Source organism: Aristolochia californica, unplaced genomic scaffold (genome assembly GCF_029961685.1).
Source record: "Aristolochia californica isolate CCGP_79_NKW_82.1479 unplaced genomic scaffold, dmAriCali1.0.hap1 SCAF_16, whole genome shotgun sequence".
Taxonomy (NCBI): Eukaryota; Viridiplantae; Streptophyta; class Magnoliopsida; order Piperales; family Aristolochiaceae; genus Aristolochia; species Aristolochia californica.
In genome coordinates, this window is record NW_027181837.1 from 18,359,232 (window position 1) to 18,428,344 (window position 69,113).

Genomic DNA, 69,113 nt, shown 5'->3' on the forward strand with positions numbered 1-69,113 from the left:
TACATTAAGGCTCTTGTGGCCACATGCCCATGTTTTCCTTTATAGGAGGCTGCAAAGGCCGATCTGTTGCTTGTCTCCTCCTTCCCTCGTCAAATTCAATCTTCTACTCGAGAAGTGGTGAAACCGCTACATGGAACTATGTTAAAAGGAAATCAGCATGTCTGTTAAAAGGAGCCACCCACGAGTAGGAGTGGAATGGGTGGTAAATAAAGCACAAGGTGGTATGGTTAGTAAATAAAGGGAACTTCTATAGAGATGACATAGAGTTTTAATAATACAAGCTGAAGTATGTACTCTTATGTCTTTTTTGTTTCTGAAGGATGTAGCCCTAAGAGCATTATAGTCTTTGTAAACACCTTGTCAAAACTATAAATAGAGCTTCAAGGCATGGGGAAGAGCATTAAGCTCAATCCTCTTAACCACAAATTTGTACTCTCTCTTGTCTCCTCTTTCTCTATATTGGTTTCTCCTCCTAGCCTCTTTATGAGATAGAGCTTTTTCCCTCTCCTTCCTCTTCTCTCTTCTCTTAATCCCTCGTTATTATTATGTGAAGAAAGCCCTAGAAATCAACATGGTATCAAAACAAATTATGTAGGGCGTTAATTGAAGGCTGCTCAAAATTCCTTCCTTGGTGAAGATTCAACTCATTGAAGAGAAGAAACCATGGATGGTCAAGCATTGGTATCTTCATCCTAAAGATAAGTTTATTCTTCCTCTTAAAATTTTAATTTGGTTGATATGTTTTTCTATTAAGGAAGATCAACAATTTCTTTTTTCCAAAGCACCTCTTTTTTCAAGCAATTCAAAGCACTTATTCTTCCCCTTAAAAGCTTATTTTTTGTTTTCTCCATCCTATGCAAGGAGATTTGTTGACGGGAAGCTCTCTCTTGTTTTTTTCTTTTAGTTCAGCCACTTTTCGCAATTAAGAACTTTTTTCCAACGGGGCAACTTCTTTTTATCTCTCTGGAAACTTGTCTCTTTTTATGATTGGATTCCTTCTTGAGTTAAGATGTTTCACATTGAGTTCCTTGCACTCCTTAAGGGAAATTTCCTAAATTAAAAGCCAAATTTCATGGGCTACTATTTGAGGCCCAATGTTATTATTTTTAGAAAAAATAAAAGGAAAAATAGGGGAAAAAAGAAAAACTTCCCATCACTCAATTACCTTTATTAAATTTCTATGCTCAATATAGCAAGTAAACATTCCTTTTTAAAAAAATTCCATATTTGGTCTCTTAGTTTTTTTTTTCTTATGAGATCATTGATGAAGTCCTCAGTAGTCCTCCAAAAAAATGTCATAAATCTTTTGAAGAATGTTAGGAGTAGATTATAATTTAAAACATGTGTTCCAAATTGCTTTGGCTATTTCCTGGTACTCCATATTGTTTGCCACATTTTCTTCCATATTATTTATCAACCAATTGATAACTAGTGCATCTTTCCTTAACCATTTGTGGTAAGATGACTCATCTTCATGGAAAGGAGGCTGGATTATGTGCCCAACAAGGTCTCAAGTAATCAACAAAGGTTTCACACATTGGGACCAAAATAAATAATTACTTAATCCCTTTAGTGGAATTGTGGTAATCCTCAAAGGACCACCCTTGCTGAAATCAGCAAATGTAGAGGAAGAGGATGTATTTGAGAATTCAAACACGATGACTTCAACAAATTTTTTCCCCATAAACCAACGCCTTCAACTAAACTTTTGAAGGAAGAGGACAAGAGTAACAAAACAACAAACACTTGATGTTATAGAACGTGAAACTATGCACTAACAAGGGATTGAATTCACGCTAACATCCAAGGAGAGAAACTGACAAATGGAGCATACATGCATGGTTTTCTTCATGATTTTTTTTCTCCTTCTAGGTTCTGAGACAAAACATTAATCAGCCAATAACAATTGTTAATTGGCTAAGAAAAAAAAATGAATTAATCCCTAGTATGAAAGTAATCCTAAACACAACAGAACAATAGATTACTTTCTATACAACTCTTCAAACCCTAACTTAGGGTTTCAATGAATTAAGCGATCAACAACTCTTTCAAAAAAACATAAGTGAAGGAGGCCTTTAAGAGGAGTTTTTGAAATCCTAAGGACAAATTTTTGGCATTGAAATCAAATCAAAACCATGAGAAACCAATTCAACACATGTGCATGATATTTCAGCCCTAGGAACTTGGAAAAAAATGTGTTTTTTTAAGGGAGACTAGAGATGATTATGGACGAATTTATAAACTTCAAAAATAGGAATTGGATGCCTAGTAATGTAAGACATAAGGTGGAACTTAGCTGGTTAAAGAGAGACCATGCTGAATTGACTTCAGCCCTTTCTTTTCCTCAAAGAGTGGTCGAACCTTCTTGTTTGCTTGAAGGCTGATTTGAGGCTTCTTTTCTCTAAACTTGCATAACTTGAACTACTTTAATTTAAACCTTAGAACCACTACTCTAATACCATGTTAGATTCTATGGTTTAATCCATAGGTATCTTAGTTTGAGGAGAAGAAAAAGGTAGAAGAAGGAAAAAGGAAGACGAGAGAGTAGCTAGAGCACGAGTTTGAGAGAATGAGGTAGGGTTTCGGGGAGCTCGTGTATGAGCCTCCTCCCCCTCTCTTTCTTATTTATGTAAGTGGGACTGGAATGGCCTGGTACATAAGAAAACAAAAGAACACTCAAACTTTCAACTAATTATAACTTATGCCACTCGCCCTCATAATGGCATAAAATACCACTTGAAATTCTTCAACAAGTTTCTAATGCCTTATTTGTTCCTTAGTTTCAACTGAGTCTTATGTCCTTTTACCCACTTATAGAAAAAACTACTTTTTTTTTTTTACTTTTTCCCCTCTCGTTGTGTTTTTTAGGTCAACAAGACGAAACAAGTGATTGGTGGCTGCCCCAAGAGAGGTCTCTACTTTCTTGATCCCTCAATTCTAACAATTGTAGCAACAACTAATAATGAGTAATACAATGGCATAACTGGCTAGGTCATCCATCATTGTCAAGTTTAAAAACATTAGTTCAATCAATTAAATCCATTTCCCAATTACCTTGTGAGTTTTGTGAGCTTAGGAAACATCACAAATCTGTTTTTTGATCCGGACAAAACAATGTGTCTTCTGGTTCTTTCTCATTGGTTCATTATGATTATTGTCGAGTTACTTTGTTATATTTGATGAAAGTCCGATTAGAAGTTTTTTTTGTATCTATGACACTTTCTATGCTAGGGCTGAAATTCATTTTCAAAAGAAAATTTAGGTCGTTAGGTTTGATAATACTAAAAAATATTTCTCTTATCAATTTCAAACTCTGTGTCAACAAAAGAGCATTATTCATCAATCATCATGTGCCTACACACCACAAAAGAATGGTGTTTATGAAAGGAAGAATAGACACCTCATTGATGTTTTTGAACACTTATGTTGTCCATGAACATCCCCCAGTATTATTGGTCATATGGTGTACATATAACTAGTTTTCTAATTAATTGTATGTCTGACAATGTGTTACATGATCATACACTAATATCTTAATTCTTCTTTGATGCATCTCCTTTGTGCACACTTTGAGTCCTCACCAAAATAATTCGAGGCCAATAAGTGTATCTTCCTAGGCTATTAAAAAAATCAAAAGGGGTATGTGTGTTACTCCCACAGTATGAGGAAAATATTTGTTTACATCAATGTAACATTCTTTGAAGATCAACCATATTTTTTCAATTGGTTCCACTCCTAGATTTCAATCTTTTGTACGGAAGCCCAAAACAGTTTTTTATTGGACCCAAACTTTCTACAAGGAGAGCAACCATCTCCCTTAGGACTTGTGATCTCTGGCTCTCCCATTGCTGACCATTCACCTATGGAGTCTCATGATGTTATTGAGGTACATTCTCCTCCACTTTCCAGTGTTGTGTATGGACCTCCTTATGACACTAGACCTATTGCTTTTTGCAAAGAACCTCGTTCAAGCAAGACTCACCTTATTGCAAAATTTCTATCCACACACCAATTGTCTTCGAGTTATATTTCTTTTTGAATTGCAATATCATCTTCCATTTTACACTTATTGAATTAGGTGACAATATTGATGTTGGCAAATTCCAAAGTTGGAAATATGATCTATCTCAGAGTTACAAGACCAGATATCTCTTATTATGTAAGTATCATCAGTCAAGTTATGCATCAACCTCGATAGTCTCATTGGACGGCATTAGAGAGAATTCTCTAGTATTTGACAAAAAAATCTAGGCATCAAGGATTGTTATATAAATGCCATGGACATACTGATATTGAAGGTTTTACAATGAGAGAAACCAACTTTTTATTACAATACAACTATAGGAGGAAATCTAGCCACCTAGAGAAGCAAAAAAAAAAACAAGTGTTGTAGTAAGATCAAATGTTGAGGCATAATACAAAGCTTTGACACATGGAGTAAGTGAGTTATTATGGCTTAAATGATTAATGATAGAACTAGGTTTTCCAATAACTAAGCCCATGCAACTCCATCGTGACTATCGGGTGGCCATTCACATTGCAACCAACCCACTCTTCCATGAAAGAACAAAGCACATTCAAATAAATTATCTTTTTCTTCGGGAAAAATTGCATGTCAATGTCATTATATATGTAGTACATTCCTTCCAAAAATCAATTGGAAGATATTTTTAAAAAGGCTATTTTAGTAGGACTTCTCTCTATCAATTTCTCCAAGCTGGAAATATTTGATGTTTTTTCACCAACTTGAGGAGTGTTGAAGATGTATTAGTGGCATACTTTTTAATCAGGTAGATGAGTGTTACAACTTGTAATTAGGAAGTACGATAATTTCTTTTTATTTACCTCACATGCTAGGATTTTTTAACTCTCATCAATAAGTAAGAACTAAGGGGGAGGATATGCCCATTCCAATAAGCTCCCCTAATTGAGCACACCCTACTCTCTCCCTCACAACTCGTGGTCTCTCTCCTAGTTTCTTTTCTTCTTCTCTTCTTTTCTTTTCTCTTCATTCTTCTCTCTTACTCTAGAATCTTTTAGATATGAAGCTAATAGTTTCTTCAACATCGTAAGCAATGTTCATTCTCTACAATATTTTTCTTTGGTTGTTTCTTATTGTTTGTCCTTTTCCATAATAAAACATTTCCCCTTTTGTCTAAAGGTACTATGTTGGCCAGCTCTCTCTACTAGTTTTTGGCTTCTCAATGACTCCTAACTCCCATTGAAGTCCTCTAGGTTCAGTCTGGTACATCAATCTAACAATCCATGTCAAACTTTAAATCTGAGTGAAAGGTAGAAGTTATTGTTGTCTTATTGTCTCCTCAATGTCTCTTTGTTCTTGGCGGTTGTCATTGGTTCTTAAGAGCTTTGTCATTGCTTTAACCATTGGATTCCATGGGAAAGTTGTTCTATTTTGTCTTAGAACATTGAATTCTTATTCTTATTTGTTCATTAGTTGATGTAGTTTATGGGTTCGAGCTATATCTCCTCAAAAGTTGTTTTTTTCCTTGTCATATAGTACAAACTTACAAATATTCTATTGAGTCCAATTTCTGATATAGTCTTCTTGATCAGAGATCATTCCATAATGTCAGTAAAGGGTGGAAGATGGTTCTTTCATTTCAAGATACATGCTTCATGTGGGAGGTACTTTATTGTTGTAGTAGTTTTGAGTTGTATTAATTTTTAAGTGGATGTTCCTTCAAGTTAAGAAATTAACTCAGAGCTAATTCCAACACTCCTTATTTTTTGCACATACTTATCTACTACCACATCCAGTGGCCATCCTATAAGCAAGAAAACGATCAGATCTTATTCTCTCTACATCAGTAGCATCTGATATAAAGAGTGGAACATTAAAGAATCCAAACCATATATGAAAATTGCATAAAATTTTGTATGGTTTGAAGTAAGCTCTTAGCGCTCATGATTTAGTGAATTATTAGAACAAAATGGGTAGAAACGTGTTTACCTTGTGACATGAACAAGATTTGACTATTATGTAAACCTATGTGAATGATATTGTTTCACCTCCTTCTATGAGTAATTTTCTATGTGAATGAAGTTGATAAGCGAACTTTCTTTCTTCCTTGGACGTAAGGTAATTCAAACTGAAAATAGAACCTTTTTGATTTAGTCCATACATACAAGGTTTAAAGAAATACAATTTGAAACCTATAGTTAGCACACCCATTTGAGTGCATCTTTAAATGTTGACTAGGATGATTCTTGTAGACCCATAAAATCAGAAATCATATAGAAATACATTAGGGTCTCTACCTTTCTTGCAACTGGTGCGTTATGCTTATAGTTTTTCCTATGTGCTAGATTATGATTCGATCCTAAAGAATCACAATGAGAGTAGTTGTAAAAAGATTTTTTTTTGTTGTTAGTATTTTGGTATTAAGAACTCAACATTCAACCTTATCCTATCTATTAAGACAATTCAAGTGCCATTAACTTAAGGAAGAGCCTAACTCACTAATCTCGAACCAAATGCATTAAAATTGGATAATACATTACTCAAAATTTGGTTCAAATTAGGCTAATCAAAATTTTTTTTTCTTACAAAAAACCATGAGCAAATATTTCCAAATGCCTTTAGGAGTTCATTGATTCTCTAACTTGGAGGTGATTTAGGCATGAACAACTTTTTTTAGACTAGCTAGCTCAGGGTTAGTGATGATTAATGGTATCCCCATTAGAAATTATGTTTAGCCTACGATGTTGATTTTTAGGGTCAACACATAAAAGATCTCAAGGGAAGGAGAGAAGAGAGGAACTCTAGCTCTTGGGAGAGAGGAGAGAAGATGAAAATAGAGATAAAGGTGTAGGGACGAATTTGAGCCAAGATGAATGGGTTTGAATATTCTACCCTATGTCTTGAGGCTGTATATATTAATTGTGGGATGATGTTTACAATGGCTACAATGCCCTTAGGGCTACATGCTTCCAAAGGAAAAAGACATAAGAGGATAAACACCAGCTTGCATAATTAAAATTCTTTGTTATCTCTGTGAAATTTCTCCTTATTTACTAGTCTTGCCACTTCTACACATGTAGGTGTTTTTTAACACTCCCCCTCAAGATGGTGTTTGTAACTTCACTTTGCAAATAATCTTAGTAAAAAAACTTTTGTGCTTGAGAAGAAATTCTAATCTGTTGTGACTTAGTACTAAAATTTGATTTCATTGCTTTAATTCATGTTGTTCTTATTCATATCTTGCTTGTAGTCTTCATCTCGTTCTCCTCCTTACTTTGGATATACTAGTTACATGAAATTTGCTTCCCAAGACATGCAATTTTTCATTGTAGATTATATTTTTTCTTAAATGATAGCAACACTCATATTTCAATTTAGAAGGAGGCACAACCATTACAACACTTAATTTCCAATTTGAATTTTTATACATGAAGAAAATAAGAAGAGGACATATTTCAAATCAATAGAGTAATGATTTTGACCCGACTTGATTCAACTTATAGAATTCTTCATGGTAAATTGTGTCACCTACTTCATCCTTCAGACTTAGCCTTCTACTCTATCCTTTAAGGGGGGCTTGGTTAGTCAACTTGAAGTCTGAGATGAAGATCAACCGCATTACGCCCTTCATCAGTTGAAGTCGTTAGTGGAGCACAAATGACATTTCATTTGGATGTTGGGGATGAAGCAATCCTTCATCTCCACGTTATAAAAAAATTCAAGTGGTTTCCGACCCTTTTTGCCATTCATCCAAATGAAGGACGCGCGGGGGTTCGAACCCGCGACATTTGTTTTTCCCCTCTCTCTCCTCGCACTCCCCTGTCTCGTGCATCCTCATTTTCATTTTTTCCTCCCTCTCTCCCGCACCCCCTCTCTAGTCTCCTTGCGCCCTCGAAGTCTCTGCTCCCTCTCTTCTCTCGAACTCTCCTCTCCGGCCTCTGTCTCTACTCCCTCTCGTCTCCGGCCTCCGTCTCTCGGTTTTCTCTCGGACTCGCCCTCTCTCTCTCACCCCCCCTCTCGTCTCTGTGCCTCCCTCTCTTCTCTCAGACTCGCTCTCCGTTTTTCTCTCTCGCTTCTCCCTCTCTCTTATCCCTCTCGACCTCCCTTTCTTCTCTCTCTTCTCCCTCTCTTCTCCCTTTCAACCTCCCACTCCCTTCTCTCTCTCTCGCTATTCTCCTTTCCCCCATAAAACCTTCCGATTTCGTTTGATTTCCCTATTTCAATTTTGATTTTCTTCAATTTCCCCATTTCGATTTCGATTTCGATTTCGATTTTCCCATTTCAATTTCGATTTCGATTTCGATTTCCCCATTTACTCTATTGTATTAGTGATTTAATAGTGGTAATTAAATTATTGTTAACTCAAGCACTTGGTTTAATTAACTCATTTTTATAATTAATAAAATCAATGGTTTTATATTTAATGGAAAAATATTTTTAATTAATAATATGTAAAAATATATAGTGTGTTAAAGTTAGTATTTGATAGATTTTTCCTGTTTAATCATGACTTTTTTATGTTAAAGAACACCTTATATTATCAATAAATTAATAACTTAAATGTATTATATTCGTTTATGTTATTTTTAACGTTATTTTTTTTATGATTAATCATGTGCACAGTTAATTGACTCACGTAATTACAGTATTAATGTACAATAAACAATAATCTTTAACTAATATAATATATAATTAAATTAATTAGTACATTAATATATTTTAGTTATACATTAACTTAGTTATTGGTGTAGTAATAATGTTTATTTTACCTAATTTGATGTTTAAGTATTGTATTTTAATTAAGTATACTTTACAAGTTACTAATTCTCTTAGTTTCTGTGTTTTCCTCATTTGGGGGCACTAACTCTGGAAATTGTTTTCCAGTGGACATAAACTTGTCCACACTAACACCCGTGTTGAAGATGAAGATAATGTAGATGCATGAGATGAAGATGAAGATCAATTTTTCAGTTTGTTGACTAACCCCCCTAAGTTGGAAGGTAATGACAGTAATCCCAACTTAAAACAAAAATTAGTTATAATAAATCTAAAAATAAATACTCAGAGAGTCTTTCACAAAAGCCGAGTCTGTCCATTAAATTCATAAAACTGATCAAACTCGGAATTTCAGGATCCGAATCAGTTCGGATTCCGAGTCGGAAAACTACGATACTTATCATTTCTGCGACAGGTTTATCGTAATTTTGGCTGCAACATGATTTCCGGTCCCCGACTTTAAAAAAAGCGTGAACCAAGAGACGACCAGCACAGTGGCGTCGTAGCTATTTACTACCGCGGTCATTCCTTCTTTCTACCAACTAGTTACGACGACGACGAAGATGACGACTGCGAACACGAATTTGATTGCAAAAACCCATCAAGTATCATTACATATGGTAGAGACGGTCAACTTTTTTTTCTCCCTCCATCTCGTGCTTCCCTCTCGGACAGCTGCTGCTTCTGTTCTTCACAGTTCAGATTTTTCGTGTTAGAATCTTTGTTTGCAGACTATGAGAGCATCAACCAGAGGAATCAGACACTGGCTGGCCCTTGCAGTCATTCTGGTTTCTTTCTTGGGGGCAGCAAAATCCAAATGTAACAGAGGCTGCGAGCTGGCCCTTGCTTCTTTCTACGTTGTTCAAGGCCAGACCTTGGACAACATCTCCAGACTCTTCTCCATCTCCAGCGATGTAATCTATTCGTACAATACCAAAAAGCTCCCTAGCAAAGATATTTTAGCTTCGGATATCCGTATTAATATCCCCTTTCCTTCTTGCGAGTGCATCAACGGGGATTTCTTGGGCCATACTTTCCGCTATAATACTAAGTCTGGCGACACTTATTATAAGATCGCCTCCCAACTTTATTCCAATCTCACCACTGCTGATTGGCTTCAGCAGGTCAACACCTACAATCCGATCAATATTCCGTTAGATCGGGAGGTTAACGTGACAATTAATTGTTCATGCGGCAAGGCCTCCGTGTCCAGTGATTATGGGATGTTTGTGACGTATCCGCTGAGGTCTGGGGAGAATTTGTCGTCTGTTACTGCAGAATTGGAGTTCACGGACACGGGATTTGTGGAGAGGTATAACCAAGATGTGAATTTCACCGGCGGGCAAGGGTTGGTTTTTGTTCCTGCAAAAGGTAAATTCTTGAATTTGATCTTTGACTTCAATAATTGAGAGAATAAGCAATATTGAAGTTTTTTATTTTTCAAAGATTACTCATATGATGGTTCTGGAAGCACGATATTAGTCATAACAGCCACCACCAAAAAGCAAATCATTTTTGGGAAATAAAACAGACCTTGCCAATAGAATATTAAGCTCTAAAAACGTTAGACCTATCTAATTCTATCATGAGTTACTTTTAATATTGGAGGAATGATTTGAAACATATATTTGTGCTTTGAAGTTTGAACTGATCACGAACATGATGATCCTACAATTTTATGAGCGATTGTTGTTCTCAATGTGGTGCCTTTGATATGGTTTTCTTCGTTTTAGAAGAATGTCTGACAAGCTCTTAAGGAGCATATACCAGGAAGAGACTTTAATCTTCCACTCTCTTTTTTATTCTCTCATGCTGTCTGCAATGTGTACAGCATCTATGTGCACAAAAAATGCATGCAAAAAATTTGAGCGTTCTTTTTGTTTTTTACTTTTTTTGTGGTTAAATTATTTTTCTCCTTGAAGTTGATGGATTCAACTTTATTTATAGGTTGAGAGGTCAAGTGGATTCCCATCTTTTCATTTGAGATAATTTTCAGAAAACAGCCTTACTAGATACCAAATTTGTGAATATGGTATCTTAGCTGCCATATTACTTAATATGTCCTACAATTTAGGATTGTAGAGAAATGTGGATCCAATGTTACAAATATATATATATATATATTTTAACCAAAAAATCTAGTGACTTATATTACTAATTAAAAAAGTGTGTTATCTTACATGTTGTAAGTCGTATTTAAAGGTGGAGAGATAAATATAATATTTGAAAAAGAAAGGGCTGAAGGTGTTCACCTCTTGTCTTTAAGTGGAAGGAAAGGTGCTTTTTCTTCTTAGTTCTTATTGAACCAGGAGAGAAGGAGAGTGGAGGTACCTCTCCCTGCACATCTTTCCTCTCTGTTTCTGCTGGTAGGAAGGTGTGGGGGCCTATGCACATTCTGCGATGAAAAAAGTGCTCTTGGGTGGGCCATCTCTGTATTTATCATAAATGCGTCGAGGGGTAAATATGCCTTTGGTTAATGTGGTTTCTTGCCTGATATTTAAGCTGTTGTATGTAGCAACACTGTTATGGGAACTGTTCATGAATTATTCATCTCCATTCACAGAAAACTGAAGCTTCATGATATGTCCTTTTCCTCTTGTTGTTTGCAGATCTAACTGGAAGCTACAGGCCTCTAAAATCAAGGTAAATTTTAATTTGTTTGTTATGTTTTCTAGTTTATATCCTGTCTTTTTTTTGTGAAGAGGTCTGCCAGTTATCTAATGACATGGTTGACTTATTTCTTTTGCAGAACAGGTCCGTCAGTTATAATCTTGTCATTTGTCAACATGTCAAAATGGGATAACTTATTTGAGTTCCATTAAATTTATGAGGCTTTGTGGCTCTCATATTGGTATTCAAGCAGGAATTTCACGTGGAGCTGTAGCTGCAGTTTCAATTGCAGGGGCAATTGTTTTACTGTTTTTGCTGATTTTCTTATATCTCAAGGTGTTTAAAAAGAGTAAGGTGAAGCGTGCACCGTTATTTCCTTCTCAAGCTGAAAATAATTCAGTCCTACAACATAGGCATGGTAATCATTCTTGGACATATAACTGCTTCTCTCACCTCTCTCTCTCTCTCTCTTTCTCTTGCTTGTTTGTTTCATGCTTACATCCAATGCCTTCTAATTAGTGTGAACCTTAAGAGACATACTAATAAACTGCTAGAAGTATCAGGTACAAGTTTCTTACATGTTACAGTTTCACTCTCAGAAGCCTTTTGCTGTTATTTTTTGGTTTGTAGGGTTTCGCTTTTCCTCTGCAGCAAATTCCCAGTTTTCCACATGTGTCCCTAGTTTATGTTGAGAGACAAATGGAGAGTGATGCCCACTTCTCTGGGACTGTGGGATGGGTTAGGTCCGTGCTGGACTCCATTCTTAAAGGGATGGCCAAAGTATAACTTTGATTTCAGTTCTTAGGGGAGCTGCTTGCTGCAGACCTAGATTTCTCTGCTTGAGGAGGATCCCTCTAGTATTTTTCTGCAGCCTATGGAGTAGCTAATTCCATTAAAGAATTTCAAGAAGGGTGAGAGCTCTTTGAGGCCTTTTTTATTGTCTTCTTGATTGGTAGCGGTGACTCTGTGGGCATCATTAATTGGACAACTAGAAAATCATTTCGCCCAGGGTTTTGCACAAATTCTATGATAATTGAGGGTATTTGCTCCACACTTGCTATCACCTGGATGCAGCAACAAGGGATGCCAATGACATGGCTGACTTGTAGCTTAAAGTGGAGCTTCTTGGCAACACCTTGTCGTTGGGAACTTACTTCCCTTTGACTTGCCTTCTCCTTATCGGTTATGTATTTTTTGTATTATGTTTTATCATTCTTGTATAGTATCACCCCTGGTGGACCCATTCTACATCTCTCTTGCTCTCTGTTCACTCTAATACTTCTCACATTTAAAGGGACATATTTAAGCACTTGGAGCATGTTCTTCTAAATTATGTTATAAACAACTGTTAGACTTCAAATTATGATAATACTCTCTTTTATCAATATACGCACCTTCATAAAATAAAAAAACAACTGTTAGACTTCAAAACTATTTGTTTAGATTACTAAGTCTTTGATGTAATTTTCTCTGTATAATACAATTCTCAGCACTATTTCAAAAAAAAAAAAAAAAACTGATAGAAGTTGTAGGTGGCGAAAGTGTTTTTGGCTCTTGAATATAACTTTTATTTTTTTTTCTGATATTAGTCTCTCATCTATATGTCTTGTACATATGAACATTTAAGTCACCTTGTTTTACATGTGTTCTAATAAGCAACTTATTGAAACATCTAAAAAAAAAAGAAAGAAAGTGAAAGTTATATCTACAGCTAAAATTTAGTCACTGAAGGAAAAAATAATTACAGTTGAAGAATAATTTACTTTGGAGGTACCTAATATGGTTTATTGGAGGGCTTGTAGTTAAGTCAAGTGTCCTTTGCTTCTTTAATTTGGCTTGATATCACATGCCAGAACTATATACAGTTAGCGTGTTCTTTATGTCTCTTCATCTTATTTTACCTTTCAGATTTATAACTTTTGCTGTCCTTTGGCTGTTGTTTTATACTTTTAGCTTTATTTGTCAGAGTTCTGATTATCAATTACTATACAAATTATATGTTAAACTTTGGCTTAAGTCCATCCTAAATGACTAGCCAAAGTTAATAGGTCTTTTCCTAGTACAAGATCTTGTAGAAACTGAGTTTAAGAAGAAAATAGTAGAGAGAAAGAAAGGAAAACTGTGTGAGAGAGAAGTGATGCAAGAGGCTGGAGTGATTAGAGTTCAGGTTTAAACCATATTTCCCCTTTTGTATTAAGTGATTGTTTTACAAAGTTCCCAAAATCCCCCTCCGCAGCATATTACATGAAAAAAGCCCCATTTAATGAGAAATAAAATATAAAACTAAATGCCTAATGTTGGAAAACATTTTTAGGACTGAGGATGACAAATTCCTATGAATACCCATAAGTGAAAAGACCAAATACCATTTTGCATTATTTAATTCTCCTCCTCAAGCTGGAGCATAAATGTTTAACAATCCCAGCTTGTTTTAAATGAAGTAAACTCTCTTTTACCAAGTGTTTAGTAAAGAAATCACAAGTTGGTTTGTAAAATGGATGTGGAGTTGCAATCTTTCCACTCCTAACAACATTTCTTATAAAGTAACAATCCACTTCAAAGTACTTAATTCTTTCGTGAAAGATTGGATTACTAGAAATAAAAGCTTCATTGTCATATAGCATAACCATGGGTTCCTTCGCAACAAATCCAAACTCGACCTTTAATGATGTTGGAAAACAGTATCAGGGGTAGTTTTGTCATTTTACATGGTCACTATTTTATGGTAAGGACACTTTCTTACTCAACATATGTCGATGTGTCTATGGTTCTATGTAATTATGTTGTGTATGTTAGGAGTTATGAGTCTTTAAGTGTATGGAGGGTATTTATGTCTTTGTACCATTTTTACTTAACTTAAATAAGAGATTTGGGGTCGTGCACGAACTCCAATGAGAGCTCTCCCATTGCTCTCTTTTCAGAAACTTTTCTCTCCTTCTCCTTTCTTCTTTCTTCTCTCAATTTCTTTCAATTCATCATTTTCCTATGACTTTACTCACATCAACTCACAAGTTGTGTGTACCATTTCCTGTTTTATACCTCAACACCAGACCTAGGTGCAATAGTTTGTTTCTTGCTACTACTTTTAACTAAATTTTCTCCAATGAAGCTATAGACAATCGCTTGTGGATCTTCTATCCAGTTTGAACTCAACATAGTCTACACTAGAGAAACCTTTAACATCAAGATGACCATGTGATTTGTAGTACAAGCCTTCACTTGGAAAGCCCTTTAACATTTTCAAAATTCTATAGATAGTGTCATATGATGTCTTGCTACGGGATTTTCCATAAATTGGCTACTCTCTAAGAAATATTTAGCCTCATTAGTGTGGCTTAGATCAATTTTCCAATGAAGTCTTCTATATTGAGGCTTGTCATTCAGTGCCAGACTCTGATCATCATGAATAATGTTATTGCTCTCCATTGGTGACTCTATAGGTTTCGCTCCAAGCAACCCTGTCTTTTAAGCAAGTTAAGGATGTACTTTGTGATATTTCCATCCCAAACAACCTTTAGCCATCTGTATCCCAAGAAAGTACGTCAAATGGCCGAGATCCTTGGTCTGAAAGTGTTTTTTTGTAAGTGTTTCTTTTACCTCATCTATTCCCTATAAATCACTACTTGATCAAACAATGTCATCAACATGCACTAATACTATGACAATTCTAAATTTCCATTTTCAAACAAACCTAGAATGGTCATAATGACTCTCAGAAACCTAAAGTACATCACTACTTTGCTACTTTGTTAAAATCTTCAAACTAAGTTTGTGGGCTTTGTTTGAATCCATTTATGGCTTTCTTCTATTGACACCTTCCCCTGAGCAATGTACCTTAGAGGTTGCTCCATATATGTCTTTTCTGGAAAATCACCATGTAGGAACTCTTCACATTTAATTGAAAAGGTGGCCTACCTTTGTTAGTTATAAAAGAGATTAGAATGCATACTGAATTAAGTCTTGCAATTGACTAAAGAGTGTTAAGGAAGTTTACACCATACATTTGAGTGTACCCTTTGCTACTAATTGACCTTCTACCTTTCAATCATTTCGTTTGGTATATTTGATAAATAGTCCTATAAACATCCACGGTTGTTGCTACATTAACAGGGGACATGACTGTCGTATTTGCCTAGATATCAGTGCATGCTTTTCTTCATCTATAACTAGTTCCCATTTTGAGAGGTTCAAGACTTCTAGCACATTGGGAGTAGAGACACACCAAGGAGGTGGGAAATGATCTATAATAAGGAGATAGGTAATCAAAATTTGAGTACAAGAGCATACCCCTTCCTTAAGACAATGGACAGGTCAATGTCTTAAGCAGATCTCTAGTTGAGGAGGATGATGGAGGAATCGAGTTGGGGGCCTTGATCAATTTGGTGGTATTGATCATCTTGTATTTCTTCATTCACTTGTGGTGTTGTTTTGGGTCTTCTTTGATACATCTACATGGGTTTTTTCTCACAACCAGACTTTTCACTAGTTGACACCGGAAATGGCATACGCTGACATTGATTTTCACTGTCCAAAGCATGTGGGGGTTCACAAGACGAGAAAATAAGGCAAAGTGTAACGTTGACAAAGACAAATAATTTCTTGTATCCGTTGTGTCTTTGTGAGTATCGTATAGACACTTATTTCATTGAGCAAAGGGATAACTTGTTAATGGAAAGAGCAAGGACATGAACAAAACAAACACACCCAAAAACTTGATTAGGAAGTAAAAGCAACTCAGATTTAGGTTTAATGGCTCCCAAGTGAACTTGACCATTTCAAATCGAGGACAACATGCGGTGTATCAAGTAGCAAGTAGTTAATACCGGATCTCCCCAAAAACTCTTTGGAATCTTTTTTTCAAAAGGTACGTGCAGTGTAAAGAAGGTGGCGGTTATCTCTTTTTGCTACTGCATTGTTTTTGTTTCACATCCTCCACTAGTTGTCTTCGTTGTATGGAGATCCTAAAAATATAAAAAAGTAGGATAGAAGGTTGCTAAGCAGTTTAAATGCTTTGTAATTTGACCGAATAAAGAAAACTAACTAGAAGTTCAGGAATATAATATATAGGTGACCCATTTTTTTTTTTTTTTAAAAAAACAGTTGACAAAGACAAAGTAGCATGGCCTTCACCACCGATATTGGTAGAGGAACCATCGGCAGGATAACAAAGCTTTTTGAAGTTGAATGACTCAAAGAGGAAAACTGAGATGAGTTACCTGTCATATATGTAAAGGCCCTGAAATTAGTGAGACACTTATATGTGGGAGAAGCATGAAATGCAGTTGCATCTGATTGTGCCATAGTAGAATTGGTACTTGACTGTATCAATTTAATCGCTTCCTTGAGACTGATGGTAGTCTCAATTTCAGTGGCCCACTTGACTCATGTGATGATTGATTTGTTCACGTTATTCTACAGTGATCATATTCCAGTCATTACAACCACGACCTCTGCCCCCACCTTTTTGGCGTCTACCTCTACCACCTCCTCTAAAAGTGTCAGTTTTACCTTATGATGGAGTTAGGCAGGGGCTGAGACATACACTGTTTGGTATTCTGATCCATATTTGGAGCAATTGCATTTTCTGCTCTCATAACTATGGCATGAACCTCGGGGAAAGAGGACAAATCTATGAGCGTCAGGGAGAATGTGCAAATCAGTACTAGACAACATCTGAGTCCTAATGGATTCATTTTTTTGGCCCTAAAATAGTGAAGAAACTTGACATCGATATCTTCCTTTTGTTTTCTCAATTTATCCTCATCCACAATGAAGGGATGACAGATACTAATCTCCTATAGGACTTCCCTCATCTCACTAAAATACTTAATGTTGCTCTTCTCCTCTCTTTGTAAGAAAAAGAGTAGGCATGCTAGTCATAGACTGTCGAGTGGTTGTTTTAATGGGAAAAAATGGACTTCAGTGTCACAGTGCATCAAATGACCACGGATATGGTGTTCCATGTTATTGACTTACAACATCACAACAATAGCATTATCTTTTTTCCAACCCTTTGGAAAAGATGGAGATCTTCAAAATGAGATGATCTTCTGTCTTGGGTTGGCTGGAGCTGGTGGTGTTTTCAAAGACGTCAGTGGAGACCCTCTTCTATCCTATGCTGGGCCGGTGGGTATTGCTGACTCAAATACTGTTGAAGTCAGATTCGGCCTCCAAATCTTCAAAGAGCGTCTCCATGACAAGCTGCTTATCGAAGGAGACTCAAAGACTGTCATCAGCTAGTGTTCAAAAGATAGCTCCCCCCCTTGGCGCCACTGGCCAACCATTGATTGTATTGCTGACATTGTGTCATCCATTCATTGTAATTGGAACCTCATTCCTAGATCAGCCAATTCTTTGGCTGATAAATTGGCAAAATTCGGAACCTCCCAGCAATCTCTCATTGTTTGGGAAGGCTTCCCCCCTTGTAACCTGCTCTTTTGAGCTCCCTCTTAATAAAATTCAGCATCATTTCAAAAAAATAAAATATGAGATGGTCTTTCTCCCTACCTTCCACATACATTTTCATTGCTCTAGACCAAAACAGATAATTCTTACCATCTAGTTTGTTGGTAGTAACATGGACCTGGGTTGATCCTTGTCCTCTTTGGCTTAGCCCATGGAGTATGAGTCAAATCTCATTTTTACTGGAAGAAGCCACCTTTAAGCTTAAAATCCAGACTACCGAGCAAACAGTCCATACAATCAATACACAGCCAATAAAAAGTGCAAAAACAGCACCCAGTACCCACCACAGAATGCCAGATGAACCAGTGACTAATCTGTCACATTTTGTTCACCATAAATCATGCATAAAAAAACTTGCAATTCTGGGCCTGTAAGCATGGATACACCACACCCTGTGTCACGCAGTTAGATTTTGGCTAAGTCCGTCTAGCCAAGCGGAATATCTACCCCGTGCGGCCTAGTTCTTCCCAAGAACTAGTCAGCCTCCTTGTGCCTCGGATCTTCTTCCCAACCTCCCACACTCGATGTTGCCAAACAAAGGGACAATGGAAAGACCAAAGAGATGGAAGAGAAAAGCTCAACTCTATTGAAGGCTAAAACTCTCTATACACTTGGAGAGCAATGAATGCAAAGAATGCTCAAGAATCAGAATGTTTTCCAAAGGGAGAGGCCCCTCCTATTTATAGCCTCCTCCCTTGCCTTTAGAAGGTTCTAGAAATTGCTAGAAACCTGGTTGTTGTCCCTGACCTCTAGAAAGTTCTAGAGGTGCCCAGAAAACCCCTTAGTTCCAGAGATTTCCCTCTTCTGGTACGTTCTGGCGTCTTCTGGCGCCTTCAGGAGTCTTCTGGAGTCTCCTGGCGCCTGGCCGGGCGCGCCCCTCCTGGAGTCCTGCATGCGCCCCGCCTGGAGTCTTGCCGCGCGCCCCGCCTGGAGTCCTGTGTGCGCCCCGCCTGGAGCCTTGCCGCGCGCCCCGCCTGGAGTCTTTCTGTGCGCCCCGCTTGGAGTCTTGCCGCGCGCGTGCGCTTGGAGTCCTCGCTGCGCGTGTGCGCTTGGAGTCCTCGCTGCGCGCGTGCACTTGGAGTCCTTGCCGCACGTAACCCCATTTCGACCCGCCTCTGCGCGTCTGTTGGTGCGCTGCCTTGCATGCGACTGGCTCAGTCTTGTGTGCTAGGCTTGCTGACGTTGCTTCCCAAACTTGAATGGCTGCCATACGCGCTTCCCCTGCCGTATGCGCATTGCCTTCTCTTGTGCTGGAGCTGTGTGGTGGGCATGTGGGAGTGCCATCTGGACCCCGCTGGCTGCCCCTCGTCACATACTCCCATCGCCATAATGCAGACGTCCTCGTCTGCGCGCTATCAACATGCACCACTCCCTCATGGTTGGCTTGCAGCTTTGACACATCCGTCCAAATGTGACCTTCTTGCTGCCTCTGCCAGCAGTTCCTGAAACTGGCGTCTATCTGCTGTCTCTCCTAGCAGTTCCGGAACTGGCACCCCTCTACTGCTTCCTCTAGCTGTACCGGAATTGGCACCTTACTGCTGTCTCTCCCAGCAGCACCGAAACTGGCGCCTCCCTGCTGCCTCTCCCGACAGCACTGGATTTGGCACCTTTCTGCTGCCTTCACTAGCAGCACCGGAACTGGCACCTCACTGCTGCCTCTCCCAGCAGTACCGGAACAGGCGCCTCCCTGCTGTCTCTCCCAGCAGTACCGAAACTGGCGCCTCTCTGCCTTTCTCAGCATGACATCCCGAACTTGTTCCAGACTCCCGTCGCCTCTTTGGGTATCTCCTGGGTCATCTCCTCTTTTACCTCACGAAAGGCAGCTAAGTAGGTGGGGCAGTCCTGCTTAAACCCGCGCTTGAGTTGGAGGGCGCTGATTGATCCTTCATTGGTCTTAAAACCATTGATCACACAAGCCCCTCCCTCATCAAGGATGCCTACTACGCCTAGTGATGGTAAAATGAAGGCCTTACAAGTTGTGAGGAAATCCATGCCGAGAATGACTGTGAAGTCATCCATGGGTATAAGGGTGAAGTCCAACTTCCCAACCCATTCTCCAACACTGGTAGAAACGGCTTTGGCTACACCCGATACCTCTCTTGCAGCGGAATTCACGGCCTTCATCCGGCTGCTATCTCTTGTAGCCTTGAGCTTCAAGCGTCTCGCTTCCTTCTCCGAAACGAAGTTGTGAGTTGCTCCCGTGTCTACCATGGCCTTGACCTGGAATCCATTGATAAGGACATCCAAGTAGAGAAGATTACGGTTTGGCCTTACCTCATTGGCACTCGTCTTTGCCTCCTTCGACCGGACAACATTGAGCAACGATAGAGCCCCCATCCGTGGCTCCTCTTCTTCGCTCTCAGATTGGGCAGCATCTAGCATTCCCTTCTTGGGACAATCTCTTGCCATGTGCTCCCCCTCACAAACAAAGCATTTTAGAGGGTGTTTGAAGGGCTTACCTCTATCATCTTTCTTCTTGCTGTTGGTGTGGCGAGTGTTGGTGGGTTCGGTCCAATCCTTTTCTTTCTCTGGCCTCGTCTTCTTCTTTCCGTTGAAGAAGTTGTCCTTGTTTGGCCGAGCAGCATTGTCCTCTGACTTTCGCTCATACTCGGTCAACCTTTCAGCCGTGGCTCTGGCTGAAGCCAAGGACTTTACCTCCCTTCTACGAAGTTCGGTCTTTGCCCAAGGCTTTAGCCCAGCCAGAAATGAAAAGAGTCTATCCTCGTCGGACATACGAGGAATGCACAACATGAGTGAAGTGAAGGCCTGGACATATTCTCGAATCGTACCTTTTTGTCTGAGGGCACGCAGCTCCTTTCGAGTTTGATAGTCCACATCCTCCGCAAAGAAACGGTGTCGGAGTTCTCTCTTGAAGTCCTCCCATGTCTCTACCGGGGCTTCACCTCCTTGCTCAACCGAAGCCCTCCTTCTCCACCATAACACAGCATCATCCGCAAGGAACATCGATGCAGTGCTAACTTTGGCTTCTTCACTGGTCAAGTTAGAGGCAATGAAATACTACTCTACTTGCCAAAGGAAATTGTCTATTACCTTTGGGTCTCGTTTTCCAGTGAAGGGTCTTGGCTCCGGGATCCTGATCTTGACACCTCCTTGCGAACCTCCTCCATTCGCAAGGTCTCTTTCGCATAGAGTGAGTCTCGCCCGAACTTTTCCCGCAATGGTCTTGACCTCTTCGTCTACTCTCCTGATTTCGGCTCGCATCACGGCCATAGCACTGTGCACGTCGTCCTCAAATCCTTGGAACCAATCCGGGACAAGTAACCGTGCATGTGCAATGTCGTTCACGAACTCCTCCAGTCTTGAAAACTGATTCTCCATGCTAACAAGCCTGGACTCGAAATCACCAAAACGTAAATCGTTTTCAGAGAGTGATTCCTTACCTCTTGCTGCTACATCGCCGTTTGTGGATGCCATGGTTGGAAGTGCTGCTCTGATACCAGTTGTCACGCGGTTAGATTTTGGCTAAGTTCGTCTAGCCAAGTGGAATATCTACCCCGTGCGGCCTAGTTCTTCCCAAGAACTAGTCAGCCTCCTTGTGCCTCGGATCTTCTTCCCAACCTCCCACACTTGATGTTGCCAAACAAAGGGACAATGGAAAGACCAAAGAGATGGAAGAGAAAAGCTCAACTCTATTGAAGGCTAAAACTCTCTATACACTTGGAGAGCAATGAATGCAAAGAATGCTCAAGAATCAGAATGCTTTCCAAAGGGAGAGGCTCCTCCTATTTATAGCCTCCTCCCTTGCCTTTAGAAGGTTCTAGAAATTGCTAGAAACCTGGTTGTTGTCCCTGACCTCTAGAAAGTTCTAGAGGTGCCCAGAAAACCCCTTAGTTCCAGAGATTTCCCTCTTCTGGTACGTTCTGGCGTCTTCTGGCGCCTTCAAGAGTCTTCTGGAGTCTCCTGGCGCCTGGCCGGGCGCGCCCCTCCTGGAGTCCTGCATGCGCCCCGCCTGGAGTCCTGCGCGTGCCCCGCTTGGAGTCTTGCCGCGCGCCCCGCCTGGAGTCTTTCTGTGCGCCCTGCTTGGAGTCTTGCCGCGCGCGTGCGCTTGGAGTCCTTGCCGCACGTAACCCCATTTCGACCCACCTCTGCGCGTCTATTGGTGCGCTGCCTTGCATGCGACTGGCTCAGTTTTGTGTGCTAGGCTTGCTGACGTTGCTTCCCAAACTTGAATGGCTGCCATACGCGCTTCCCCTGCCGTATGCGCATTGCCTTCTCTTGTGCTGGAGCTGTGTGGTGGGCATGTGGGAGTGCCATCTGGACCCCGCTGGCTGCCCCTCGTCACACCCTGACACTAATAGGCCAGATCAGAATAAACAACCACTGAATTTATCAAATTCACAAATACCTAGTCTGTACAAACATGTATATTGCCTGAAGTCAACTCAATCATGGATCTGGGATAAAACAGCACTAAAACACAATTATAGCAGCAAAGAACTCCATAACAGCACCTTCACTCACTTGCAAAACGATAGAATTGCCCTGATTTCACCCCAAAAAAAACTTTTGAAGACCTGTAGGGTCTGTGCAGACAAATACTGGTTTGTCAAGCCCTAACTTTTTTGAAAAGAATGCGAATTGCAATAAAGGAGAAAGAAGAGATCACAAGAGAGAGAGGCCACAAGACAAAGGCCATTAACAAAACGGCCAAAAAACAAAAAGAAAAAACCAAAAACCTAAAGCAAAGACTCACAACTGTCTTAAACAGCACAAAGGCCATTAACTAACTGGTTAAGGCACAAAGAGAAATGAAGACACTAACCTGGAGTTTTGGTCAGAACAAAAAATTCAATTATTATCCTTTCCAAGTTGTTGGAGGTTCATGTAGAGCATAATATTTCTACCATATGTGACTGTTTTACTGTAATACTATGTAGAAATTTGGGTCAAAGGACAAAATAGAAGAGAGAAAGAAGGAAAAGCTCGACCGCTAAGTGATGCAATAATCCCTTTTTGGTGTGATAGTTTTAGGGAGTGTTTGGCATGGCTCTTTGGAGCCAAAAAGCTGCTCTTGCACTCAAAGAGCTACTTCCAGAGTTTAAAATGCATTGTGAACTTTCTCTTTCAAAGAGCTCATCTTGCAAAGAGGAGAAAATCACTTCTTTGGTGAAGATACAAAATGAAGCTTCTCCAAAGAGAAATATTTTCTTTTGGAAAAAGGAGATAATAGATATTTATTTTGACAAATATACCCTTAATAATGTTAAAAAATTTATACCTATACATGATATAAATGTAGCAAGAGGTCTCCCTTTTAACATTGGCTCATACATTCTATGTGGGACCCACCAAACAAATAATACACAAAATAGGCTACCTATTTTAGTTTACACATGTGAAAGTAGACCCACTAATCCTAGACCCATAATCTAGCCTTTAAATTGGTTATACATTCTATTATATTTACTTTATTATTAAACTTAATTTGAAAATAAGGGTATTTTAGTATTTTATCTTAAAAATAGGTCTTGATCTATTATATTTATTTTATTATAAACTTAAGGTAGTAAGGATATTGTTAGTAATTTGCCTTTAAAAGTTATTTCTTATATCATTATATCTAATATAATGCATAACTTCTTATGTAAAGCACTCTTTGGAAATAGTTGTAGCCATACACTACTTCCTCTTATAGAGATATCATAGACAAGAATTTTTTTCATAAAAACCTTCTCAAGAAGGCCTCTATAGAAATGGTTGGCCAAAAGCAGCCTTAAAAAGTTCCCAAAACGCCTCTCTACCTCATATTACATGAAATTGCCATCTATCATGTGAAATAAAATATAAATTAAGTACCTAAAGTTACAGAAGATCTTCTAAGATTAAGGGGGATAATTTCCTACTTGTACTCGTTAGTGAAAAGACTGAAATATCCTTTTACATTATTCAACATATCTTTCTAATCCCAAATCTCTGTTTTATCATTCTAAAACTCCCCCTTGTCTTAAAAGAGAAACAGTCGCCTCCATATGTAGGCCATCTTTATGATTCATACATGTTGTCCATTTTGAGTTGAGACTCATGAATGAGTACTTGCTCGAATACCATGTTAAAGTTAGGTTTAGGTTCACCATGAACAAAATTGAGAGGCTTTTGTTCAAGTAATAAACACAAAATCTTTCTAATTCTGAATCTATGTGGGCTTATTATAACATCATATTTAGGTGCTGCTATTAATTAAAAAATACTGTGTTGTTAGATGTTGATGGCTAATATATAATTCTTTTTAAGTAGTGTAAAGAATTTAAAAATACATTGATGTTGGAATTTTTATGGATAATAGTTATTAATCGTTTTTATTATGTGATGGCTATGAGCAAATATTATCTTATTTAAAAGCTTTTCTAACATGATTTTTAATGGAACGGTGTTCAAAATGTTTATATCTATGATATGTAACGTGTCAACAAATAACAAAAATCTCCTTGTCCTGAAGAGACACCAGATTTCAAATTGCTTGACTAAAACTTGATCTGTTTGTTACTTCTGCACACTAATGAACAATTAATCACTCCATTATCTCTTCTTTCTAGATTCAGTAAGTCCCCTGGATAAAATGTCAGAGTCAGCGGCTCTTGTTGGTCGAAGTTCTCCTGGACTGACAGGTATTACTGTAGATAAATCTCTTGAGTTCTCCTATGAAGAGCTTGCCAGGGCTACAAATGATTTCAGTTTGGCTAATAAGATTGGTCAAGGTGGCTTTGGGGCTGTTTATTATGCAGAGCTTAGGGGAGAGGTTTGTCTTTCCTCCATGGGGATAATTCTGTCTACTTGTACCTTCTTGGCTTTCTTAATTTTGGTCTCGTTATGTTAAATTTAGTTATTTTAGAGCATTGATGAGTAGCACACAGTGGTTATAGTCTTGGCTTTTGTTATTGTATCTGTGTTTTTCCATTGATTGTCTATCAAACCAGCAATTGGATATTTGACTAAATGGGTACATGGCAGGTTTTCTAGTCTGTGGTTCAAGTCTCACCAGAAGAAAGGGTGGTCTGAGTATGCGGCCAAAATTCATAAAAAGAACTTGCAATTGGACTGAAACCTAAACGTTCCCTAGGATGAGTCATTTAGTGCTAGGAACTTTTATGGTGTTATTTAATTTTATCTATTTTTAGTGGGAATGAGTTTTGAGTTTAGTGCATAGTGAGCGTACAGCTTTGTATTGGGTCCCTATGCGGGTTTGGAAGAGTGTTGGCTAAGTGAGATTTTGCTTGGAAGAGGGTTTAGTGAAGTATAGTTTGTGTGAACTAGAGAATTGCTTAGAGTAACTTGGCATTAGTACTAGGAGCTAGGGAATAGGTATTGGGTCAGTGCCAAAAGCGATTATTGTCACTTTTAAGATAGAGGACACTTTAGAGATTGATCTCAAAACAAAAACTCTCTCCTGTGTGCAAGAGATTAGGAGGTTGGATTTCCCTTGAAATAAACCTTGTAATCCCTTCTCATGAATCGTTCTCTTGTTACTCCTTTTCTAATATATCATGGAAAACCTCAAAACTTCTTCCATTTTACTTTCCTTAAAAAGTTAACATTGAGACAACCTAAAAGAAGGATAGAAGGATGGGTCCTACCAGTTTGTTGGTATTGGAGCAGTTGAATTATGGCTTAGAGAGGAATTAGGGACTTGAGTAACAAGTAGGTGCAGTGTGGCACCACTTTGAAGAACGATGGCAGCAATTGTTAAAGACAAAATATAGTACTACTTTGTGTTTGAGCATATCAAGTAGAGTTTGAAAAGCTGTCCAACTAAGTGGAAGGGTGGATTAAGAAGGCATTGTGTATTGTTATATAGTAGGTTTTGTTGAAGAAATTCTGGTTGCTGGGGGGGGAGGTATATTTGTCACTGCAGAATCTGATTGCATTAAGGTCTCCAACAACGAGCCAAAGGGATAGGCCATCGAGGAAGAAGGTCAGAGAGCTCTTCCCAAAGAAAGCGACGATCTTGATAGCTAGTGGGCCTATAAATTCCAGCAAGGCCCCAAGTAAGGCCGGTACACTTGTCCCGTAATTTAATGCCGATAGAAAAACATGCCAATGATATAATCCACCACATCAACAACTGACGAGTTCCTTAATAGCCAGCCATTCCAAATTAGGACATCGCGACAAGTCATTAACAGTGGAGTCAGACAGATTTTGACATTTAGTTTCTTGTAATATTACAATAGATGGATGACTTTTGACAAAAAGATTGCGCATAGTGGCACGCATCCGGGGGGAACTAATGCTGCATACATTCCAAGAAATAACAATCATTGATGGTCTTTGCTGTTAACTCCAGGGGTGGACTTGTCGCCCGACAAATACCCTTTATAGGTCACTCCTATTTTCTTGGCAAGTTCCATCATCTGATTCCATTTTTTCTAATCAAATTTACTTTGTTCTGATTGTAGTGCCATGAAGAATTGCTGTGTATGGTCATCCGGCTTGGTTTTGTAAAAATGTTGGGCTGACAAGTGGCTATGGGTGTGTCAGAAAGGCAGGGCTGCAGAAGTGGTTCAGAATTTGAATTCGGATTGCAGGGGGGGGGGGGGGGGGGGGGGGGGGGGGTGAGGGAGCAAACGAGCGGCTTGAGTGACACACCGGGTCATCTGAGATTGGGTGATCCAAGTGACTGGGTTGGTGATCATCGCCTCGACAAGAGGGAGCTTCGTCATCATCACCGATGTGCTCGTCGAAAGTAATGCGGATCTAGAAAAAAGCTTGTCCACTATTCAGCCTCAAAAAAGATTTCCTGGAGTGTTCACGGTTTGGTTTGATGAATAGACGGGCGAAATCAAGCCTGCGATGGTTTGCAGTGCAATGATCCATCCGGATAAGAGAGCCAAAGTGATTGGCGATAAGCCGAAAAACTCCCACGTTCCAAAGCTCTGGTGGAAGGCCAACAACCAGCAGCCATTGTCTGAAGCCAATGCTGTGAGAGGATGGGGACCAGTCACGAACAGAGGAGACTAAAGCCGGGGGGGGGGGGGGGGGGGGAGTTGAGAAGCCATCTAACAGTCTCCAGGTGATCGGAAAAGACCAACCATTTACTCGGATGCAGAAATGAGCATTGCAGTAGATAGCTGAGTCTTAGGTGCTGGAAAAACCAGTCGGAGAGAGACGAGCATCTTTAGTGGCCGGGGATGTCCGAAGAGATAGCGGCAACACAAGCCAGCCGCTCAAGTCCAGAGGTAAGAAAGTGTGGAGGGATCGGAATAGTGGGCTGGTCCCAGGTGGGAGCAGGTTTGGAATGTTTCCATGGAGGGGATGAGGAAATGCGGGTACCATTTGGGAGTTTTGGGTGCTAATTTTTTGGGCTGAAAGGGAGCGGGGGGAAATCTGCGTTGGGATGAAATGTTGTAGACTTTGAAGGAATTGGGATTTGTGTTCATGGTTTCCAAGACTGACACACGCCATGGTAATGTGGTCTCAATATTGCGTGATGTGGCAGACCTTGGTACTGTTCCGGCGAATGATGAGGAGACAGAAACACCAAGGTCCAAGCTGGACTAGAGCTCCTTGGACCTTGGCGAGACATTCTTTCATTGATTTATGGTCTCAGTTAGGTCATTCTTTCATTGATTTATGGTCTCAATTGATGGAATTGATAACTATTGATTCTAAATTGAACGAATTGGGTGTTGCATTGCCCTAATTGAATTCGGTGTAGGGCCCCTTTGACTACGCAAATATTGAAATTTGGGGAAAGTGTTTCCCTTGGTTAATTGACGCTCCGATGTACTGAATTGTGGTGTTTGGGGATGTTTAATGGCTGATTCCAACACAAGGGTTGCAATCCAAAGGACTGCTGAGAGCTCAGATGTGAAATTTTCTCTGTCTATTCAAATAACTACGATCCGGTTGAATGGATCGAATTATGTAAACTGGTCTAGATCAGTTTTGATGTAGTTGAGGGCCAGAAGAATGGCAAAATATATAAATGATGATCCCTCGGTACCTGTTACTGAAGATTGGGTGGCAGAAGATAATTTAGTAATGACCTGGTTGGTCAATAGTATGGAATCCAGATTTAGTGATTAGATTTTGAGTTGTAATAATGCTAAGGCAATGTGGACTACATTGGCTTCCATTTTGTCTCAAGAAAGTAATTTATCAAGGATCTATGAGTTATATGTGAAGTTCTTTAATATGAAGCGTGGAGGTAGATCAGTGACAGATTATTTCACTGAGATGAGGGGAGTACTACAGGAGATTACATTCCATCCTTTCACTACGAATGTTGAAGACATCCGTAAGAAAGAAATCAGATTCAAGTAGCCCGGTTTTTGGATGGTTTGGGGCATGAGTATGATGCTATTAGAGCCCAATTGTTGGTTAATGAGGATGTGAGCACTCTTGAGCAAGCTTTTAACAGAGTTCTTCGAGCTGAAGGTGCAGTTGTAAGTAAGAATGAGTCAGGTGGAGCCCTCTCAGAAGCAACTGCTCTTAACCTTCAATCTTCTACTGGTAAGCCCGACGCTCAGTTTCATGGTGGTAATAATAGAGGTAGAAGTTGCTCTTACACAACCCGTGGTCGTGGCCGAAATGATCGGGGGGATCGAAAATGTGTTTATTATAGTAGGACTAATCATATTTATGAGAAATGTTGGGACAAATTTGGTTAACCTACCTGGGCCAATTCTATAGTCACAGATAAGGACGCTTCCTCACACACTGGATCGTATGAGGAAATTCAGCAGTTATTACAACGATTGGGTCAACTGACTGCTTCATCTACTACTTTTCAGACTACCGAGACTCCTCCTTCTTCCTCAGTGAGTGCCATGATGGCTAGTACAGGTATGAATGCACTAAATGTGTCTCGTTCTCCCTCTTGGATCATTGATTCAGGAGCCTCTACACTCATGTTAAGTATGCCCTCTCTATTTCAGTCCATTAAGCCATCTCATTCATATCGTCGAGTTATTTAGCTGATGGATCCACCTCTCCCGTTCAAGGGGAGGGTATAGTTCGTACTACACAAATATCCTTAGATTCTGTTTTATTTATACCAGAGTTTCCAGTTAATCTCTTGTCTATGAGTTATTTAACTAAATCCTTAAACTGTTTAGTAACCTTTTATCCTACTTCTTGTATTTTCCAGGACTTGCAGACGAAGAGGACGATTGGTTCAAGACATGAGAAGGGAGGGCTCTACATGCTGGATGATGTATCCGTTTATCGAGCTGTAGCTCTCACTACTACAAATTCTTCTTACTTGTGGCATCTGCGCTTGGGACATCCTTCACCAGCTAAGTTGCGTCAGTCTTTTCCTTCTCTCCCAGCCGATATTTCATTTGATTGCGAATCCTGTCAGTTGGGAAAGCATCGTCGCTCCAGTTTCCCAATTAGTTCTAGTCAAAGCACCAAGTTGTTTGAATTAGTCCACTCTAATGTATGGGGTCCATGCCGGGTTCCTAGCCCATTTGGTTTTAAGTATTTTGTGTCATTTATCGATGATTTCAGTAGAGTCACTTGGGTGTATCTCCTACGGGAGAAGTCTGAAGTATTTGATGTATTCTTCAATTTTTTCAATGAAATAAAAAATCAATTTGGTGCATGTGTTCATGTACTTCGTACTAACAATGGTATGGGATATCTTAACCATAAATTTTTAGTATTTTGTGATTCTCATGGTATTACCCATCAAACATTCTGCCCTTATACACCACAACAAAATGGGGTGGCTGAACGTAAAAATAGACATCTCCTTGAGGTAACAAGGACACTATTATTGCATATGAATGTTCCTAAATATTTTTGGGGAGATGCAGTTTTAACTTTGTGTTACTTGGTTAATCATATGCCCTCAACTGTTTTGAGTGGTCAAGTTCCACTTCAGATTTTAAAACTCAATTGTAAATTGTTTAGTGTGGTTCCTTGTATTTTTGGATGTACCTGTTTTGTTCATATGCTTGGAATTTCGGTCGATAAGTTGTCATCTCGATCTGACAAATTTGTTTTTTTGGGATATTCTTGTCAACAAAAAGGGTACAAACGTTATGATCCTGTTCGACGAAAAACATGTGTCAGCCGATGTGACCTTTTTTGAACATACTCCATATTTTTCATCATCTATTGAGCTTCCTGTATCACCTAAATCTCCTTCAGACTGTTTTGTTCCTATTGCAATTTTGGATGTACCAGCGTCATCGAGTTCTTCATTGCCTCTTCGTGTTTACAGTCGTCGCTCTCGTACTCCTGCAGTGCTTCCAGCAGTTACCTCTACAGAGCTCTCTTCTCATGATCCAGCAGCTTCCTTATTGCCTGCAAATCCTATTGTCTCTGATTTGGACCTGCCTATTAGTCTACGAAAAGGTAAACGGTCTTGTACTTCTCATCCGATATCCAAATATGTGTCACTTGATTTTTTGTCCCCATCCTTCAAGTCCTTTGCTATGTCATTGTCTACTTCCTATATACTTCGTTCAGTGCAGGAAGCCTTGTGCTCTCCAGAATGGAAACAAACTATGGATGATGAGATGAGTGCTTTGGTGTCTCGGGGAACATGGAATCTATGTGATCCACCTGCAGGAGCAGCTATTGTGGGGTGTCGTTGGGTTTATACTATCAAATATAATGTTGATGGCTCTATTGAACGGTACAAAGCTTGGCTGGTAGCGAAAGGGTATACGTAGACTTTTGGAGTTGATGTCTTTGAGACATTCTCTCTTGTGGCCCGACTTACTTTGATACGTATCTTAATATCTGTGACTGTTAATAAGGGTTGGCCTCTCTTTCAACTCAATGTGAAGAATGCCTTTTTATATGGTGATCTACATGAGGAAGTGTATATGGAGCAACCTCCTAGGTATGTTGCTCAGGGGGAGACAGAAAAGGTGTGTAAGTTGTAGAAGGCTATTTATGGACTTAAACAGAGTCCACGTGCCTGGTTTGAAAAGTTTAATGATGTGGTACTATAATTTGGGTTCCATAGGAGTCATTGTGATCATTCTATGTTCCTACTTAAAAGGAAGACTAGTATGGTAGTTTTGGTTGTCTATGTAAATGACATTGTGTTATCTGGTGATGATCTTGATGTTATTACAGAAGTTAAACAATAGTTGACCACACATTTTCAGACAAAGGATTTGGGCTCTCTCAAGCACTTCCTTGTCATTGAAGTTGCTCGTAGCAAGCGAGGTATTGTTCTTTCTCAGAGAAAATATATATTGGATATGTTAAAGGAATATGGTTTATTAGGTGTTAAACCTATAGACACCCCCATGGAAGTTAATCATAATCTACATGACACCCAGGGTCCTACACTCAAGGATAAAACTCAATACCGACGGTTAGTTGGTAAATTGATCTATGCTATAGTTACCAGGCCGGATATTTCATTTGTTGTGGGAGTTGTGAGCCAGTTCATGGAATATCCTCAAAAAGTCCATTTAGAAGTTGCTCAGAGGATTTTGAAGTACTTGAAGGGTGCACCTGGAAAAGGTCTTTTGTATACTCATAATGGGAAATTGATGTACTTAGGTATTCTGATGCCGATTATGCTGGGTGTAAGATGGATAGACGTTCTACATTAGGCTCCTGTTGTTTTGTTGGAGGTAACCTGATAAGTTGGAAAAGTAAGAAACAGACAGTTGTGGCTAGGTCCAGTGCAGAGGCCGAGTATGGAGCAATGACTCATACAGTTAGTAAGCTTATGTGGATTAAGTTTGTGCTTCTTGAGTTTGGTTTTATGTTACTTGACCCTATGGTTATGAATTGTGATAACCAGGCAGCCATTTTTATTGCCAGCAACCCTGTATTCCATGAGAGAATGAAACATATAGAGGTTGATTGCCACTTCATTAGAGATGTAGTTATGCAGGGTAAGGTTGTAACTCCTTATGTAAAGTCTTCAGACCAGTTGGGAGATATATTTACCAAGCCTTTGGGGAGACGTGAACATGTATCCTTTAGTGGCAAGCTGGGATTGTTTGATATCTACTCTCCAGGTTGAGGGGGAGTGTTAAAATACAAGTTCAGGGGTATTTTGGTCATTTTTTAGATTTTCAATATTACATTTTTCTCTTATAGTATGGCTATTAGATAGAGAATGTCTTATTTTATCTCTAGTTAAATTTTCATTTAATTTAGACATGTATTTTAGGAGATATGTAATTTTGAGTGTTGAGGGGTATTTTTGTCCTATTATAAAATTTCACTTAAACCCTGATTATAAAGAAGCAGGAAGGGCCTTTCTGGCTGGGATTCCAAGGCAGCAAAGCTGCTTCTTTCCAGAAATCCATTTTCTCTTCTAGTTTCTCCCCAAATCACCTATAATAGTAATAATGTCATTCACATCAGAACCTGAAAATTCTTTAGACAGAGTATATACCTCACTAGAATCAGTCATATTGCTTTTATAGAGTCAGAAATCTGTTCAATTTCACTTTCCAAAGTACTTCTTATAGGCCAACTATGTGGGTTCGACCATGCAAAATTAGGGTTAGGTTAAAAAAGTGATGTGTGAACTTCAATCTTCAATAATCATTATACAATTTTCAAATTTCCAAGAAATCAATCCAAATAACCCTCAATTAGGGCTGACATCAGCCTAAACCAAGATGATGCAAGCAAGAGAAAAAGGATAGGTGGCACACATCCCAAGACAAGCATAAAAGACCTTTTTTAGGGTTTAGGGTAGTTAAATCATAGAGAGCTATTCTTGGAACAATAGAACCAGTAACCCTAGGGTTATGGCAGAAGGAAAAAGGAAAAATTGGATTTTTACCAACCAGTGACCAAAAAATCTGAGAAAACCCTTCTTCTAGGTGATCATCTTCTTCAAAGGATGATGAATGCTGACAAAAAGCCTTCTCAGTTGTGATCTACCACTCTGATACCATATAAAAAGTAAGAGTACAGAGGGAGATGAAGAAAGAATGAGAGAGAAAAAGAAAAGAGAGAATGTCTCAAGAATGAGCTGCATTGGGGGTCGTGCATGACCCCCAACCTATTTAATTGAGTGAGTCTTTCTGAATTACAAAAATGCTACATGCCCTTCACTTAAGTGAAACCCTAATATCCTTATATCTCCCATTCTATTTGTCCTATGTACATGAAACTTGGACTACAGACATAATTCAACATAGAGAACAAGATTACATAAGAATATGAATATGAAGATAAGGTGAGATGACCAAAATGCCCCTGGACTGGTTTTTTTATAGTTTTGTTCAACAATAAATCCTCCTATAGAAGAAAAAAAGACCAATTCAATTAATATATCTTTTAGGAAGCTGATGGTTGAAGAAATGGAAGCTTGATGGTCAAAATGGCATGGCTCACTGATGGAAGAAGATAGTCTTGCAAAACAATTGAAGATATAAAAGAAAGAAAAAAAGGAAAGAAGAAAACTAACATATAGCTGTTTCTATTTTCGGAAAGTTGTTGTTTTTGGAATGTACTATATTATGTGACTTTATATATATGGAAGTCAATATGTTCCCACTTTTAATAGCTTCCTAGTTTTTCTATAGTTCCAATAGGAGATTTTTCTTTAGGAAAGTGTTTGGTTAGTAGTTTCCTTTATTAATTGTCAATTTAGGAAAATCATAAAGTTAGTAAGTCCATGATGATCATTGTTCTCAACTTGGTTGTTCTCCCCGTTTACTGCAATAAAAACACTCTTCGTCCATATATAAATATATACATATAGATATAATTATTCATACTTTAATTTATATAAGTATGAATATGTGTGTGTGTAAAAATGGATTATGGACCTAAGTCTGTCTAAGTTAGTGCACTTAGTTTTTAATGTATCCATTAAATTTGAATTGAATGACTTAAAAATTGAGTATATTCATGATTAATTTTTATTTTAAATATTTTTTCTTATTTTATCATTTTTAATGATAAAACAGATAATTGCATTGCTGCTAATATAATAAAGTATATGACATTCTGTTAAATACAAACTCCATGACATTCTTGTAAATATTGTGAATTTCCTAAGGAAGAAGTTGGACGCAGCCAAAGTTGCACTCAGCCTTCTTTTCTTTTCTTTATATATATTGAAATTATATTGAAGTGACCTTTCTGACCATCTAGAAAGCTGCAATCAAGAAGATGGACATGCAAGCATCAAAAGAATTTCTGGCAGAGCTGAAGGTTCTAACACACGTACATCACTTAAATCTGGTTAGTTAGTCTGTTTACCTTTTTTTTAGTGACAATTTTTTTGAATTCCTAAGACCTTTTTCATTGTTAAAATTTCATAGCATCTACACTGTTTTTTCAATTTCACATGCAAAACTTTGGAAGTAGTTTGTGGCATTGGAGACTTTTATGAAACCAAAATTTTACTCATGATAACTTCATCTGTTAGGAACATTCCAAAAGAGTCTGAGGTTGGATCCTAAACTTGAGTGAGACAGGGTTTGAGGTGTTAGGCAAAGTTGGCATAGAGAAAAGGTTAGGATTTCTTGCATAGGAAGAGAAAAGAGAGAAAAATAAACATAAAATAATCGTTGAAGGTGAGATGTTTCTTCCTTAACATGCTTCACGATTTGTATGCTCAACTAGCCCTTCTTGATACAATGAGAATGAAAGAAGGATTCTTAAATACCTTCAAGTTATGATTTCTTCTATGAAACATGTAACCCAACATAACCACTAATTTTCACTTTTTAGGAAACTCCTATCTAGATTACTATTCCTATGCACCATCCAATCTTCTACTGGTAAGCTTGATGGTCAGTTTCATGGTGGTAATAATAGAGATAGAGGTTGCTCTTTCTCTACCTGTGGTCGTGGCCGGAATGATCAGGGGGATCGGAAATGTGTTCATTATGGTACGATTAATCATATTTCTGAGAAATGTTGGGAAAATTTTGGTACTACCTGAGCCAACTCTATAGTTGCCGATAAGGACGCCTCCTTACACATTGGATCCTATGAGGAAATTTAGTAGTTAGTACAGTGATTGGGTCAGTTGCTATGCACCCTCCAGTCTTCTACTGGTAAGCTTGATGGTCAGTTTTGTGATGGTAATAATAGAGATAGAGGTTGCTCTTTCTCTACCCGTGGTCGTGGCCGGAATGATCAGGGGGATCGGAAATGTGTTCATTATGGTAGGATTAATCATATTTCTGAGAAATATTGGGAAAATTTTGGTACTACCTGAGCCAACTCTATAGTTGCAGATAAGGACGCCTCCTCACACACTAGATCCTATGAGGAAATTTAGTAGTTAGTACAGTGATTGGGTCAGTTGACCACTCCATCTATTGCTTCTCAGACTACTAGGACTCCTTCCTCAACGAGAGTCACGATGGCTAGTATTAAACGTGTCTTATTCCCCCTATTGCATCATTGATTCAAGAGCTTCTACACAAATGTCAGGTATGACCTCCTTATTTAAGTCTATTAAACCATCTCATTCATATCATCGAGTTACTTTAGCTAATGGATCCACCTCTCCCGTTTAGGGGGAGGGTATAGTTCACACTATTCCATAAATGTCCTTAGATTCTATTTCATTTTTACCGAAGTTTCTAGTTAATCTCTTGTCTATGAGTCATCTTACTAAATCCTTAAATTGTTTAGTAACCTTATCCTACTTCCTATGTTTTTTAGGACTTGCTAACAAAGAGGACAATTGGTTTAGGGCATGACAAGGGGCTCAACATGCTGGATGATGTATTTGTTTCTGGAGATGTGGCAATCACTACTGTAGATTTTTCTTACTTGTGGCATCTATGCTTAGGACATCCATCACCAGTTAAGTTGCATCAGTCTTTTCTTTCTTTGCCAGTCGATATTTCATTTGATTGCGAGTCCTGTTAGTTGGCAAAACATCGTTGCTCTAGTTTTCCAGTTAGTTCTAGTCGAAGCACCAAATTGTTTAAATTAGTTCACTTTGATGTATGGAGTGCGTGTCATATTCTTAGTCCATTTGGTTTTAAGTATTTTGTGTTGTTTATCAATGATTTTAGTTGAGTAACTTGGGTGTATTTTGTACGGGAGAAGTCCAAAGTATTCGATGTATTTCTCAATTGTTTCAATTAAATAAAGAATTAATTTGGTGCATGTGTTCATGTGCTTCCGGCTGGATTATTGTGGACGTCGTCGGCTCGGCGGGCCGTATTCTCCTTATTTGGGACACTAATACTATTGAGGTGATTGACAACTTTCGGGGAAACTACTCTCTCAGTGTCAAGTTGTGGGATAAGAGCTCGGGTAATATTTGGTGTCTAGTGGGTGTTTAAGGACCTACTAACACAATGCGTGACACCTATTTTGGGATGATCTCCTAACGGTCTGTTAGAGATGGCCTATTCCTTTGTTGCTTGCTGGAGACTTCAATGTGATGCGGTTTTGTCATGAGAAATCACCACCGTCTCAAAGGATTTCTACCTCCATGAGACTTTTTGCTGATTTCATAAGAAGTTGGGACCTTGATGAGATCGTATTATCTGAAAAGACCTTTACTTTGGTCCAATAGAAGGCAACCCCTGGTTATGTCTAAGCTCGACCGATTCCTCGCCAACGAGGATTGGCTTCGGCTCTACAGCAATACAACCGGAAAATTTCTCGGCTGCACAATCTCGGATCATTGGCCGATCATGGTGGATACTCATTTCAGCAGTTGGGGCCCCCTTCCCTTCAGATCTAACAATGCGTGGATTAAAGACCCCACTTTTGATACTTCCGTCCAGTCATTTTGGAAGGAAATTGTTGTTGTTGGCCTGAGTGGGTGGTTCCTCCCGATGAAGCTCAATCTGCTAAAGCCCCTTTTGCGTGCTTGGGCATTGGAGAGCCAGTCCTTTCGGCTAAAAAAGCCGACGCCCTTGCTTAGGTGGATGCTCTTGACTCTGAAGAGGAGTCCAGAAGCTTGACCACCACTGAAATGGCTTAGCGCTATGCCCTTCAAGGGCAATTGCAATCGTTCGCTCATTGCGAACTCGTGCTCTGGAAATAGCAGGCTCGGTTTAGATGGCTCTCAAAGGGGGATGCTAACACTAATTTTTTTCATACCGTCACCATAGCCAGGAGAAGAGCCAACCGGGTAACCTTACTCAACATCAATGGCGAGGTTACCTCGGACTGATCCCTTATTTCTAACACTTTGATGAGTTTTTTTGCAGGTCTTTATATTGAATGCCAGCTACTTCGACCTTTCTTCCAGAGCGTCAACATCTTGGCTATCCTTACGATGGTCGCCAATCTTATTGAGCTTCCCTTCTCTAGACGAGAAATTGAGAAAGTTGTTATGGGCCTTCCTTTGGACAAAGCTCCGGGGCCGAATGGTTTCAATGGAGAATTTTACCAGCATTGTTGGCCCTTCATTGGCGAAGACATCGCCCACATGGCCCACTCGTTCTACTATCAAGGCATCGCATTTAAGAGTATAGGGGATTTCTTCATTGCCCTCATACCCAAGAAAGATGGGGCAGAGCTTCCTTCGGATTTCTGGCCTATTAGCCTCACCACCAGCACCTATGAGGTGATTGCTCATCTCCTTACCAACCAACTCTGGGCGGTTCTTTCGGTTGTCATTCATTAGGGGCAAGGTACCTTCATCAAAGGAAGGAATATTCTGGACTCGGCAATGGTTTGCCATGAGCTCCATCAATTCTTCAAGACTTTGAAGCAGCTCAAATTTATCCTCAAGCTAGACTTGGAGAAGGCTTTTGACAAAGTAAATTGGAAGCTTTTGGATATTCTTTTGGGAAATATGGGGTTCGGAGACAAGTGGAGATTCTGGATTAAAAGTTGCATCTCCTCAACCAGCTATTCAGTACTTCTTAATGGGACAATATGCGGCTACTTTAAGGGAACTCGTGGCATCCGTCAGGGAGCCCCTTGTCCCCTCTGCTCTTCAATGAGGTAGCAGAGTTTCCTCCCTGATTTACTCAACCAAAGGATTAGGGTGGCTTCTCCTCACAGTTGACTCAAAGGCTTTTGATATTCCTATTCTTTAGTTTGCGGACAACACCATCTACTTTGGTGTGGGCACGGTTAAGTTGGGTCCAAGGCCCATCCCAAAATGACTAACCAACTTAGTAAATCTCTTTTCCAACTAATAAACTCAAGATCTTTTGTACTCACTAATCTATGTGGGACTATTCCTTAATACTCCCCATTATGTGTAGGCCAACTTTTGTGGCTCTACAAGTGGATAATTTAGGTGTAGGCCCACATATGAGTACCCACTCTGATACCATGTTAAGTTAGGTCCAAGGTCCATCCCAAAATGACTAGCTAACTTAGGAAACCTCTTTCCCAACTAATAAACTCAAAATCTTTTGTACTCACTAATCCATGTGGGACTATTCCTTAACAAGCACCATGGACCAGATCAGGAAGCTGAGGGCAGTTCTTAGCTTATTTGAGTTGGCTTCAGGTCAGACCATCAACTGGAAGAAAACCACTCTTCTTGGATACTATATTGACGGCCCAGTGCTTTTAGATATGGTGGAATTCTTAGGTTGCGCACTAGAGAGCACATGCGCTACATATTTGGGCCTGCCTCCGTTTGACACACACCCCATGGCTGCACTTTGGTCTCCCTTCATAGAGAAGTTTGAGAAGATGCTTTCCACTTGGTGGGGCAAGCTTCTATCCACAACGGGATGACTTACCCTACTAAAATCATGACTTGGAGGGACTGCCCAATTACCTCCCATACTTCACTCATTGCCTGGCCTCGGTGTGCTCAAAGATTGATGTTATTCGTCAACGCTTTCTATGGAAAGGTACTGAAGACACCTTCGGGTACCATTTGGTCAGTTGGAAAGAGATTTATCAGCCCGGGATCAGAGGTGGCTTGGGCATCCGGCCCATGAAGGACATGAATAGTGTTCTCCTTCTTAAGTGGATTTGGAACCTCAATTCCAAGCACAATGGTTTGTGGAGGAACATGGTGAGATTCTATCTTCATCTCCCGGGCCATTGGTGGAGAGGGGGGGTGCCCCCCGCCGCTTATCCCCGATTTGGAAATGCGTCTAAAAATTGCTTCCCACATTCAAGGCCTCGACCTCCTTCTATCCTGGTAACGAGAGGACCCTTCGCTAGTAGACCGACGAGTGGTGCGGTCCCCGGCCATTGTCTAAGGACTACCCGGGGCTAGCAAGGATCACTATGTATCTATCTTACTCGGTGATCGACTCATGGAGTAATCAGTCTTGGAGCCTCCTCTTTCGCCGTGATTTGAATGATGATGAAGGTAGTGCCTTCTGCTCGCTTCTTTCCAGCCTCAACAACATCGTCATTCAGGATAGGGTGCACGATAAATTGATCTGGAATCCTAGCATTAACGATATCTTCTCGGTGGTCTCAACTTATTCCCATATCAGAGAGGACGACCCCAATATATCTGAGCACAAGGAAAATCTTGCATGGAAGCTCTCAATGACCAAAAAGATAATTTTTTTCATATGGACAACCATTAGGGAGCAAATCCTCATAGCAGACAACCTTCAAAAGAGGGGGTTTACCGTCCCTGATAACACTTGCCCTCTTTGTGGTGTTTGCGAGGAGTTTGTTCGGCATATTCTCCTTCATTGCAGGTACTCGTGGCAAGTATGGATGGCGATTTGCAAGAAAATTGGTATTCAGGTGGGCCTTCATCAAGACCTTTTCGGCACCTTTCAGATGGTATTGAGGACACGTTTGCCAAGAATTGGTAAGCTGCTTCTCTCTGCATACCTTGCCCTATTCCGTGGTTTCTTTGGTTGGAGCGAAACAATCGGAGGTTTAACCCCAAATTCAACAACCTAGAAAACATTATCTCTTGTGCAGTGGGTTGGTTGCATACCATGAAGGAATTTGCCCCTCAAGAGGGAATATCCCTTCTCTTGAATTGGAGTCTTCTGGCTCATATAGTGGGTCCTCAAAAGTGTCGGCCATGGCCGAATGGGAGCCTCCCCCTAACGACTGCATAAAGTTAAATTTTGATGGAAGTGCCTTGGGGTGCCCAGGACCAGTTAGTGTTGGTGGAGTCTTCAGAAATCACAGAGGAGAGACTAGTAGAAGTGACTGCCCTTCTCCATGGGTTGGAAATTTTCAAGGACCGTCTTCGCGGAAAGCTGATGATGGAAGGGATTCTAAAGTTGTTATTAGTTGGTGCTCCAGCACGGCCTCCCCCCCTGTGGCAACATTGGCTCACCATTTCTTCCATAGGAGACATTGTATATTCTATTTCTTGTCCATGGATTCACATTCCTACGCAGCCAATTCCTTGGCTGATAGGCTAGCTAAATTTGGAACATCCCAGCAATCTCTCATTGTTTGGGACGGTTTCACCCCCTTGTAATTTTTCTCTTTTGAGCCTTTAATATAATCCAACATTCTTTCACTATATATACCCCTTCACCACCAACCGTGCTTTGTATAGTTCAATAGAGCCATCAACATTATAAATAAATAAATAAATATATATATATATATATATATATATATATAAAATGTTGATGGCTCTATTAAACTATACAAAGCACGGCTGGTGGTGTAGGGGTATACCCAGACTTTTGGAGTTGATGTCTTCGAGATATTCTCTCTTGTAGCCCAACTTACGTCGGTACGTATTTTAACTTATGTGATTGTTAATAAGGGTTGGCCTCTCTTTCAATTTTATGTGAAGAATGCATTTCTATATGGTGATCTACATTAGGAAGTGTATATAGAGCAACTTCTTAGGTATGTTGCTCAGGGGAAGACAGGAAAGGTGTATAAGTTGCAGAAGGCTATTTATGGACTTAAACAGAGTCCACGGGCCTGGTTTGAAAAGTTTTAGTGTTGTGGTACTACAATTTGGGTTATATAGGAGACATTGTTATCATTCCATGTTCCTACTTAAAAGGAAGACTGGGGTGGCGGTTTTGGTTTTCTATGTAGATGACATTGTTATCTGGCGATGATTTTGATGGTATCACAAAAGTTAAGCAATATTTGGCCACACATTTCCAGACAAAGGATTTGCACTCTCTCAAGTACTTCCTTGGTATTGAAGTTATTCATAGCAAGCGATGTATTGTTCTTTCTCAAAGACAATATATATTGGATATGTTATATGAGTATGGTTTATTAGGTGCTAAACCCATAGACACCCCCATGGAAGTTAATCATAATCTATATGACACAGGGTCCTACACTCAACAATAAAACTTAATATCGACGATTAGTAGGTAAACTGATTTATGCTACAATTACCAGGCCGAATATCTCATTTGTTGTAGGAGTTGTTAGTCTGTTCATGAAAAATCCTCAGAAGTCCATTTAGAAGCCGCTCAGAGGATTTTAAAGTACTTGAAGGGTGCACTTGGATAAGGTCGTCTATATACTCAGAATGGGAAAGTTGATGTACTTGGGTATTTTGATGTCGATTATGCTGGGTGTAAGATGGATAGACATTCTACGTCAGACTTTTGTTGTTTTGTTGGAGGCAACTTGGTAAGCTGGAAAAGGAAGAAACCGAAAGTTGTGGTTAGATCTAGTGTAGAGGTTGAGTATCAAGCAAGATTGACACAGTTAGTCATCTTATGTGGAATAAGTCTGTTCTTCTTAAATTTGGTTTTACATTACCTGACCCTATGGTTAGGAATTGTGTTAACCAGACAACCAATTTTATTGCTAGCAACCCTGTATTCTATGGAGTACGAAACTTATAGAGGTTGACTGCCACTTCATTAGAGATGCAGTTATGAAGGGGAAGGTGGTAACTCCTTATGTAAAATCCTCAGACCAAGCCTTTCGGAAGACGTGAACATGTATCCATCAGTGACAAGTTGGGATTGTTTGATATCTACTCTTCAGTTTGAGGGTGAGTATTAAATATCAGTTCAGGGGTATTTAGGTTATTTCTTACATTATATTTTTCTCTTATAGTATGGTTGTTAGATAGATAATGTCTTATTTTATCTATGGTTCAATTTTCATTCAATTTAGACAAGTATTTTAGGAGATATGTACTTTTGAGTATTGGGGGGCATTTTTGTCCTTTTTTAAGAATACTTAAACCTTGATTAAAAAGAGGGATGACATGCTTTTCTGGCACTTTCTCCAAGGCAGCAAGGCTGTTCCTCTTCCTGGTCTCCTTTTCTCCTTTTTTCTTCTATTCTCTCCCCAAATCTCATATTTTTCATGTACCTTTATGTTATCAAATTCAGCACCCAAACCATCAAAAAATTTGCCACTTTGGAGCTGATTTTGCTGTTTCCTGAGTTCTCATTCATCCATTGTAAATGGATGATAAACATTTATTTCCTGCTAAATACCTAGAAAGGAACTATAGTATTCTGCCATTGTCCTGTTGCCTCGCTTCAAACCAAAGAAGTCTGTATATAATTCATACACCCTAGAAAGATTGCTCTCTTGAGCATACGAAACTTCTAGAGACCGTCACATAGCTTCAATAGTCTCAAAATTCATAACTTGATTCCGAAGAGAAGAATCTATGCTATTGACAATCCAATTCATAATTTGGCGGTCTTCTACTTCCCAATAATCATCTTGAGGGATAGGAGGATCAACCGTAATAAATTTTCAGTTTTTTTCTACCTTTTAAATATATTTGAACAGATTTGGCCCAATTGAGATAATTATCACCATTCAATTTATCCGAAGTGATAGTGATAATATTTTTCTCATCAAAACTCAGTAGTTTCTTTAGATGGAGAGTAAACTTCACCAGAATTAGCCATAACATGTATATATAAACACCAAACAGATCAAATAAATTTTCCAAGAAATTCAATACAGCCAAGGTGGGCCCCACCATGCAGAATTAGGGTTAGGGCAGTTACTGTAATGTGCCTAGGTCAAAACACCAGAATTCCAGCGTAAATGTCAAATTTTAGATCAAATAGTTCAAAAAAGCATCAAATAGGCTTGACGTCAGCAAAGATAAGTAGGGAGGTTGCACACATCCCAATATCAGCATAAAAAAACCCTTTTGGGCTGTTTAAAACATCAAGATCTGTTCTAAGAACAACAAAGCCAATAACCCTAGGGTTATGGTAGAGAGGAAAAGGGAAAAAAAAAATGGATTTTTACCAACCAGTAGCCGAAAAACCTGAAAAAGATCCCTTTATGTAGACGTATGCTTCAAAAGATGAAAAAGACTAACAAGGAACCTTCCCAGATGTGATCTACTGCTTTGATACCATGAAAAAAGTAAGTAGAGAGAGAGATGGAGAGAATGAAAGAGAAAGAGAGTGGAGAGAAGAAGCTCCAAAAAGCGAGTTATGTTGGGGGCCGTGCACAACACCCAACCTATTTATTAAGTGAAACCTTAATCTCCTGATATCTCCTATTCTACATATCTTATATACATGAAAATTAGACCATAGACATAATTCAACATGAGGAACAAGATTACTTCAAGATATATGAATAAGAATAAAGTGAAATGACCAAAAAGCCCTTGTACTGAGTTTTCAACATTTACAATTAAAGATAATGTTGAAGGTACAATGGAGCACTATAAGGCATGACTGGTTGTTGTAGAATACATACCAACTTGTGGGATTGATGTCTTTGATACATTTTCTCCTATAGCTAGAATGAGTATTGGTTGGTTTTTATTAATTAGACATTGAAAATGTCTTTTTATATAGCGATCTATAGGAAGAGGTTTATATGGAGTAACTTCCTAGATACATTGCTTAGGGGGAGAAGGAGAAGGTGTGTAAATTGAATAAAGCCATTTATAGATTGAAGCAAAGTCCCAGGGTGTGGTTTGACAAATTCCTTAAGAATGTAAGGTCCTTTGGTTTTTTTTAAAAATAACTAAGATCATTTTCTAATTGTTTTTCGCCGATCTTTTTGTGTTATTATTTTGGTTGTGTGTGTGGATGATATAGAGTTATCTCATAGAGATATTAGGGGGTTGAGGAAGTAAAGGAGTTTCTTTGGGTACAATTTTAGACCAAAGATTTGGGATCTCTCAAATATTTGTTGGGCATTGAGGTTCCTAAAAGCAATGAGGATATAGTGTTATCCCAACAGAACTATGTTGATGACATGCTGCATAAATATGGGTTGTTAGGAGTTTAAGTAAATCAAGCAGAAGTAAATTGAATGAGATATTATCACTATCACTTTGGAGAAATTATTTGGGTTAACTCGAAGAGACCCATAGAAGTAAATCGTAATCTCTTTAATGATGAAAATCCCTTACTAAAAGCCAAGACAATGTATAGGAGACTAGTTTGTTAATTGATTTATGTGACAATGACCAGATTGGATGTTTCTTTCTTATTTGGTGTTGTGAATTTATGGAGAGTCCTTACAAGGTTTAGCTTGAGTCAACCCAAAAGATTTCTCGTTATTTGAAAGGAGCTCATTTAAAGGGTTGTTCAGTGAGCCATATGTACAAGCAGATGTTGTAGGATATTCCGAGGTTGATTATGCTGGTTCCAAGGTAGATAGAAAGTCCACTATGGAATTTTTTGTGTTTGTTGGAGGAAATATCATAAGTTGGAAAAGAAAAAAGAAGAACGTTGTGGCTAGATCTAGTGTGGAGGCAGAATATACCATGCTATGGCTCATATTGTGAGTGAGTTTAAGTGGATTAAATCAGTCTTAAAAGAATTTGGACTTGACTTGAAGGATCCAATGGTGTTAAAGTGATGACCAAATAACAATTTTGTACTGCCAGCGACCCTGTATTTCATGAGAGGATCAAACATATAGAGGTTGACTACCCTTTCTTCCGTAATGTTGTGATGAGTGGGAGGTTCATTACTCCATATGTCAAAGTCCACAGATCAAATTTGGAGATGATTCTACAAAGGCCCTGGGAAGATGAAAAATTGATAATTTTTTAAACAAACTTGGGTTTTTTTATGATATATCCCAGCTTGAAGGAGAGTGTTAATGTTCAAGCGTATTTTAGTCATTGCCTAATTGGGTACTGAGACATTAAGGTTGTCTTTGTATGAGTATAGTGGTGAAGATGTGATTTTTACTTTGTTTTTTGGCGGTTTATTGACTTCTGTAGACGTGTAAGTTATGAGTATAGTGGTCTTTTTCTAGTGACTAGTACAAAAATAGTCAGTTTACTGTCCTCTTCAAACCAGTCTCTGTTCACTATGTGAACAAGGTGTGGGAGCTGAAGGTATGTTTTGGCATTTTGGCCAGGTCACATGAAGACCTTGGTTGAAAGTGTTAGAATGCTTCTCTATCTCCTCTCTATTTTCCTCTTTTCTTCTCTTCCAATCCTCTCAATCTTGCAACTTTACAGAAAGATTGGACCAACTGCAATTCGTCTCCATTTGTCCTCATCCTATTGGCAAATATATAATATTTAACCTAAGCCCGACTGGTCCTCAGCCTGGTGCTATGATCTGGCACTGATAATGATCACCAAGTTCTGTTTTGTTTGTTACATCTAAGTGACATTTAATCATTGTGTATCATTTTTTATGTGTTTTGTTCTTTTCAATAGAACGTCCATTTAAAGAACTATTCATGAATTACTTTATTGTTCAATTTTCAACATTCAGTTCTCTTATTTGCGTACATGGTACATTTTTTATGATAATTTTTACATCTTGGTGATCCTTTTGATTGTTTTTAGCTTTTACTGTTATCTTTAATAATTAATTGTCGAGTTCATTTTTTATGATAATTTTCACATCTTTGTGATCCTTTTGATTGTTTTCAGCTTTTACTGTTATCTTTAATAATTAATTGTGGAAATCTAGGTGCGTCTGATAGGATTTTGCACCGAAGGTTCATTATTCCTGGTCTACGAGTTCATTGAAAATGGGAACTTAAGCGAACATTTGCATGGCTCTGGTAAGGATCTTTGGTTAAATGTAATATGCTTCCTTCTAGTGTCTAAATTTTTTTTGCTTCTAGGCAGGGATCCATTGTCATGGGCTGCCCGAGTGCAAATTGCTCTTGATTCAGCCAGGGGTCTGGAATATATACATGAACATACAGTTCGAGTTTATATCCATCGTGATATCAAATCAGCAAACATTTTGATAGACAAGAATTTCCGTGGAAAGGTTTTCTCTCTCTCTCTCTCTCCCTCTTTCTCTCTCTATTTGTCTCTGATGGGTTCTCATCCTTACGTAAAGTGATTTCTTTTAGGTAGCAGACTTTGGGTTAACAAAACTGACCGAAGTTGGAAGTACATCATTGCCAACACGTCTTGTTGGAACGTTCGGATATATGTCTCCAGAGTGAGAACACCAGCTTCATTATGTTGAAAAACATTTCGCTTACGTTAAGATAAAGTTGATGGATTGGATTTTTCCCCCCGTTTTTTTCTTGCAGATATGCTCAATATGGTGATGTTTCTCCAAAAGTAGATGTCTATGCTTTTGGGGTTGTGCTTTATGAACTTATTTCTGCTAAGGAAGCTGTTGTAAAAATGGATGGATTAACCACTGAATCAAAAGGACTCGTTGCTCTGGTTAGTTAGTCTTCCCTCAATTCATCCCCATTATATCAATAAAAACAACTATTTAAATTCATCAGTTCAAAGCAATTCACTTTATTTCACCTGGTGCTGCAGTTTGAAGATGTTATCAACCAGCCAGACCCACGCATTTATCTTCCAAAACTAGTGGATTCTAGACTTGGTGATAAATACACTCTTGACTCAGTTCACAAGGTGAATGGAAAGCTTGCTGGATGTGCATAGTAAGGTCATTTTGGTCATCATAATAGTAATTTATTTTTTGTTGCAGATGGCTCAGCTTGCAAGGGCTTGCACACAAGAAAACCCCCAACTGAGGCCAAGCATGAGATCCATTGTTGTTGCATTAATGACATTGTCTTCCACAACTGAAGATTGGGATGTAGGCTCCTTTTATGAAAATCAAGCTCTAGTGAATCTAATGTCAGGGAGGTAGAATCGTTTCCTTTACATGGTTTTCAACAGAAACCAATGTGAAACTGTGCATTTTTGGATTAATGTTATTTGTAAATGGATTAAGGGAACCAAAAGCAAGTTTTTTATCTATCGTTCTTTCGATTATTGTAAATTTTGGCAATTGTCAATCAATAATTGTTTTTGTGAGAAAAAAAAGGAAGACAGCAAACAATTGTGTATTAGTTCATTCTCAAGTCGTGCCAAATGATTTCTCCATGTAATTCAGTGGACTTTAGACAGAGGTAGTGAAAAACTGTGTCTAGTTAGCTGCTAAAAAACATCTTTTTGGCTCTATGTTGGATAGCTTAGCTTGTTGATATAAATCTATGTAAAAGTTATAAATTGGTTGTTGTGGTCAATTACATTGAATAAATACCTTGTGTGTAAAGCATTATAATTGGCCATTGTGATTATTTATTGTAGATATCGTTTGATATCCACAACATAGTGATTTGAGATGCAAACACCTTGGGTGTAGATTAATAATATGTGGAAAAGATTGTAAACCAATATAAATTCAAACATAGTGATTTGAGATGCAAACACCTTGGGTGTAGATTAACAATATGTGGAGAAGATTGTAAACCAATATAAATTCATCTGTGTTCAATGTGTGATTGATGACATGCTTTCAATTTGATTTAGAAATTAATTTTGCACATTGAATTATTCAAAAGCGTGAACACATAAGCTTAAGTAAAAGGATTTGAAAAAAAAAAATTAACAAACTTATTCACCTTCCTACCCCCTCGTTTGTTCCTCGTGAGACCAAACATTCTCTCTTCTCTATAGAGAGAAGCAAACGCGGGGAAAGGAGATGAGAGATATTAGTTTTTTTCTTTGTTATGAAAAGGTGAGAGAACCCTTAGGGAGGGTTAGTGCACTTTGTAAGTACTGGGGGAAAGTGGGAGGGAAAGTGAAGTATTTTCCCCAATGAAAGTGAGAGGGAAAGTAAAGAGGAGAGATATTAGTTTTTTTCTTTGTTAATGAAAAGGTGAGAAAACCTTTGTTTGTGTTAGTGCGCGCAACGAAATATGCAGTGTAAAATACTTGTTTGTGTTAGTGTGTATAATGTAAAGTGCAGTATAAAATACTTGTTTGCGATAGTGTACACAATGAAAAGTGCGGAGTAAAGTACAAATAGATTATTTATTAAATAAAATATTTTGATATATCTGACTTTTAGAAAATTAAATTAATATTAGTTAATAAATAAAATATATGAAATATAAAAATTAAACGAATGTTTACTTTTATATTATTAAAACTGTAATCAAATTGTAATTTTGTAATATCTAAATATGAAATAATTAGATAAAAAAAGATATTATAAAATAGTTATTAAATTAATACATATTAGTAATATCAAAATAATATTAATTTTGATGGCTTGAAATATAATAGTCAATAATTTTGCTACATTTGAATTACTAATACATCTCGAAAATACGATACTTTTGCAAATTGTATAGCAGACTCCCTCTTATATTCCATCCACTTGATGCTCCCATAGAACCGACTTCACATTAATCAAGTTGACAAGTGGCCCAAATCAAGAACACTGTAAATCAAAATCGAAGGGAATAACTCATGTTGAACGTAGAGGAGAAGGCAACCAAATCAAGAAGAATGATTACGAACCAAGAAGAACAAACCTTAATTTATGTCAAATCCAGTGAGAGAGGTTGCCAAGGCAAGGAACGATTCCGAAAATGGAGCCAAAAATTAAAATGAGAAGCAGACAAACGATTCAGAAACAATAAGAAGAATAACAATCGATTTCCAAGGAGGGTTTACTCTAGTTTCTTTCGAATCGAGTTGAAGAGGTTACAAAGAGGGGAGAGAAGTCGCCGAAGGTCATCAATGTTGGGGGCAGCGAGAGGAAAAGAGAGGAGCCGAAATTTTTTTTCTCTAAAAACCTTTCATTCAACAACCCTCCCGATAGCCCAATGTAAATGATGGAGGGAAAGTGAATTCAGAGATCGACCCATCTGAATTCACTTTCGCTCGTGTTATGCCTAAAACAAGGTTAAGTATATTACATTTGTAATTTACTTTCTCTCCCAACTTATAGAGGGCACTAACAGGTTTTAGTACATTTTACCTGGCCTAAGTGAAATACATGAAGGCACTAACAGACCAATAGTTTTTTAGTGTTTTTTGAGTCTCTCATTTTAATTTAAATATGAATCAGTTTTTTTAGAGGAAAGTGCATGGGAACGAACCTTCATCATATAAATTGAAACATAAGTAGATGGTGAGCGGCTTTTGCCTTGTCGATTCGTTCGTGGGTCAACCATCTGACGCCATGGATCCTGCATTAAGAGTGATTCCGAGAGGGAAGATTTGGGATGATGTTGCTGTTATGCGGGCAGGCAGACATTGCGGAAGCTTCTCATATGCTTCCTCAAAAGTGATTCTCTTCCCAGAGCATCTAAGAATAAACCGTCTTTTACATCTCCCTACCTAGTTGAATTCCAAAACCTAATCGCATCCGATGACATACTTCACTAATGAGTTCCCAACTTCTATCTGCAGGTGTCCTTTCTAGAAAAGAAGAAGAAGAAGAAAAAGTCCCTCCCCACCAAGGGCTAAGATGATCTGGGTATCAGACTAGAAGGGTACTGCCCTTCTTGTATGCACCATAGAGTACTTGGGGATTTTGTTCTAGAGTTCATGTATATACATGGTTTTCCCACAAGGACAAAAATTGCATCAGCTGGTGTGCAGATGTTGTGTTTGTGAAAATGTGAAGGAACAAATCACTCAAGTTTGATTCCTGCTAATTTCAACCAGGTGAAGGATATGGAAAAAAGAAAGCTATAGTTGGTGTACAGATGTTGTGTTTGTGAAAACAAACGTTTTGCCATGATGTGAAGGAACAAATTCACCCAAGTTTGATTCCTGCCAATTTAAACCAGGACAAAGTTTCCATCAGTTGGTGTGCTGATGTTGTGTTTGTGAAAATGTGAAGGAACAAATTCACTCAAGTTTGATTCCTTCTAATTTCAACCAGGTGAAGACCGGAGGGCTGAACCAACAATCTCATAGACAGGCGTAGTACTTTGGACAAAAAATGGGTGGAGGTGAGGAAGGGGAGAAGAACACAGGGAGGGTAAAAGTGATAGAGATTAACCCTAGAGTAGAAGGGAATCATGCAACTCAGTACTGCAAAATATTCTGTGATCTCTCAAGGGGCCGAGTCCTTCAATTCCCAAAATAATGATGCAAATTGAAGAGGAATAGTGAGCTGACAATGCATTAGATGCCCTTAAGTTTGAGTAAGAAAGGAACAATATTCCCTAGAATATAATGTATCAATCCTGCTTGGACAAAGCATCTCATTTCTTATCTAAGGAAGCACATTGCATGATTGTGGTTGACTAGAGAGTGGATGTGTCTTGAGGACAAGAATAGGAATGAGGAAATGGGCAGTTTCTTACCCTTTTGGACCCACCATGATATTTAGGATTTGTTGAATAAGATGGGAAATGATTCAGATGGCATGTGAAAGAGGAATATGTTATATGTGGTATCCACATCTACACCTTGTGACAAAAAAAAAAAGGTGAATATTATCCATGAAAAGAATGACAGCTCTTTTGCCAAAAATCAATGTGGACCATCAACATTGTTTAGGTATTTTAATTTGGGGCTAAATGCCATAAACACATGCAACTTCTTGCCAGGGAATTTTCTTCTGGTGGATCATCAGTTGCATTGCACAATGGTCTTTGCATCTTGGCTGTTTCTCACATATATGTGATCATTAAAGTTGCTTGTAAATGTGGAGAAGTGATTCTGGGTATCACCAGAATCTCAATTTTGAGCTCACAATTGTTCTAGAAAGCTTCAAAAGCAGAAGAAAAAAAAAACATGCAAGCCAACCATCTCTTACAGTTGGTCAGGTTGATAATCTTCACAAATCACAAGCAAGAGAGACCAATTATATATGCATTCAAGGCATTTCTTTTTTGTTTATGGGTGGCTCTGCTCTCTTCAATACTGTTGCAGGACTAAGACCTCTAAGAGATGCTACTTGGGCTTGTGCCAAATGCCAAATCAAATAATCAAATAATCAGATAAGAGAGAGAGAGAGTGTAAGTTGTGGGTTACTCCTTTTGGAAAGTCGGTGGGTTGATGATGCCATCATGAAGAAGATGAAATTTCTCCTAATTATGTTGTCATTAGACTCCTCAACCTTCCATACTTAATTACTCCAAAAATATATATGAAGAAACTAAGCAAAAGAACTACGAGTATAATCTTCAAGGATTCAGTTCTCAATATTGAATTTAGGAATTGAGAATAATATTTGTCGTAATTATCATTTGATTACAACTCTTCAGAGTTTGAGTCTATATCAGACATATATGTCGATTTTTATTCTTATCACAATCATGTCCCCACAATATGGGAGCTCTGATTTTCAAAAAGAGGAAACTGTTTTCAATATCGAATTTAGGAATTGAGAATAATATTTGTCGTAATTATCATTTGATTACAACTCTTCAAAGTTTGAGTTTATATCGGATCTATATGTCGATTCTTATTCTTGTCACAATCATACCCCCATAATATGGGAGATTTGATTTTCAAAAAGAAGAAGTGTGTTCTCGGAAGTGGTTTGGTGAGAACGCTGGCTCTAGTAGCGGCTGAGAAGAAGACAAGATTTACCACTCAAAATGTCCCCAGATCTAAAAAGACAAGAAAATTCAAACCTAACGTTCAGAAATTGAATTGAAGCACCATTCGAAGTGAGTCTCCCATCAATTTCTGGAAGCTCTTATTCTCCTCCAGCACCCTTGCTCAAACAAGTTCTGGACATTCCCGTTTATTATTCAAAAAAAAAAAAAAAAAAAAAAAGTCAAGCCTGGGTTTGGGAAAGTGATTCAGCATTACTAATGGCTGGAAAATTCAAAGGAAAATCGTGAGTTGTGCTTGTCGGAGGTGGAAGAGAGAGGAAGGAAATGGAATTATACGTAAAGGGTGCAATAAAGTAAAGGAATATGGGGAAGATCATGAGATGATTAGGATAGAAAGGTAAAGCCAGACAAAAGTCTCTGTTTCCTTGATATGGACGGTTGGTAAGGCGACGAAGTAAAACGCAAACCAAGACAACATCTTTCAGGCAAGATGGTCAGCAGATCTTTAATAATATCATCGTCTATGCAAGGCATGAAAATTGAATATCACTCGTCTTTCTCTCTCCGCCATGAAAATTCCTCTTCCTGCTTCTTCTTCTTGCTGCTGTTGCGGCAATATCTTTACCCTTGCAAGGAATCGAATGCCCATGATAAAAAATCATTGGTGGGTCCAACCTGCCTAACCTCTGCCTCCCCCACCCATCATCCATCACTACCCAAGTTGACACCTGACGCCCCACTGGCCTCCTCCACGTCTGTTGCATTATCCGTTCCAGAAATCCAGACAAAACCATGGTTGTTAATCGAATGACGAAAGGAGTATCTCCACTTTGGGTTGGGTTGATGATTGTCGTTTCTCAGTTCTCAATACGCTCATGACTCAATCGCGACTCCTTTTTTATTAATTAATCGTGTCTGCAAAACCAAAAGGAGGATGAACAGAAATTACTTTACTCTCAAGTCTCAGCCCTCCACAGTCGATGAGAATGCTTTGCCGCGAAGAATGAGAATGCTTTTTTTTGTCAAGATTCATACGTGTATCTGTCTGCTCATGCACGTATGTATCAGATTTGATTATCAAACACATACTAGATTTGCATGGCGGCGCATCTGTATTTGCTTGGCAAATTGAGATGTTAAATATAGATTTGAGTTTTAATTATCTTTCTTCATCCATTCCAACTTTTCCCAAAATTCTAACAAATACAAAGACGATGGAGATTTGAATTCCACCAAGTGCCCATCTCTTTCACATTTCCACCATCAAATACCAAAATCCAAGCAAAGAAAAAGCAAGAGATAGCCGTTGATTGAATAACTGAGATAGTTGTGGATTGAACGGATGAGAAAACCGTTGATCGGATGACTGAGATAGTTGTTGATTGAATAACTGAGATAGTTGTGGATTGAACGGATGTGAAAACCGTTGATCGGATGACTGAGATAGCCGTTGATTGAATAACTGAGATAGTTGTGGATTGAACGGATGAGAAAACCGTTGATCGGATGACTGAGATAGCCGTTGATCACGATTGGACAGTTTAAGATAATATTTCGTACCAAATGGTTTTTTTGTATTGGAAAAAGAAATTGTCAATAAATAATTATATATCTATGTAATACTTGACCGAATTTCTGATAAAAATAATGCTATTTAGATCCCACAAGAATGTTGCCTTTCTAATGTCACGATAAGCAAAGATTTTATAAGAATATATGAATAAAATGTTGTAATTAATGTGGGTACGTGGGTGGGTCGGTGGCCAATGGAGACGAATCATTCCCTAGATGTGTTTTTATGTGTACCCACTCCATTCCACCCTCCGTCCCCTAGACCAAAGCAATTACGACTTGTGCTATCCCTAGCTCTCCCCTGGTCAACCTTCGTCTAGATTGTTTGGAGAATTTCATCGAATACTTACAAGTCGCAGCCATCATCACATTTCTCTCTCCCCTATTCTTCTCCTCATCACAGCAGCGACCAACCTTCGCCGCTTTCCCTTGCTTAATCCAAAAGCGATCACTTCAAGATGGATCTTGATCATACGTGTAACACCGGCCTTGCTCTTGGGTTGGGATATCAAACCAGAGGAGATGAACAAATGAGGCCCAAGCGGAGTTTCAGCCAGGTGTCTGCGGTCACCCAGGAGCCTTCCCTCACCTTATGCCTCGCAGATGAGTCGTATCTGTCGTTGAAGAAGCTTGATGTCAATAAGAGTATCGGGGGTGGGGAGGCGGGGGACGCACGGCTGTCCTCCCCTCACAGCACCGTTTCCTCCTTCTCTAACGCCCATCATGAGAGCTTTCTTACTAGTGTGAAGAGGGAGAGGGAGACGGGGAGTGAAGACGGCGAGCTGGAGAGGCTCTCGTCCAGAGTTAGCGACGAAGACGAAGAGGGTAGTAGTAGGAAGAAGCTTAGACTCACCAAGGAACAATCTGCTCTATTGGAGGATAGTTTCAAAGAGCATAGCACCCTCAACCCGGTAATAATCAACCTTCTCTGATTATCTGTACTATTTTAAAGAGTTTGTGAAACACACGAGAAAATTATTGTTGATTTCTTTTATAGAAATTAGAAAAAAACCAACTGGAAATGGTATTTGATCATGTATGGGTTTTCTTTTCTCTTCCGATCAACAGAAGCAAAAGCAATCCTTGGCAAAGCAGTTGAATCTCCGACCACGACAAGTCGAAGTCTGGTTCCAGAACAGAAGAGCCAGGTTGGTATCTTCTGCAAGTATTTGATCAACCATCTGTACTTTATCCTTCTCCTGAGACGTAAAAGCTAAATCCTTAGTGGATTGAACAATTAAGAAGCGATGGGTGGGTGTTTTTGACAGGACGAAGCTGAAGCAAACAGAAGTAGACTGCGAGTTCCTGAAGAGATGCTGTGAAACTCTAACGGACGAGAACAGGAGGCTCCAGAAGGAGCTGCAAGAACTCAAGGCTCTAAAATTTGCCTCTCCTTTCTGCATGCAGCTGCCGGCTGCCACCCTCACCATCTGCCCATCTTGCGAGAGAATTGGCCCCGAAGCCGCCGCAGACGGATCGACGAAGAGCCCCTTTGCAGTACGCCCCAGATCTCATTTCTACAATCCCTTCACTCATCCTTCTGCTGCATGTTGAAAAGAAAGAATCACACCTTTTTCTGTGTATTGCTTTCGATCTAACAACACCCTTTTTTTTTTTTTCCTGTGTGTAGAAAAATATAAATGCTTAATCAAGAATTAGTTTCATGTGTATGATCTATTTAAATCAACTATGAATCTTCAAGCGTTTTTTTTTCTTCTTATCTTTCACTTGACTTGCCCCACAAATGAACTGGTAATTGATCATTAGTTCATTACTAATTACAAACTCTTTACCGAAACTACTGATTGATCTCAAACAATAATCATCACCATTGATCAGTTGTAACAGAAATATGATCGCTTCCATCGCCGCCGGCCGATCAATCGCGACGTAGTGTTGTCTCCGATAAATCAAGATCGCGGAAGTTTATCATCATCTTCGTCCAGGACAGGATTAATCATCAACAGTTAAGATCGTTAACATAATCAAGAAATCATGGACCTGGAGCACCAACCTCCATGGTCTTTTTTATAAAACAAAAGAGAGACAAAAGTGGGGAAAGCTGGTAAGAGAGCCAAAGATAAGATAAGATTAGGGTTATGATTACGTGATAGTAACCTCACGTGTCCCAGGCAAAGAAAGTCAAGACGCGGTTCACGACTCAAAAGGACGAAGACGGAGATGCGTGAGGAACAAGAAAGGCCTAGTGGGCCCTATCTCCACGTGGACAGTGACTTGGATTTGGATTGGAAGGGTGAAAAGGCGCACAGAGCTTTTGCTTTTGATTCTTTGGGAACGGGCGGTGGCTGTGAAGTTACGGGATTGGGCGAGGACACACGTGGTCCACAACGATCCTTGTCAATGCACAGGATAAGGGTGGCCCGCTTTGAGTAAGGCAAGGGTTCCACAAAGCTGGGTCTGGTCAACAATCTGAATTCGTAGGCCTTTTGGTGCCTAAAAGATTATACGATTTTGTTGGTAAGAATTTTCAGCTAAAACAATATTTCCAGGAAACATGTAGTACTAATGGTCCCAAGAAATACCTTTCCAGTGTTTTTTCTGGAAACGACACTAATAGGGCCTAATAGAAAACGAATTTCCTAGAAACGAATTTTCATTCTGTGTTTTCTCTTATTTGGATGTCCATGGAAAATGAGAGAGAAAATGGAAGAGAAATGTAGTTTCTCTTTTTTAGATACACGTAGAAAAAGAAAAAAAATAGTAGTATTTTAAAATTTTAATGATTAAAACTCTCAAGTTTCTATTTCTTTTCTTTTTTTCTCCAAATTTCATCATTTTGTGAGAAATTTTTTATTAACTAAGCTCTTATTTTCTTTTCTCTCAATGATTCTCTACTACCAAATAATAGAAAATACATTTATTTTTCCTTTTCTTTTCTTTTCTTTTCTATGGGTTCCAAACATGTCCTAGAGAGGATCTAGCTCAAGACTCATTGGGAGAAAGCTTCATGGACTTGTCATGAACAAGAAGATTTGGTTGTCCAACACTTTCCATTGCAAATAAAGGCTGAAGGTAACATCTTGAAATCATTGGTTCTATCTTTTAAATCTTTTATTATGTTGTTTTGTAATTTTGTGAGATTGGGAATCATCTTCCCCTCTTCTCTCTCAAATTTGTCCTCTCTCTCTCTCTCTCTCTCTCTCTATCTCTATCTCTCTCTCTCTCTTTCTCCATCTCCTTAGCCATCTCTCTTTTCTCTTCATTCTTCCTCTCTTTTTCTTCTTCTCTTCTTCTTCTTTCCCACCTCCCTCACCCTCTTGACCGAGTACCTATCATGGGATTCTAAATCTAACAACTTTTAACATAAAATTCTCAATCTACCCCCACTTGAGAAGCCAACTGGGCCAACAATGGTGTCATGGTCACAATCCATTAAACATGTTTTAATCACTAGAGACCTTACTGGCTATCTAGATTAGCCACCTATGCAGGAAGATGAAGCCTCTTATCATAAGTGGTTAAAAGAAGACACCACCTTGATAATAAGTTGGTTGATCAATAGTAAGGAAGAGGTGGTCGCAAAAAATTTCATTCACCTCAACTTAGCCAGGTATATTTGGGACACATGCTCGCAATTATACTTGACTCCTAATGGTCTACAAAAAAATTATGGTATATTTTAGGAATTATCTAAAACAAAGTTTGAAGGCTCTCTCCATGAGTACTTTGCTAGGCTTCACGGCTTACTTCAAGTGTGGATTGTAGTTCAACCTTATTCAAGCCATATTGTTACCCAAGCTAAGAAAAGGGAAGACTTTATTTCAACTATATGAGGTTGCCAAGACTCAGGTACTGGGCTCCTCTACCAGACCCTCCTTTAATGATGTATATACAACAAAGTTACAGTTACCGGTCAAGGCACCTCCTCACAACAATAAAATCCTAAAACACCATAGCTATGAATCTTGAAAACCAATGCTCTGATACCATATTAATTTTTAGGACTCCGTTGATTAACTCATAGAGAAAAAGAGAGAAGACATATTGAGGGAAAAACAGAAGGAAGAGTGAAGTTATGTATTTGTGTACAAATCCTCTCCCTGAAGCTCTATTTATAAATGATAAAACGTACAATATTATAATTATGCTTTTCACCCTAGAAGAGTGAAGAAGAAACAGGAAATTTAAACTAATCATATTAGTGCCATCTGTATAAGATGACTTTTTATTTACCATCATGCCACATCTTTTGGACATGTAGGCCTTCCATGGTTGTGTGGGCTTGAACCCATCTTCTAACACTCTTGGATGTGTGGGTCTTCCTTGGTCATGTGAACTTGAACCCATCTTTTAACACACCTTTTTTGGATGTATAGGCCTTCCTTGGTCGTATGGGCTCGAACCCATGTGAGTAAGTCGATACAACTCCAAAGAAAGCTTATTTTATTTTCTTGTCAAATGTTATTGTATTCTTCTTAGGTTAATATTAAATTATATTATTTATGAACAAATATACTTGTTGGAATATATGAATAAATTGGAGTGCCCTTGATGTAATTAGTTTATGTTTTTTTGTCTCTTATTCACTTTTACTAAGGTGAAGGGTATTCTTGTAATATTAGTTTTTTTATATCTATAAATACAACTTAAGGGGGAGAGTTTTGACAAGTCCAAGACCCTATTCTTCCTCTCCTTCTCCTCTCATATAGTCTCTTATCTCCTCTCTCTCTCTCTTGGACTTGCTTTTCTTCTTTCTCCCCTTTGGCTAATTTTATTGTCTATGGAATCCTGAAAATCAATAATATTCACTTAAAATTTATAGGAGAATTAGGAATGCACATCAATAAACTAACAAGCAAACGAAGGAAACTGCCATCTTGAACCGGATCCGTATATGGTTACGAATTTCAAACCTTGAAACAGGAACCAGACCAGAGCGAGCCACAAACTCGGTGCCTGAGTGATACCGAAGAGGTTCAGCAGATTCGCTTGGAAAATGGGTATAAGCGTATAGTAAGGCTGGCGAGGAGCGACTGAGAATTGAGTTCTTCTCATAGAAGGCAATTGTCCAATACAACGAAGAGAAGAAACAAATTTTGAATTTGATTAACGGCGCCATTGACGTTCAGGTAGATCTATATATTTTCGTCTCTTCTGTTTTCCTCTTTATATTCTTCTTCCTTGAGTGAAGAGAGGCAAGACTGTTTGTTGCTCTATTGTTTCACTGCCGTTGGTCTTCTATTGGATTGTTCAACTGGTATTGTTGGTATCAACATTGTTTAATTAGTTTCCATTGCTTCTGTTCACGTATATTCTGATGGGACGTTCGAAAGATCTTGAAGCAGCTCGTATATGCCTCGTGTTATGTCTTGATCGAGTTACTTATCTTTTGAAATTCGGGAATTTGAATTTGACTGGCTGAGTTTGAGCTTCTGTCCGCCTAATGCTGTGCTTTAAATTTCGAAGTTACTTGCTTGGTTCTCCAATACTGTTAAGCCCCGCAAATTTGAGTGAATAATTATCATCATATAGATGTCTTTTACTTGACTGATATTTATAGTGGATTTCTTGCACGGAAGGGTTTTCACGAGTATCATCTGGGGTTTGTATGTCTGTAACTGTACCTTTCCTTTTTTCAAATATCTTTTTTTTGTTGAAATTTTGTCTTTTTAAAATATTCGTCTTCTCATGTGGAGTTCGTGGCTTAGTGTTTCGTAGCCCAAGGAGGTTTTCATCTCTTTCCAGTGGCAAGACTAAAATGTTTCCTTTCTGATCCTGCTTCTGATCTATCCCATGTGGAGCTAGGTTTGATTGATGAGGGTGGCTTAGCTGAGTTGGGTTTAGGACTCTGAGGTTTATCTCAATTTTATTTAGGTCATTTTGTACCCATCATAAACTTGTCAACCCTTAAACCATAAAACATTAGGTTTACCGATATGTCAACTGCAAATGAGATTTTGCTCCAGAAGTTACAGCTTTATATTCAACTTATTCCTACCTGGCATCAACTGAGTAGAAGAAAAAGAAGTATGTACTTAGGCTTGCCATATCATTATCATTAAAATTCAAAATTCTGACTGTTGTTTGCATTACAATGTTAAGAGTACTGGTTGAACTAGCTAACTGTTGCATGTTCTTCTTTTTCTTCAGCATGGCTTTGACAAATTTCATCCTGACTGTTGCTGGGGTTAGTGCTGCTATTCTTCTCCTTCGTAGTGATGTAAAACATTCTGCCGCAATTTTTCGACGCAACGTTCGCCAAATTCGTCATTGGCTTGAGGAAGAATCTGCTTCAACCTCCAAGTATGATTCTATTTTATATTTATAAGTTATAACATTAAGAGATTAAAACAAAGGAAGAAGAAGGAAATCAAGAGGAATTTGAGAGGGAGAATAAGGAAGATGGTGCAGAACACAAGAGGTTTTGATTAGGGATGAAGTTCGATCCCTTACCCTCTCTTATATCACTTAATTCTTAAACGTAAAAAATTCAAAAAATCAGGTTTTTTGACACGTCAGCTGAGTGACCCAGATTTTAACAGGTTGGGGTTGGGTCTGGTGGTGGAACTTGTGCCTTTTGTTTCAGGTGAGTTCCCTCAAACCTGCCTTCAGTCTGGCTCCGGACTTGGGTTGAATCGACCCGATTAGGGCAACCTGACCCGGATTCAGGTCCTGATCCAGGTCGGAAAACTTTGACAGTAATACTCTTCTCTTCCTTAGTTACAAATAGATTAGTATTCTAAGTATAAAACTAAATCTAATGGCAGAGTTAGAGAGGGAACAAGCGAGGTAAATTTTGTAAACCACTCATAATGTGAAATTACAATATTGCCCTCTCTGCATATAGCTCCCAATACTTCCTGTCAAGTTAGTTCTGACACAAAGACACAAACTCTTTCTTCCCCAGTGCTTTAATGAAGATCTACCTAATTACCTACAAACTTGATATATATGATAGTAATTTTGCCACTCATAACCATATTTTTTATGAAGTGGCAATCAACTTCAACGTTATTTGTCCTCACATGGAAGACTAGTGTGAAATTGTAGTATAATGGGCAGTTTGGTCTTTTTATATGGTTTGCATATTTCAATGAGAGTACTATCATGTTCAGAATGTTTATACGTGTCTATGATCCATTTTTTTATGTTGTGTAGAGGTGTAGATGGGTAGTTATAAGGTGTTAAGTATAAGGGAGGTAAATGTGTAACTGCCCCTTAATCTTACTTAAAGTGAGTAAGAAGGATTAGTGGTCGAATTCCGAACCCCAAGGAGAGCTCTTCTCAGGCTCTCTTTCAGCTCTCCTTTCTCATGTTTCTTCTTTCTCTCTTCTCTCATTCTTCTATTTCTCATTTCTTGACATGGTAACAGAGTAGTAGAGTCCCGATTTCAAGTTTATGAAGTGTCTCTTCTTCCTTCTTTGATCACAACATCTTCTTAGAAAAGGGGATTTCAGGTTTCCATATTGACTAGGAGTCGAGGTTTATTTTTTGAGTTATTTTTCTACTTTAACCCTAGTGTTGATGGTTTCTACTGCTTATTGAGTCGTTCTATCTTTGATTAGATCCCCAAGAGGGTCTTTTGACTTGGGATTACCCCATCTGCCAGGTGCACAAACTTGATATTGTGCTTTGTGTCTGTGTCACTTCTTGATAGGTTGACATCAGCCTGTTTTGTGCCAATTTTGGCAGTTTAAGGCTTGATTTATACATATTCCATGCTTGTTGTATGTTGTTGATGCATATGCGCATATTTGATCAAACCCTAATTTTGTGAAGTGGGGCCCACATAGTTTGCACAGGCATATAATTGTGGTTAAGTTTTTTGGTTGAGTTTTGGTTGTGGTTTGTGCTTATGGTTGATTCTAGTGAAATAATCAACCCCCAAAGGACTTTGGAGGCTCTTAAGGCAAAGATACAATTCTGATTACTACAAAAAGACTGAATGAACAAAATTATCTTAGTTGGTCCAAGTCAATTCGCATCTACCTTAAAGCCTAACGGAAGTCAAAATTCATTATAGATGATCCACCCGTTCCTCTTACTGATGATTAGGAGTTGATGATAGCCAGGTCATGACTTGACTACTTAACAGTATGGATTCAAAATTGAGAAATCAGATTATGTATTGTGAAACGGCCAAAGAAATGTGTGTGTCTTTGGAAGCATTATATTCATAGGAAAACAATTTATCTCGAGTTAGAAGTTGTATGCTAAACTCTTTAGCCTTAAGCAAGGTGAAAGAACAATTACTGACTACTACAGAGAATATTTTTGATAATTTAATGTTAGTTTCAAGATGAACAGTCATTTGAAATGTGTAGGTTACCATTTCAAAAAAAGTGTAGGGTTGGGTAAATAGAAGAGTAGAGAGAAGATTTAGAAGAGAGAGAAAAAGGGACCAGTACTCAATCAGGGGTCTGAAGTTAATCCTTTATCCTCTTTGTTGACTCACATAAGTTCCAATCAGGAAAAAAGATAGAAATACCCCCCACACTAGAATACAATCCTTTATGACTCCTTGTTCAGAAATAACTAAAACACTCAACTAAGTTAACTAAGTGAGAGGGTAACTAAATTTCTCATTCACCCATAAGCACAATGACTAAAATACCTAGAAAGATGCATTGAACAAAATGACTTGGGAGCCACATTTCTATCTAATTCAACTGCTAGTTCTTGATGGCTGTGCATTGTAATCTACGGTTGTATGATTGAAAGGTGTCATTCTCAAATTCTTAGGTTTTTCAATTTTGCATGAAAATTATCAGTGTTAGGTCCCTAAGGCGTAAACCTAGAAGACACATGGGGCTGAATAGGTTTTTGCATGCAAATTCAGAATTTAAAATCTTTGGTCAGCTTTGGTCCTGAAGGACATTGCCAGCAAGAGCAGCACTCTTAACTTCAATGAACAAGTATGCAAGCACACAATTAAGCTACATAAGCTAGACCCAATTGGATACACAACCCAATTTCACCTTGGCCACAAAGTTCATACAAATGATTGAGATGGTTTTAAGATTTGCTTGCTTACAATCGGCTGTGCAATCAATGCTTTTTAATAGGCTGATTATACAACAATAAGCACAAATAAAAATAACACCACATATATGTGCCCTTTTAAGTATGATAACAGCTCAAGATGCTTATATAATGTGAAACTCAAAAACAAATTTGCCAATCCAAATATAGATTTGAAAATAAAAGCTCAAATAATAAATTTGCCTGATAGAGAGATGGATTTGAAAATATTATCTTAAAATTCATTTACCAAACTATAATGAGCAATTTGGAAGTTTGACGGCCGAAGTTTAGTTGAGACGCCATGCAAGTACAATGATAGATTTGAAACTCAAGAGTTCTATTGTATTTGGCTAAGGAAAATGCAACTCAATGGAGAGACAAATTAAAATTCAAGCTTAAGAATTATTTTGACAATATGAGAACATTAACTTTAGCTTGATTCAGAAGCTCAAGCAATCGATTATTTAAAAATAAAGTCTAGCTTACCAAAAGTGCTACATCCATGCAATGAATTGAAAATACAAGCTCAAACAAATTATGCTAGAGTATGAATTGATTTAAAAATCAGGGAGCAATACTTTTAGTGTGAAATTATGCTAAGATAATCAAGAATTTAAAATTAATTAGTGCTGGATTACTTGGCTCTTCAAAAAACAGTGACAGGTAGAGCCTTTGGGTTGATTATACAACCTTTACAGGTGATTCAGAAGTGTAAGAGTTCCTTGGAGTTGTCCTCCTTGTTGTGGTTGTTATTGGGAATAGTCTCATATTGATTAGTGTTACGAATTGTTGTCTATTTATAAGGTTGAATAATAAGCATCCTAAGTGGCTAATCATTTTGGAATGGAATCGGGTTCAATTATAACATGGTATTACAGAAAAATTTTGAGTGGACCTGACCTAGTGTGCATGCCGTTGACTTTGTACCCCATGTATGTTGTCTATGTCTCAAGTCAATTATCCATATGTTTAAGCTTGTATATGAGAGGGGTGTTAGTAGGAGTAGTCCACATTGATAAGTGTTAAGAAATGTTGTCTATTTATAAGGTTGAGTAATAGGGTTCCTAAATAGCTAGTCATTTTGGGTGAATCCTAGCTTAATATTAACACCACAATACTATCCCATTTACCTCTAGAACCAATTTTCTACCCCCAAGCTATCAAATCCCCTCATCGGTGGGCTGCCACGTTGTTTGAAAATCCAACCCCTCCTATAGAACAAGACATGGACTTTGGTGCCTTAGACTTCTTGTCTGAATGTGATTGGATGCACATGGGTTTATAAACTTAAGATTAAACCAAATGGCAAGTTGAACAGCATAAAACGCATCTCATTGCCAAAGGCTACACTCAACAATATGGCCTTGTTTACAATGAAACTTGCAGTCTAGTTATGAAGCCTCATCAATGGGCTTGTCTCATCTTCCACTTGCAGTTTACAATATGGCCTCGTTTACAATGAAACTTACAATATGGCCGTGTCTCATCTTTCCAGTTGCAGTTCCTCATCAATGGACACTCTGACAACTTGACTTAAAAAATGCATTTTGACTTGGAGATTTACATGAAGTATTTAGAAACAACCAATGGGCTTTGTAGATCAATATTTCCTGGTTATGTTTGTAAATTACAGACAGCCTTTTATGGAAAATATTCCCCTAAACTTGGTCCTCATACTCAAGTAAATACCATGGTTCTCAAGGGTTCTACTCAAACAAGTCCAATTCGTACTTGTATATCCGCCATACAGGTAATCATATTACTATAGAGTTGGTCTACGTTGATGATTTAATTATCATAGGAAGTCATACTATGCAAATCAACTGCCTCATTCACTCCCTTACCACTGCCTTTGCCATGACAGATCTTGGAGACATTATTTTCTGGATGTCCTTGTCAACCGTACTTCAGATGGGCTCTTTCTTACTCAAACAAAGTGTATCTTGGATCTCTTAAATCAATTACACATGCAAGACTACAAGCCTGTACAAACTCCTATTACTTCTGACGCTAATCTCTCTAAGATCCTGGGATCACCTCTTGCCAATCCCATGGATTATTGACGTCTGGTTGGCTTTCTTCAATTTTTTTAACATGACTCGCTCTCTTATCTCCTGTGCCACAAGTTATTTAAGTTGTTTCATGCATGCTCCTGTCAATACTCACATGGTTGCTTTGGTAAAGAATACTGTGTTATCTCGAAGGCCTCTTGAACTATGACCTTCTTCTCCCAGCTACACATGCAGAATTAATCCTATACAATAATGCTGTTTGGCTGGAGATGTGGATGACATTTCTTGCACTACTGGATTTTGTTTATTTTTTGGGCCCTAATCTGATTAGCTGGTCCTCTAAGAAGCAACCTGCTGTCTTCTGTTCCAGCATTGAAGCTGAATAACGGGCTGTTGCTACATCCAATACATCTCGGCCACTGCTCAGTCAAAGTGATAATCTCTTTGCAAAATATCTAGCAAACACATTCATATCATCCAATTTTGTACATGAAAAATTCGAGCAGGACAACTTCAAGTGCAGCTTGTTCCTTGTTCATCCAATTGGTTGGTGTGCTCACTAATTGTCTTTCTAGCACAGCTTTTCAAGATGCCTGGTACAAGCTTCTTGTTTGCTTTCCATCGTTTAGCTTGAGTAGGGATTTAGCTACCACAACTCGAGCCAACGAATTGGTCCTCAACTACAAAGAGTGGGAATTGGTCAGCCTCATCCAACTGAAATACATTTCTGGTGTCTGTATCCAGTTCTGGCTTCCGTCATTTATTGTAACAAACTCTCAGCCTCGACTTATGTCGCATTTCTAGGTCGAGTTGTTTGAATAACATCTTCTGTTCAATGATGTTTTTTACTACTGAAACTTCTGTTCATGACTTGTTCATACAACTTATATTTGTGCAAACAAGATCTAGTTTTTCTCCATGTAATTATGCCCTTTTTTCACTTCTGGTTTTCATGTATTTGCTTCAATTATTTGAATACTCATCTACCATTCAAATAGGGATGTTGTGGGGGTTTAAGATGCTTTTTAGACTTATCCAAAACTTACTCCAAACATGTGGTTAGTTCCAAGTGTTTGTTATCATAAAAACTTGGTAGGAGATCTTGAGAATCAGTAACAAACCTAACTAGTGGACACGTGACTCGTATATTAGATATCATAGTATCATCACTTCGATTACTGCCTAAAGTCTGAAGATATCCTAGGTTACTGTTGTTTCCTCAATTACAAGTCACAAGAAATGATATTGTGATTGGCTTGGCCATTGACCTGGAAAGGTGGCTGGGTCCAGTTTAACTGGTTCAATCACAAAAAGTTTGGCTGTTGAATTGGCAATGTAATCAACATAATATCGTAAATTTGAAAACTTTAAGAAATAAACAAAAAAGATTGAGGAAGACGGTCCTTTCAACTCTGGAAGGGAGGGAGAGGATGGTCCATCTCCCTTCTCTTTTCTTCTTTGTTGGGTATTGGGGGGGGGGGGGGGGGGGGGGGGGGGGTGGTGGGGGGTGGGGGGCGTTGTTTCTTCACTATTGAGGAGGGTCCCTACCTTCCCATCGCCCTTGGCAGGGAGAGGGGCCCTTTTAGTGCCAAGGATTCTGGCTGAGTCAGTTGGCTCAACGCTTTTGAACTGGACAAGTCAGCAAGATTAACAGTCAAACGAGGGTGGGCTCTTTTGCTACCAAAAGGTACGAGCTGTATCTGCTGGTTTTGAGGGTATACCTCTTCAACTGGACAAGTCTACAGTTTACTGGTTAAACCACATAAGCTGGCTGGCTAAGTTTGTTTTTCTTTTATTCTGGTTCTTTAATTTTCAGAACTTGTAGAGGGACTGGATCCTGTTGAAACCCGTTCAATCGCTTGATCTGATCTAGGTCTGGTAAAACTGGTCACATGTTATTAGTCCTTTTTTGATATATTGTGATGATTCTCCTTGTGAAGAGATAGTCCCATTGTACGCATTTGCTTTATTTTGTCATTTTTGTAACATTAGATGATGAGGTTCTACTGCTCTGTCATCCCTGGGAAGTTACTTTTTCTTGCCCCTTTCTTTTGTGGACTGGAGCTTCATTCGGTGATCATAATCTGTATGCAACTAACATTCATTTAAGAAATATAATTGCTTGTTTCAAATGGGTGTAGCATTACTCTTTTGCCTTGTTTGTATGTTATACGTTGAAGCTATTTGCAATTATATTTTTAATTTGTTGGTCTCAATTTGCAGGGCTACAGAGAAAGCAAAACCCAGAGAATTGGAATCACAAGTCCCAGACAAGGACATTCCCAAAGACAAATACTGAATACATTCTGGGGGAAATCTTGTATTCAAAGTTAATCCTATTTGGACTATTAGACTGATATAAATGGAACAGAAGCAAGAAGCCCTCTTAGTTTAGTGCTGACATTTGTCGTCAAGGATGATGTTATAGTGCACATGCTTAGTTTCTGCTGTCAGGTACATCGTGACTTTCTTTTTGTTGATATTTTCAGTTGGCTCTAGTTGTAGTTCTTCAATTCGTGAACTATGTTAGAACATAAGCTAAAGACTTGTTAAGATCATTCACATTTGACATTCTGTGGAACGATTTGATCTTTGATGATAGTGTTGATATGTGAGATGTTAACATGATGGTATTAACGAGAAAGCTGCTTAGGGTCAACCTGTTTTGGATGTTCTTGTTAGATCGAACATCCCCAACGAGCTTGTTGGAATTGTTTCTTGAAATGTGAGGAAGAAGAATGTGTTCCGTAATTAGGCTTCTACAAAAGATAGAAGAAAAGAATGCTGATTTGGGTTCTATAAAAGAACTCAAAGAGTGTTGTGAAAGTGGAAGAGGGAAGAAGAATCAAGTTCCCTCCGCCTGCCCTGCAAAGGTTTGTAAAGTATGATTTACCTCAATTGGAGTATCTACAGGTTTTACTCCAAGTATCCAATTTCAGACAAAATATCAGTGACATATTTTCTTTGAATAACATCATACCCATTTTGATCTTTGCCACTTCAATACCCAAAAAATATTTCACTTGCAAAATGTTTTATTTAGAAATACTTTTTATGTATTCTTTTACCTCTAAAATAACAACATATACAGTATAGATGATCATACCAAATTTCTTCTTGAATAAAGACATGAGTGTCTGAGCTTGATCTATTAAAACCAAAACCACATACAATATAGCTGAATTTATCAAACCAAACTTGAGGACTTTGTTTCAAACTATACAAGTGTTCGCATAATCGACATATCTTGTGTTCCTCCCCTTAAACAACAAACCCAGGTGGTTGTTCCATATATACTTAATGAATGATATCACCACAAAGAAAACCAATCTTAACATGTAGTTGGTGCACCTACCAATCTAAGTTAACAACCAAAGAAAGGATAATGTGGATAGAGCTCAATTGAGCCATAGGAGAGACAGTTTCAAACTAATATACTCTATATGATTATGTATAGCCTTTGGCAACAAGCCTGACCTTATACCTTTCTAAGGATCCATCAACATGGTATTTAGTTGTAAATACCCACGTGTAACCAACTATATCCGCTCTTTGAGGGGGGAAAATGTAATGTCTATGTATTTCTAAAGATAAGAGCATCCATTTCCTCTTCCATAGCAGCCTTACAGGAGGGAATAGTTAAGGCTTCATTATGAAATTGAGTAATAGGTATAAATGACAAGAAAAGCAAAGTTTCTAAATGAAGGAGAGAGAAAATCAAAATTAACATAGATAAAAATGGGGTGCCGAGTACAAGACCATTCAGATGTCAATGAGAAAGTGTAGATCAGATGGATTTGAGTGAGAGGGTTGAAAGCAATTGGGGTGATGAGAAGTTGGAACCAAAGCATCTTCAAGTAATATCTCATAAATTAAGGGGGAGTTAATTACCATGCATATAAAAATCTAGGGGGAGTCAATATTTAGAAAGTTAAGTCCTTGTGATATGTTAGATTCTAGGGTTCCATCACTAGAAGGTCTAGGTTTAAGGAGAAGAAGAAGGAGAAAAAGAAGAGAAGAGAAAAGAGAGGAGATGAGTAGACGTAGATTTAGGGTTTCTCAAGGGTGAAAAAGAGCAGTCTAGGGTCTCCCCCTTATTTCCATATTTATAGATAAGAGGGCTGAATCCCTAGTACATGTGATGATAAAAAAAACTCAAACTTAAATATAAATACATTCTATGCCACTGGTTTACTTAATTACATATAAAGCCATTAATTCCCTTTTAACATTCCCCCGTCAAGCTAATGAAAAAACATAAAATATTCCTAACTTGGAACACGTATTAGATAGAAACTTTGCAAGGATAACCTTTGTAAGGATATCTGCTAGTTGATTTTAAGAGGGTATGTAAGCATTGGTATAACACTAGCTTGTAATTTTTCTTAAATGAAGTGACAATCTATCTATATGTGTTTAGTTCTTTTATGGAATACTGGGTTGGTTGCAATGTGAATGACTGCCTGATTATCACAGTGAAACTTCTTCAGCTTTGTTGTTTAGAACCCAAGCTTAGTCACGAAAGACTTGAGCTATAATAACTTACTTATTGCATGTGCCATGACTATGTATTTGGGATCAACACTTGACTTAGCCACAACATTTTATTTGTTGCTTATCCATGTGACCACATTACCTCCTACTGAGGGACAATATCAAAGGGTGAATTTTCTATCATCAGGGGAACCTACCCAACATGCATCTACAAAACCCTCAATATCAGTATGTTCATGATATTCAAACAATAATCCTTGTCCAGGCCCGATCTGCATCTACAAAACCCTCAATATCAATATGTTCATGAGATTTAAACAATAATTTTTTTTAGGATTTTTCTTCTAATACCAAAGAATTCTCTCCAAGGCCATCGAGTGAGACCGGTGAGGTTGATGCATGTATTGACTAACTTATAATCTTGAAACAAGGTTCAACCAGTATTAAGTCTCATCAACACTCAATGCATTACAACAATGGAGCAAATTCGTGTGAGAGGCCATTTTTAAATGAAGGTCTACCTTACATAAGAGCAGGTAACGAGTCAAGGTAAGATCATGAAGTTGATTTTTATAATTTTATTTATAATTTTTTTGCTATTTTGATTATATATTTCTTATTATTTTAGCATAGTTATCCTTTTTATCCAATCAGATTATCCCTTGAAATTTAACGTCTCTTAGGCATGGTTGTTAATTATTATCAGCTGGTAAAGACGCTTCGGCGCCTCGTCC

The 69,113-nt window shown here is 38.5% G+C and overlaps 4 protein-coding genes across 5 annotated transcripts; all 4 read left to right on the forward strand.

The window, feature by feature from the left end:
• Nucleotides 1-9,378: 9,378 nt before the first annotated feature.
• LOC137952904 (chitin elicitor receptor kinase 1-like) lies at nucleotides 9,379-47,049 on the forward strand. 2 transcript variants are annotated; one of them, XM_068800012.1, is made up of 12 exons: nucleotides 9,379-9,672; nucleotides 9,883-10,129; nucleotides 11,368-11,401; nucleotides 11,508-11,786; nucleotides 24,388-24,590; nucleotides 33,890-33,979; nucleotides 45,490-45,583; nucleotides 45,647-45,798; nucleotides 45,884-45,975; nucleotides 46,070-46,208; nucleotides 46,311-46,409; nucleotides 46,486-47,049. In XM_068800012.1, the coding sequence occupies exons 4-12, from the start codon at nucleotides 11,585-11,587 to the stop codon at nucleotides 46,648-46,650; spliced, it is 1,236 nt and encodes a 411-aa protein (XP_068656113.1). In that variant the 5' UTR covers nucleotides 9,379-9,672; nucleotides 9,883-10,129; nucleotides 11,368-11,401; nucleotides 11,508-11,584; the 3' UTR covers nucleotides 46,651-47,049. The 2 variants fall into 2 exon arrangements, with proteins under 2 accessions (XP_068656113.1, XP_068656112.1); XM_068800011.1 differs by having other exon boundaries at nucleotides 9,379-10,129.
• Nucleotides 9,493-11,580, forward strand: LOC137952690 (lysM domain receptor-like kinase 3). The gene is made up of 3 exons (XM_068799755.1): nucleotides 9,493-10,129; nucleotides 11,368-11,401; nucleotides 11,508-11,580. Exons 1-3 carry the CDS (start codon nucleotides 9,493-9,495, stop codon nucleotides 11,578-11,580), a joined length of 744 nt encoding a protein of 247 aa, XP_068655856.1.
• A 6,297-nt stretch (nucleotides 47,050-53,346) lies between the features above and the next one.
• LOC137953924 (homeobox-leucine zipper protein HAT22-like) lies at nucleotides 53,347-54,499 on the forward strand. The gene is made up of 3 exons (XM_068801483.1): nucleotides 53,347-53,799; nucleotides 53,957-54,036; nucleotides 54,157-54,499. The coding sequence occupies exons 1-3, from the start codon at nucleotides 53,347-53,349 to the stop codon at nucleotides 54,440-54,442; spliced, it is 819 nt and encodes a 272-aa protein (XP_068657584.1). The 3' UTR covers nucleotides 54,443-54,499.
• Nucleotides 54,500-57,739: 3,240 nt separating this feature from the next.
• Nucleotides 57,740-66,691, forward strand: LOC137953940 (uncharacterized). Its single transcript, XM_068801503.1, has 3 exons — nucleotides 57,740-57,978; nucleotides 59,000-59,152; nucleotides 66,109-66,691. The coding sequence occupies exons 2-3, from the start codon at nucleotides 59,001-59,003 to the stop codon at nucleotides 66,182-66,184; spliced, it is 228 nt and encodes a 75-aa protein (XP_068657604.1). The 5' UTR covers nucleotides 57,740-57,978; nucleotide 59,000; the 3' UTR covers nucleotides 66,185-66,691.
• Nucleotides 66,692-69,113: the final 2,422 nt, after the last annotated feature.

Bases quoted from the DNA above. Each gene is read 5' to 3' on its own strand.
- LOC137953940 (XM_068801503.1), top strand. From the start codon at position 59,001: ATGGCTTTGACAAATTTCATCCTGACTGTTGCTGGGGTTAGTGCTGCT. The intron at 59,153-66,108 runs GTATGATTCTAT...CTCAATTTGCAG, and splicing joins GAATCTGCTTCAACCTCCAA to GGCTACAGAGAAAGCAAAAC.
- LOC137952690 (XM_068799755.1), top strand. From the start codon at position 9,493: ATGAGAGCATCAACCAGAGGAATCAGACACTGGCTGGCCCTTGCAGTC. The intron at 10,130-11,367 runs GTAAATTCTTGA...TGTTGTTTGCAG, and splicing joins GGTTTTTGTTCCTGCAAAAG to ATCTAACTGGAAGCTACAGG. The intron at 11,402-11,507 runs GTAAATTTTAAT...TTTCTTTTGCAG, and splicing joins TACAGGCCTCTAAAATCAAG to AACAGGTCCGTCAGTTATAA.
- LOC137952904 (XM_068800011.1), top strand. From the start codon at position 11,585: ATGAGGCTTTGTGGCTCTCATATTGGTATTCAAGCAGGAATTTCACGT. The intron at 33,980-45,489 runs GTTAGTTAGTCT...GTGGAAATCTAG, and splicing joins ACGTACATCACTTAAATCTG to GTGCGTCTGATAGGATTTTG. The intron at 45,584-45,646 runs GTAAGGATCTTT...TTTTGCTTCTAG, and splicing joins CGAACATTTGCATGGCTCTG to GCAGGGATCCATTGTCATGG.
- LOC137953924 (XM_068801483.1), top strand. From the start codon at position 53,347: ATGGATCTTGATCATACGTGTAACACCGGCCTTGCTCTTGGGTTGGGA. The intron at 53,800-53,956 runs GTAATAATCAAC...TCCGATCAACAG, and splicing joins AGCATAGCACCCTCAACCCG to AAGCAAAAGCAATCCTTGGC. The intron at 54,037-54,156 runs GTTGGTATCTTC...TGTTTTTGACAG, and splicing joins TTCCAGAACAGAAGAGCCAG to GACGAAGCTGAAGCAAACAG.